Source organism: Benincasa hispida, chromosome 9 (genome assembly GCF_027475165.1).
Source record: "Benincasa hispida cultivar pf3 chromosome 9, pf3_genome.v1.1, whole genome shotgun sequence".
NCBI classification, from domain to species: domain Eukaryota; kingdom Viridiplantae; phylum Streptophyta; class Magnoliopsida; order Cucurbitales; family Cucurbitaceae; genus Benincasa; species Benincasa hispida.
The window spans coordinates 84,566,734-84,638,822 of record NC_143486.1 but is presented as its reverse complement, the minus strand read 5'-3'; the positions used below and the strand labels follow the sequence as shown (position 1 = coordinate 84,638,822).

General features: G+C 30.6%; 4 protein-coding genes across 6 annotated transcripts; 2 read left to right on the top strand and 2 right to left on the bottom strand.

Annotated features, from left to right (window-relative positions):
* Positions 1-20,791: 20,791 nt before the first annotated feature.
* LOC150034136 (uncharacterized) lies at positions 20,792-23,409 on the bottom strand. Its single transcript, XM_090317245.1, has 4 exons — positions 22,938-23,409; positions 22,155-22,325; positions 21,907-22,052; positions 20,792-21,445 (listed from the first exon to the last, which is right to left on the bottom strand). The coding sequence occupies exons 1-4, from the start codon at positions 23,407-23,409 to the stop codon at positions 20,792-20,794; spliced, it is 1,443 nt and encodes a 480-aa protein (XP_090173371.1).
* A 6,108-nt stretch (positions 23,410-29,517) lies between these two features.
* LOC120085687 (CHD3-type chromatin-remodeling factor PICKLE) lies at positions 29,518-45,645 on the top strand. Of its 2 annotated transcripts, XM_039041826.2 has the most exons (32): positions 29,518-29,663; positions 29,814-29,877; positions 30,671-30,820; positions 31,530-31,667; positions 31,764-31,918; positions 32,087-32,248; positions 32,605-32,852; positions 32,935-33,030; positions 33,122-33,258; positions 33,330-33,542; positions 33,676-33,783; positions 34,464-34,514; positions 34,631-34,730; positions 35,435-35,577; positions 35,665-35,768; positions 36,020-36,158; positions 36,293-36,462; positions 36,882-36,948; positions 37,032-37,154; positions 37,864-37,973; positions 38,050-38,131; positions 39,142-39,339; positions 40,182-40,335; positions 40,424-40,529; positions 40,713-40,787; positions 41,381-41,442; positions 41,804-41,880; positions 42,583-42,713; positions 43,089-43,470; positions 44,081-44,213; positions 44,839-44,909; positions 45,013-45,645. In XM_039041826.2, exons 3-32 carry the CDS (start codon positions 30,674-30,676, stop codon positions 45,514-45,516), a joined length of 4,386 nt encoding a protein of 1,461 aa, XP_038897754.1. In that variant the 5' UTR covers positions 29,518-29,663; positions 29,814-29,877; positions 30,671-30,673; the 3' UTR covers positions 45,517-45,645. The 2 variants fall into 2 exon arrangements, with proteins under 2 accessions (XP_038897754.1, XP_090173824.1); XM_090317698.1 differs by lacking the exon at positions 29,518-29,663 and having other exon boundaries at positions 29,737-29,877.
* Positions 45,646-51,466: 5,821 nt separating this feature from the next.
* On the top strand, positions 51,467-57,928 carry LOC120086110 (HXXXD-type acyl-transferase family protein). Its single transcript, XM_039042556.2, has 3 exons — positions 51,467-52,041; positions 53,692-54,138; positions 57,280-57,928. Exons 1-3 carry the CDS (start codon positions 51,595-51,597, stop codon positions 57,775-57,777), a joined length of 1,392 nt encoding a protein of 463 aa, XP_038898484.1. The 5' UTR covers positions 51,467-51,594; the 3' UTR covers positions 57,778-57,928.
* On the bottom strand, positions 57,121-63,013 carry LOC120086109 (two-component response regulator ARR12-like). 2 transcript variants are annotated; one of them, XR_005484155.2, is made up of 7 exons: positions 62,542-63,013; positions 61,723-61,875; positions 61,043-61,423; positions 60,636-60,712; positions 59,301-60,560; positions 58,210-58,373; positions 57,121-57,811 (listed from the first exon to the last, which is right to left on the bottom strand). XR_005484155.2 is itself a non-coding variant. In XM_039042555.2 (6 exons), the coding sequence occupies exons 1-6, from the start codon at positions 62,669-62,671 to the stop codon at positions 58,302-58,304; spliced, it is 2,073 nt and encodes a 690-aa protein (XP_038898483.1). In that variant the 5' UTR covers positions 62,672-63,013; the 3' UTR covers positions 58,030-58,301. The 2 variants fall into 2 exon arrangements, 1 of the variants encoding a protein (XP_038898483.1); XM_039042555.2 differs by lacking the exon at positions 57,121-57,811 and having other exon boundaries at positions 58,030-58,373.
* Between the last annotated feature and the right edge of the window lie 9,076 nt (positions 63,014-72,089).

Here is a 72,089-nt window from a genome sequence, read left to right as displayed (position 1 = left end):
AGTTAAAAATGATATATACAAAAACATCAATAAAAACCTATTGACTTTAAATACGGTATCAGTAAAAACATCAAACTAAAAATCAATTTATCCTTCTTGTGTTAGCATGTTTTTAAGGTAAATACAATGGGTTTTAGCATATTTTACTTCTTTTGTTATTATTATTCTTCTGTTAACATATTTTTACTTGGAAAAATTTTCAGTTTGTACATTTTTATATCTGTATTGTATAATTCTAAACCGTAAAATAATAATGACTTCTCATAAGTGTATTAATTAATATTCCTTAGAATTATTTTAAAAATATCACTCAAACACATTTAATTATTTTTTATTAATAAAATGAACAATTAGAATTGATGCAGGATTAATATTTGAAAACATAAATAGAATTAATTAACAAAGTTATAAGTTCAAATTCATCTGTTTGTGAAAATGTAGGGATTTAATTAACAAAATTATAAGTTTGATACTATGTTCATCCAAACTGAGGGTAACGGAAGATGTAAATTAATATACTTTTGAGAAAAAATATGATTTAAATTAATTCATTTGATAAATGAAGATTTAAATTGATACAACCCATAATTTAACAATACAAAATAATATTTTTCCTAATAACTTTTTGTTATAATAGTCTTCTTGAAGAAACATAGGATAAAAAAATATCCAATATTCTCACAAGGGAGAAAATGTGGGAAAATGTCCAACATACAAGTCCAAAATACATAACTATAATACATTTCAATTAAATAGTCCCCAACAAGTGCAAGAAAGAATAACGAAGATCATTCTGAACTTAAAACTTACGAACCTCAAACTACTTACGAAAGGTATGTTCGATTATTTTGGACCCTACACGGAAGAAGAAAAAAGTGTAGTTAGACCATAGTGTATATTAATATGATTGAAGTAGTAATAAAATATACGAGATCATATATTTGTTGATGTTCAGAGTGAGCGAGGGTCGAGACAATCCAGAGGCAAAATAATCAGTTCAGGGCCTAACAAAAATAAGAAAATGTTAGCGACGAATCTTACTTTGATTGTAAGGAAAGAATGAAGCATACCTTATATGGATGGAATAAGTTGAAGTTAAAAGTGGAAGAAGGAAACAAGTTATATTGCAATAGCCAAACAACACACTTTACCAAAGGAAAGATCAGGGACTTACCAACACACTTTACCAAAGGAGTTTGTGGAGAAGTCTAAAAAAATATGAGGACAAATTGGGATATAAGTAGAGAATACAATAAGGATGGTTGGTGAGGAGGGTTAGGTAAACTTAAGTGCATCTAACCTCAATAAATTCAAACAGTAATTATAATAAACCGATATTAAAGACAGTCAAGTCAATTAAATAAATTAAGTAATGGTCAGGTCAATATTAATATGGTGACTGAGCTAAAAATGGACATAAATACAATATAATATCTCACACATGAAAGGACATAAAAATACATATTAGAAGGCCTCGGGATTTCAAGAAGCTATTTCATTGGAACAAATCCAACTCCAAGTAAAAAAAAATAAACAGTTTCAACACTTCTAAATTTGAAGTCAAATTTAAATGTACAAAAATTAAATTCATTTGAATACTTAAAACAAATTAAATGGAACGAAGAAAAAAATCCATTCACTCAGAAAACAAATTGAAATGAAATAGAATTAAAACAGAAATCATATTCAAAAGATAAGGAAAAACATATTCGAAGGGGAAAAAAACTTAATTCAAAAGATAAGAAAAAATAGAGATGCATGCCCTTTTTTAATCTAAAAATCGTAAAGAAATAAAATTAAATCAGAGATTAATCAAATATGAGATTGCATAAATAAAATTAAAATATAAATCATACTCAAATTGTAAAGAACAAATCATCATTGGCCTTCAGGGGAAAAAATAGACAACAGACCTATTCCTGGGGTAGATTGACCCCACCAAGCTCCAATAACACGGTCAACATCCTTTACCAGAAATTAACTCGCCTCCAATTTCGATGGAAAAACATAAGAAAAACGTCAAGAGAATGACACGTGTTTTAATATTGAAGAGGCAAAAGGAAATCTGGAAAAAAAAAAGTATGGAAAACAGTCAGGAAACAGAACAGATATCAGTCAGGGAAAGAAGAACAGAGACGAATTTAATACAATATAAATGGATAAAAAATTATAACCCATTCGAGCCAATGGAAACAACAGTAGGCAGTAATTCTAAGAGGAACAAAAAAATTATAGGGGTTTGCTTTGGACAGTCCGGAATCGAAATCAGAAAATAGAACCTTCGACAGTCTAAAATCGAAAAACCAAGCATGCAAGAAATAATATCAAACATGAATAAGGAAAAATAGAGACGAATTTAATACAATATAAATGGATAAAATAAATATAACTCATTCGAGCCAGTGGAAACAACAGTTGACAGTAATTATAAGAGAAACAAAAAAATATAGGGGTTTGCTTTGGATAGTCCGGAATCGGAATCGGAAAATAAAACCTTGAACAGTCCGGAATCGAAAAATCAAATATGGAAAGAAGAATATCAAACATGCATGAGGAAAAGCAGAAACTGATTTAATACAATATAAATGGATAAAAAAATATAACTCATTCGAGCCCATGAAAATAACAGTAATTGTAAGAGGAATAAAAAATTATAGGGGTTTGCTTTGGACCGTCCGGAATCGAAATTGGAAAATAGAACCTTAGACGGTCTGGAATCGGAAAATCAAACATGGAAGGAAGAATATCAAACATGCATGAGGAAATCCAGACGAATTTAATATAAATCTTAAACATTGAACAAAGTAATCGGAAAAAAATTAGATCTCAACAGAAAAAAATAGATCTACTATAAAATCATCCATATATACTAAAAAGATAGTTAGATCTACCAAGAAAATGGTTAGATCTACAAGAAAATCGTTCGTATATGAATTACACGACGTTTTAAGTTCAACGTACATCAAACGCTGGGTGGACTTTTTAAGCCCATCCAACCCAACTAAACTCACCCATCAAACATACTCTAATGAAAATAAACTCAATATATGCATTGAATTTGAATTATTAGGCCCAACATCGTTTTTTGTGGTTTATTTTTAATATTATCATTTATTTCCTCTTAAATTGGATGTGATGGAAATAGTCATTTATGAAATATAAACAAGTTATAATAGAATCAATTAAACGTAATAAAAACTTATATAATATTATTCTATAGGTATGAACATAAAAGCAATGTGTGGAATCAATTAGCCAAAGCTATACAAATTAATGTTGTTTATCTTCAAAAATGCGAAACTTCCATTTCTGCACCGCGTTTCTTCAAAAAGCTATGAGATTCTCTGTACTGTGAAGTGTCTCCCTCTTTGTCTTCATTAGTATCTTGCTTTTCTTACTGTTGTGTTTAGATCCCGTTATTTTTCAAAGCTACTCTTCTTATTGCACTCTTTACATTTTTTTTGCAGCTTACAGAGTAATATTGCATTTAGATTCAGTTGTTCTTCCAAATTTTGGTTTCTTGTCACAAAATATTATTTGACGACTTTGCTTTCGAATCTTTTCCTTTCAATAGACTTGTACCAATCGATCCTCAATTCTCCAACTTGCCTTATTTTTCAACTCTTTCATCTTCATCACATATAAATTCATCCATTTAAATGGCTCCTTCCTATGTTGCATTCTCTCGATTACATAATCAATATCATTTTTAACAAATTCTTTTTAATAAAAGTCTTTCCACAATTTCTTTGTTATTGGACTGAGATCTCTCCCTTTGGAACTTTGTTCGATGTGTATCAATTGGTCAACAAAGCAATGTGGGAAATATGCTCCAAAAATTGTAAATCGGCTTTGCCGACATCTTCGATAAACCTCACACTATGTAGATTCGTTAATCCAAGCATCATTATTCAAAGACGGAATTGCTTTTACTTACTTGAGACATCTCTCTGTAATCGAGTCCTCTCCCCACCTTTGAAAAGAAAAAATTGTTGAAGCGGAGAGGAGAAACAATGTGCTATAGCCTTTGATTTTTTTTTTTTAAAGTACAATATGGGCTTCAATTAATTAATTTTATAGTTTAATTTAAAGATTTCTTCATAAAATAGGCACATATTATGTTACTTAAATATTTCATTTTTTTTTTAAAAAAAAAAAGACCTGTCGGTCTCCCTATTTTCACTAATATCAGTGGCTATTTATAATTTAGCTCTCGCATACGTTATATATATATATATATATATATTATCTATTTATTTATTTATTTATCTCTTCCCCATACATACTCTCTCCCATGCATATTCTCTTCCCCATGCATATATTCTCTCTCCCCAATAATGTATTTCATATATTCTCTCCCGCATGATTCACACCTATTTCTTCCTCTTTCCTCTCTTTTCTCTTTCCCCCTTCCTCTCTTTTCTCTTTTCGACGGTGTGAGTTGCAGTGAGATGAATTGATGGCTCGACACGAGATGACACGAATGACTTGGGACAAATCGATGACACGAATGACGTAGGACGAATCGACAGTGACAGGTTGAGCAGATTCAGTAGACGGCACGGTGGAGTGAGCAAATCCGGTGGATGATGACGGGGAGAGAGATCTGTGGCGACCATGGCTCGAGAAGAAGAAGAGATGAAGATGGAGGGTTATGTATTATAAACCCTATATGAAGATGGACTTTATTTTTTCCTTTTTTTATATATATATATACTGTGATATATATGTACTTTCTTTTTAGCTTTTGTAGGAAATTTGATATATATTGTGGTATATATATTCGTTTATTTGATATAAACGAATGTTTTTTTATTTAGACTTATTGTATTATGATATATATACTATGGTGTAAGTGAAATTTATGAATATTTATATATTGTAGTATATTTCATATATTGGTTTATACTGTGATTTATGTCAAACATTGAATCAATCTCTAATTTATAAACTGTAGTATAATTCATATATTTATTAGAATATTTTCAAATACCTAACAAAATGTTCTAAGGCATATTTAAATAATCATGAATCCATCAAAATATTCTAAGGTATATTTAAAATAACCATTAATCCGTAAAAAAAAAAAATCGATAAATTGACATGTGAAAACCAACGTAAATAGAAAAAAAAAAAAGTTTCATTAAATGCATTTTTTTTTCAAAATTGTAAATAGAAAAAAATTAAAATAAATACATTTTCTCTCTTTATAAGAAATATATTTTTTCTCTCCATCGTTAAAGTAGCTTCGAAACTATATATATATATATATATATATATATATATATATATATATATAACGAATATAAATAAATATAAAAAATGGTAATATTGTCCAAAAATAATATTAAAAGACCTTTTTGAACGAAAAAAAAAATCAAATTTAAAAACATTTATGAAAATATATGGCCAAAGACAGATTTGTTACGTAAAAATCCCATTAATTTATTTTCCTTCTCCTTTGATGAGTTCCGAAAACAAATTTTATCTTTTCTTTTTCTTTTTTTTACCTCCTTTTGTTTTTTAGGTAAATTCATTTTTTTTCGCTCAAATAATTTGTCCACTTCTTTTTCTTTTTTACTACGAAAACGAATAATTTATCTGCTTATTATATTTAAGGGCATGTTTGGTAGATAACGTGAAAATAGAAATTTAAAAATAAGAGATTCAATGAAAACAGAGTTGTATTTCATGTTTTCAAATATGTGTTTGTTAACAGATTGAGAAATTAAATTTCAATTTAAACAAATTTTTTAAAATGTAATTGAAAATATATTTAGTTACTCACTAAATGTTAATTTGAATATAATGAATTTTTTAACTTGTTTTATGTTGAAATTTTGTATGATTATTATTTTGTAATAGCATATAATATATTACATATTTTAAATTAAAGAAACAATTAAGTTTATAACATGAAATAGTATATTGTTATTGTTTTTATCATTTTTAATATAATTTTGAATTCAAAATCTGGATACACTGAAAACATAAAAGAGTTGTTTTTAGAATTTTCACTGTTTGGATCACAAAATTCGAAAACAGTTTTCGAAAATAAAATACAAACTGGCAATCAAATACATATTTGCTAAGCTCGATGAATCTGAAAACATAAAATCGAAACTGAGTTGCCAACCAAATAAATCCTAAGTAAACCAAATAACTCATCCTTTTAATTTCCCCCTTCTGTTTCTTAATTAATAATCAAATAATTAATCTGATAAATCGTGAAATTGGTTTGATCGTTTTTTAAGAATTAAGTTTTATTTTATATCTAGTTACACATATACAAGTTCAAATTATAATGGAGTAAAAACTAAAATGAAACAAAAAAATCTTTAATTAGTATACTTTTCTATTTAATTAATAACAAGTAGCTCGGAATTAAAATTGTAAATAGATTATTATTAAAAAAAAAAATTAAAGGAATGTTTGTTTCAAAGGTTGAGATTGAATGAGTTAAGATATCTTTAAGCTCAATCTTTGTTTGAGGGTAAGGATTTAGGAAGCCTTGGCTTTCTACACCATTTTCATTTAAATAGTAAACACTATTCAAATTCATGGATATTTTTTATTTTATTTTTTTTTATTTTAATCTAGGAAGTTCCTTGGTCAACTTTTGGACATCACCTCCGGTGATCATCGTTGGTCAACCTTGACTGCCACCTCTGATGATTGCTGCTAGCCAACCTCCAGCCACCAACTCCAACGACCGCCATCGACGAACATGTTTTTTTCTAACTCATTCCAAATAGGCTCTTAGCTTAATTACAATAATATTTTTTAAAATATGCTTTTTCTTTCTCTAACTATTTTTTTCTTTTAGAGTTTTATTAATTATTATTATTATTATATCACCTTTTTAAAATCTCTCTATTATCTTGTTTCTTTAAAATTAATGTATCTTTCATTTTATTAGATTTCATTTATTTTCTATTTTTCCTGGTTGAAAATCGATCACATATTTATTGGGATCTCATGTATATGTCAAATATACTTGTAATATAATGAAAAATATAAATATATATTACATATACCATGGTTTATTTTTTGGTGTGTTTACAAACATATTAAAAAATGTAAATACATCGAATATATTATTTGGTATATAAGGCAATATATTATACAAATTGTATTGTTCTTGCATTTATCAAATATACATTGGTTTATTTATAGAAAAGTCAAATATATAATGATGTATATAACAAACATACCTCATTTTCTCCTTAAAAGCTTCTCGTTGATTCTTACTTTCATTTATGAGGGCAACAATTTTGAAATACCTCCTTACATGTTGAGAGCTAAAAAAGTAAATTGGTTCATATTTTTGTGTAAAATAATAGCTCATTAGACTACAAATGTAATTAGGTATATTTATTTAGGCTATGTTATATAAAGTCATAATTTAATATAACATTTTCATTTTTTTCGTTGGTCAATTTAACTAGCTCGAAGATTTAGAATTATTTTTTAAATGTTAAGGATTAAAATATTGGTAACAACTTAGCGCCAAATAAAAATTAAAACTCAAACTTTATGATTTTTTTTATTCCTCAAATCTAATTTGATTAAAAAAATCATAATTTTTCAATAATTGAATTTAAGACTAAAATCCTAGTAATTTGAAATTAGCATGTCACACTAAAAAATTGATCATTTTTAAATTAGTTAAAGTGACAAAAGTCTATGAAGTTTTATCTCAAAACCTAGTAAAATCAAGATACCAAATTATTAAAACAATAAATTAAATAAAATTATAAATTTAATCACATCTCTATTTTAATTAAAAGAAAAAAATATTCTTATAAATTTTTTAATTTATTTTAAACTTAATTATATTAAAATAATTAAGATGACAAGTTTGACTAATCTAAAATCAAACCACTGGTTAAATACAAGAAAATATTTTACAAACTAAAGATTTATAAATCTGCATTTCATTCTCAAGCTTCCTAAGCCTGCACTTCAAATACAGGCTTCTTAAACCCAGACTTCCAAAACCTGCACTCTAAACACTCTTTTCTTAAATCCAGGCTACCTCCCAACCGAACCCTCAAACTTAACAGTTTTGGGCTTAAGATTCCAAACTTGCGCACTAAATGCCCCCTAAAAGGTTACAAACATGGTTATCGATGTATATTGAGTGAACTATTTTACTAGTCATTACAATTTTAATAATTACGTTTGTTCGTTTTGCCAAAATTTATTTAGATGAATTTAATAATAGAATATTTATTTAAAAACAAAAATCTAATCCATCATACATATTTAATTTATATATTCTATGTATAATAAAGTTTAAACTCAATCAATAGTAGTTAATGTAAAATACTTATTTGGAAATATACCCTCTGATAAATACAAGGGAAATGTTATAAAACAATAGAATAAAGAACAAGTGGGGAGAAGAGAAAGTAGAGAGCGAATGTATTCTCTATTCAATTATATATCTCAAAGGTCTTAATGATTATTATTTATAGAGTTTACAAGATATGGAAAAGGTAAATATATGGAGAAGATAATGGGGAAGATATTTGGAAATAATATATGGTGATATATAATTATATGGGGATTTATATGTTGGGGTTGGTGCCCTAATGTCTCGTGTCCTGTAGTTTGTAAACATTTTTTGTACGAATGCTTGTGACGTATAATATATGATATGTAATTCACTTCTTGACTTTGCACATTTAGATGTTTTATTTGCTTTACCATAAACCAATAAACTTAATGTCCCTGGTTGTCTTTATGTAACTTAAGCATGTATGTAGTGACATACAAGTGGATCATGTCTTAAGTGATAACCAAAACGATTTATAGTATATAAATATAGAAGGGAAACCTTATACTGATAACACTACGGACGCGACCTGTTTTGTGGAATAGTTACAAGTGTTGTGACTTGTCACAGATGGTCTGATTCTGATCATTCGTGTAGGGAACATGCGAGCTAGGGTGTCCTATACAAAAAGTTTGTATAAGACTTGACCACGAAGTGTTAACGTCTCATCATATAACTTCATTTATGACAAAGACTTTTACTTCACTAGGATGATCATAGGAAACATGACCTCAATCCTGAGTGAGTTAGGAACTCCTGCCATTGAGAGCGGTCATTTGATTTGCATGGGTGCGAGTGGCCATAGCGCCGACTCAAACCTACCACTTTAGGGATTCGTCTAATTTGGGAGCTGGGAACTCAACTTTACAAGATGGAGTTCACTCCTTCCTCGAAGCAGGGATAAGTAGATAGATTGCTTCCTTAAGGGTTGATCCCAGAACTTGAACGATATGGCGCCACACACTTTCTCATGGCCCGAGAGGTGCTCACACATAGTAGGACTATGTTGTATTGTTCATTAGAGGGATCAGTGGTACTTAAGGAGTAAGATGTAACTACAGGGGTAAAACAGTAAATTGGCTCAACTGTACTTACGAGTATTTGTGAAGGGTCATCGTACTGATAATTGGTTATATCCAATAGACATAAAAATATATCTATGGTAAGAAGAGTTTAGTTGTCAGTCTTTAGTGGAATGCCTAACAGTTAACAGAAGTGGATATCGTGGCTAAAGTGTTTAGTCAGTTATTCATGTACCGTTGGAGCTTCGAGCCATAGGTCCATAAGGTCCCCTTGGTAGCTTGGATACAAGTTGAGAATCAATTTTGGGTCAGTTTGAAATGTTCAAATTGATAAGAGGAAGTTTGATTATATATGATGTAATTGAACTAATTAATTATATATGATATAATTGACTTTATGTATGAGATACATTAATTTGGAGGAAATTGGATATAAATATGATTTATATCTATTGGAGGAAAAATGTTATGGTTAATATATGATATTAAACCATAGGTTATAAATATAATGTGATTATATTTATTATTTATTAATTGGACAGTTATGGGATAATTGGTCGACACCTCTTCTGTTTTTGTAACGGATGAGTAAGATGAAGAATTGCTTTGAGACACTTAAATAGCTCATGGTGAGTTAAGCATTGGAAGAGATAGCGTTTATATGTATCATCGCTTAGTAAAATCAAAGCCTATACGATAGTGCTAAACGATCGCTTAACACTTACACTCGCGCGCGCCTTGTACGATCTATTTACCTCCTCCCCTCTACCAAATCCGAACAAAGCCTACCCTTTAGATTCTCACTTCGAGAATATTAAGGACTCCGAGTGGTGGTGTCGTCCCGTTTCTTCTGTTCGTGTGGAGACTGCCCGTGGTAGACAATTAGGTGTTGTTGAACGATTGCTTACCGTTCCAGCGAAAGCAAGGTTTACTGTGAAGAAAAGTCTTCAACTGGTATGATCTCTCGGTCTCTTATTTATTAATCCTTTAAGAATACCAGTTATTTAGCTTTACAATGCATATCTGTATGTTTGAATGTATATGTGGAAATTTTGTCACAATGAATTGAAAAGATCCTCTTCCGCTCATAGGTTGTCACAATGAATTGTATAAGAGTTCCTTCAATATAATCTATAAACATCTACATATAATTGAAATATTTATAACACACCCCCTTAGGTGTCCATAATGTATAGAATATGTCTCGTTAAAACCTTATTTGGAAAAACATAATGGGATAAAAGTCTAGTGAAGGAAAAAAAGTATATTATTCATATACTTTAATAACGCCAAATAAAAATCAAAACTCAAACTTTATGATTTTTTTTATTCCTCAAATCTAATTTGATTAAAAATAATAATTTTTCAATAATTGGATTTAAGACTAAAATCCTAGTTTATTTTAATTTGAAATTAGCATGTCACACTAAAAAATTGATCATTTTAAAATTAGTTAAAGTAACAAAAGTTTATGAAGTTTTGTCTCAAAACCTGGTAAAATCAAGATACCAAATTATTAAAACAATGAATTAAATAAAATTATAAATTTAATCACATCTCTATTTTAATTAAAAGAAACAAATATTCTTATAAATTTTTTAGTTTATTTTAAACTTAATTATATTAAAATAAGATGATAAGTTTGACTAATCTAAAATCTAACCACTGGTTAAATACAAGAAAATATTTCACAAACTAAAGATTTATGAATCTGCATTTCATCCTCAAGTTTCCTAAGCATGCACTCCAAATACAGCTTCTTAAACCCAGAATTCCAAAGCCTGCATTCCGAATACAGTTTTCTTAAATCTAGGCTACCTCCCAACCTAACCCTCAAACTAAATATTTTTAGGCTTAAGATTTCAAACTTGCGCACCAAACGCCCCTAAATGGTTACAAACATGGTTATCGATGTATATTGAGTGAAATATTTTACTAGTCATTGCAATTTTAATAATTAGGTTTGTTCGTTTTGCCAAAATTTGTTTAAATGAATTTAATAATAGAATATTTGTTTAAAAACAAAAATCTAATCTATCATACATATTTAATTTATATATTCTATGTATAATAAAGTTTAACTTAATTAATAGTAGCTATTGTAAAATACTTATTTGGAAATATACCCTATAATAAATAAAGGAAAAATGTTATAAAACAATATAATAAAGAACAAACTAGGGAGAAGAGAAAGTAGATAGTGAATGTATTCTCTATTCAGTTATATATCTCGAAGGTCCTAATGATTATTATTTATAGAGTTTACAAGATATAGAAAAGGTAAATATATGAAATAATATATGGTGATATATAATTATATGGAGATATATAATCTATGGATATCTACATATAATTGAAATATTTGTAACACACCCCCTTAGATGTCCATAATGTATAGAATATGTCTCGTTAAAATCTTATTAGGAAAAACCTAATGGGATAAAAGTCTAGTAAAGGAAAAAAAGTACATCATTCATATACTTTAATAATGGCCTCATTAAAAATCTAGATAGGAAAACCTAGTGGGACAAAACTATAGTCAAGGTAAAAAGAGTGCAACACATTTACTCCTCTCGTGAAAACATCACTTGATGCTATTGGTTGTCACATAAAAATGTTGTATGTTAACTTCTCACATGTTGTTGCAAGTAAAGTCTCCCAAGTCATCTTTTGAAGAAATTCGTTGAAGAGTGATGTCGGCACTTAATGCTTTATCATCTTCATATAAGAACACTATTAGTTAGCCTCATACGTCATCAAGATTTTAACATGATTTAATATAGTTATTATGATATGCTTTAAAAACTGCCATGATATAAAATTTATTTGATATGTACTAAGTAACATGTTTAATATCTAGTTCTTATAGGTTAGATAAGTAACTTACATCTTCACAATCAACTATATCACATTTAGATTTATGAGAATAAAATAAATCCATGTAAACTGATTCTCAAATAAAAACATAGCATATGTTTAACTCTACTTCGAAATCTTTGTTTTTTTAGGAATATTATATTTATGCTACGACAAGTAGCATATAAACTAATAAAGATATAAGTGAACTTATTCCCCAAAAATTATGGTTCTTCGGGACCTAAAGTTATTTATTATCTTTAAGATGTCATATGATATAATTTTTCACACCAAGTGAATGAACCATCATAGGAATGTTCAACAGTGGAACTAATCCATATAATATCTTATATGCATAAATGGATGATATTCCATCTGCTTTATACTTTATTTGCAAGCTAAGGCAAAACTTATCATCTCAATTTATTTTTTAAGAAACTCTATTTGCTTTTGAAATCTCTTCAGGAGTGTATACTCAAATTATCAACAAATATATAAATAGTATATAGTAATCTCATGTTGTCATTTCTTTATAAAAGTATATGGACAAATAAGGGTTATTTTTATACCCTCGTATCAACAAATGTTTAATAAAATGATTATATCACAATCGTCGGCAATGTTTCATAAGAATCTCTATGATATATATGTTAGGGTTGATGCCCTAAATCTCGTAGAGTCCTATAGTTTGTAATTGCACCGTACAAACTATTATGTATTTAATAAAATATATGATGTTTTATTTCATTTTTTGTTGCATTAACCACAAACCAATAAACTAACATCCAGGGTTATCTTGTGGCTTAAACATGTATGTAGAGACATACATGTGGATCATGTTTTAAGTGATAACCTAAATGGTCTGCCATGGATGGATAAGGCCAGATACCTTATCCTGGTGGCACTATAAGTATGGTTCACTTTGTAGATGTTACAATTGTCGTAAAGTGCTATAAATGATCTAATTCTAGTCATTCATGTGGAGACATGTGAGTGGGGATATTCTATACAAAGAAGTTTGTATAAGACCGTGAAGGAACCCCTGTGAGGGGACCTTGAGCGGAAGTGGGATCGTCCTAAATCCCAATTCTTTTGGAAAACAATTTTACAGAGAAGATAGAAGAGATCATGCATTAAAAATATACAACATGCTTAAATTAAAAGAAAATAGTTAGGATTTTTAGAAAACCTACCTTTGAAGACTTTTCTTCACTGGTGAATCCCTTGGAATCTCAAACGACATTACTACTTGGAAACCTCGGTATCCTCTAGATGATGGACCTGAGAGTGGTGGGCTCTGATTGATTTTAGGAAGAGGAAAAAAGAAGAAAGAATTTTTTTTTAGCGAGAAAAAGGATCTCTGTTGAGTTCTATTATTCTGTCTTTCACACACTACCTTCTCTGTTTTTGCAGGAAGAAGATGAAGACCCTTCTGCCACTAAACCACGTATGTGGTATAAAGAAATAAAAGGGGGAAGGAGTTGTAACTCCCTCCTCTTAATTAATTTGAAAATTAAATAATAAAATTATTTAATAAATAATAAATAATTTTAATTCATAAGTAAAATTATAAATATGTAATAACCAATTTATTATATATTCATTTAATCATATGTTATATCATATACAACATATAACATATAGTTTAATATTATATCAGATCATTTGTAGCACTTCAACAATTATAACACTTACAAAGCGGGTCATACTCGTGTATCACCAGGATAAGGTATCCAGCCTTATCCATTTACTATTGACCATTTAGGTTATTACTTAAACATGATCTGCCCGTATGTCTCTACATACTGTTTAAGCTACAAGATAATATGAGATGTTAGTTTATTGGTTTGTGGTTAATGCAACTAATTTTGAAATAAAACATCACATATTTTATTACATAAATAAAATGTTTGACATTACAATTACAAACTGTAGGACCCTACGAGATTTAAAGTATCAACCCCAATAATCTCCCACTTGACCTAAAGCTAGTAAAATGTACAATGTAAAAGTCATACTAAAATACAAAGTACACAAAACAATAAACTAGGACACAAACCGCCCAGTAGAAATCTCTCAATTGCCCTAGTCTAAACGTGGCATGTCCTATAGACCCATATTTTGCAGGTGACCCTCAAACACCTTAGCCGTGAGGGTCTTTGTAAATGGACCTGCAACATTGTGCTTTGAAGCTATCTGCCTGATGATCACGTCCCCTCGATGCACAATCTCTCGAATGAGATGATACATTGGCTCGATATGTTTGTCGCGCTTGTGACTCCTAGGATCTCGGGAATTAGCTACAACACCACTATTATCACAATAAAGTGTGATGAGCTTTGACATGTCTGAAACGACTTCCAGATTAGTCAAGAATTTTATGAGCCAAACATCTATTTACATATTGCTTATTTGGCTGCATCACATGCACCTACGTACTCTGCTTCCATGGTGGAGTCAGTAATATAACTTTGCTTTATACTCCTCCATACTATAGAAAGTTCTTGATCGATTTGGAAATGGTTCCAAATATGCACCTACCTATCATCCTATATTGTGATAACTGTGGAACAGTTGTAAATTCCAAAGAACTTATAAGCCATAAGCATGAAAAATACATCGAGCACAAATACCATCTCATTAGGGAAATAGTACACCAAGGAGAAGTGATCATCACACAGATCGCCTCAGAAGACAACTTAGTTGATCCGTTTACAAAGGCCCTCCCTACTAAAGTGTTCAAGAGTCACCTAGTGGGACTAGGACTACAAGATAGATAAATCTAGGGCAAGTGGGAGAATTATTGGGTATTTGATGCCCTAGTTTATTGTATTTATTCTCTCATATTCAGCATTGTATATTTACATTGTATATTTGTATATATCCATTGGAGTTTTAGTCCAAGTGGGAGTTTGTTGGATTGTATGTCCTAAAACTCACAGTTTGTAAATTTAAACATATTCTATTATTTTGAAATAAAGATGTTATTGAGGTTTATTCAATAAATATGTTATTGAATATCAAAATTGCACTTATAAAAGCCTAAATCCAATAAACTAAATATTCATGGCTATTACATGCGTCTTGGACTTTATGAGGAGATATAAGAATAGATCAAGTTCGAGTAAATAACCAGAACGGTCTATAGTATACGAATAAAGTTTGGTACCTTATTATAGTAACACTATTGGATACGGCCCACTTTGTATTTAATACAAATGATGTGATTTTAAATTGTTCATGTGGAAACATGCAAGTGAGGGCATCATATGCAATGAGTTTATGTAAGACCGGAACAAGAAATAAAACTTTGTAATGTTGTTTATTGTTTAAGACTGACTATTTCAAAGCGATGACCTAGGTAACTTGACTTTAATCCTAAACTACGAACTCATGTTTATTCAGCATTACCTTAGATTTGCATGAATGAGGGTTGGCTCAACAGCGTCGGCTCACTAAGCCTTCTATTTCAGGGGTAAGATCGGGTAGATAGTTGGGGACATAGGGTGTAAGATAGTATTCACTCCTACCCGCTTTTAGGGATAGTAAAGAGGTTGTTCCCTTAAATGCTTACTTTGAGTCTTGAACAAGGGCCCCACCCTCTCATTGGTCCGAGAGGGACTCGATTTAGTGATTTGTTCACACACCAATTTTTCATTAGAGAATCAGTGAGACTTAAGGAACAAGATGTAATTTTGGGGATAAAACAACTTTTGACCCAACCGTTATTATGAACAACTTGTGAAAGATTGACTTACTAATTATGGTTATATCGAGCGGAGAGAAATATATTTACAATGAGAGGAGTGCAACTACTGGACTTTAATGGAGTGACTCAGTATTTAACGAATGTTGGTTAATTCGGGTTAAAGAGTTTAGCTAGTTAATCTCATATCGTTGGAGTCCATGATCTGTAGGTCTATTAGGTCTCCCTACTAGCTCACAAAGAGATTAAGCCTTAGAATAGCGTGATGAGAGAATTCGAAACGTTCAAATTCAAATTGAGGGAATCAATAATTATATATGATACAATTATACGTTTAATTGACGAATTAAACGAAATTGAATAATTAGATAATATTTTAATATGATTTAAATATTAATTACATGAACTAGGATTCATGTTTGTGGAATTGGTAGTGTAAATAATTTAATATTAGGTATTAAATTATATTACTTAATTAAATTGTTTAATTAATTAATTAAATTTTATTTAAATTTACTTATTTGAATTGATTTGGAAATTTGAAATTTATGAAAAATCAAAATAATAAAATCAAATTTTGATTTAATTTAAACTCTGGAAATTTAAACTCAAATTTGATTTAAATAATATTGTTTTTTTTAAATTTGAAAATGGGAAAAATACCCTAAGTGAGTTTTTCCCACTTTCAATACCACAATTTTCATTTAAATTCCACCCAATTTGTCTAAGTTGGTGTTGTCATTTTTTTGTTATTTGGGATTGCATGAAAGATATGAATAAAACTCAGCAAATTGGAGCTGAGATAGATGCATGTAAGGGAATTTTCTGGTGTTGTGGCTAAAGAAGAAGTTCTTTACACTCAAAAGAAAAACTAGAAAACTTCAGATCAATTTTCCACAAATTCTTGCTCATTTTGGATTCCACCACCAATCTAAGGTCCTAGAGAATAGTAGGGAAGATCAAGTGGTGGTCTACATCTTGCTGAAGAAGAAATTCAAACTAGAACTTGAAGAATTGAAATCTTCAAAAGTGAGTTTTTCATAAATCCTTTTTTCCCTTAAGAACATGTTTTCATAAAAGTTATAATTGATGAATTAGGGTGTTTAATGATTATGTTTGCTTTCGCTAAATGCTTACTAAATCCAACATAAACCTGGCTATGTTATCAATCGCCAGTGTTAACGATTAACATGCGAGAAAAATTAGAATCTTAGGCACTCTAATTACATTAATTTTAGAGATCAAACAAACATGTTCATAAGGAAAAATTTAGGGTTTTGGAGCACAACCTTTGTAGAACTCCAAATTGAAGCAAATTCTTTTTGTATTCAGAACACGAACCATTTGTGAACCAACACTAGAGTCTTCTCCGTTATTCTTTAGTATTAAAACAGATTGTGGGACCCAAATTTTTTTTAAAAGAGAATTTAAGATTGGAGAAAATTTTGGAGGAGAAATTAAAAAGCAATTTTCATTCAATTTGAAAAATTGCATGAACTTTATTAAGCAAACAAAACTTGTAACTATACTTCAATTCCATGCAAATTCACTATCAAACTTTGATTAGTTGTAAGAATTAGCTCAGTTTTCAAATAAAAATTGAAAATTTCAATTTCAATTTAAAAGGAAAATTTATTAAATAATTCAACTAACTATTTTAAATAAAGTTAATTTTTGATAGAATGAATATTAATAGTTAATTTTGTATGAAATTAACTTTAAATAATTAATTAAATAATTTAATTAATCTAGTTAATTTAATATCAAATATTAAACTAATAAAACACCAATTTCGAACATGAATCCATATTCATGTTCAATATTTAAATATCCTTAAGAATTATGTATAGTTATTATTATTTCCTAATACTTACATTTTTTTCTATAATTGATAATTGAGGCCAGGGTTTAATCCAAGATTACATAATCTGTTAATGCTTCACTATCGTCCTCTAAGATGCTTCCACTTGAATCCTACATTTTAAACTAGTTGGCTATTCCCGTTATCTCAACTTCGCAAGACTTGTTGTGTGTTAAGCGATAGATAAGCATGCGAGAACCCAATTTATTGAGAATCTTAGCAGATCACTCTCAAATTAGCTAACACTAATTTCATAGAGGATCATGAACAAACTCTTTGTTAGGATTCCTCATAAGGACCTTTAATTGTCAATTACTGGGTTATTAGGGTGCACATTTTGGCCTTTGTAGAACTCCTTTTTATTTTTTTAGTGTAATCAGTACAATAAATTTCAATAAACTTTTGTATTCATGAATCATTTACACGATAACCCAATAATACTGCTGTGAGTTGACCTCCATGTACGCAATGGGAGGCTTAACACAAATGCTAAAAAACCGGAGACTAAACTTTAGTTCAAATGGTTGAAGACTCTCGTCACTGTAGAATAGCTCCAGTCAAATCTAAGTATAAACAAAGTTTAGGCAACCAAAGTTACCATGCAACCTATTGCTTAGGTATTCCTTTTAAAGAAAATCTCATGATAGGATTTTTTTTTTTTTTTTTTTACCATCGATCTAATTAAGCATTTAAAAATAAACTAATATTAAATATACCTTAAAAATCAAATTGCAAGCGCATGAATAGCATATATGGCTAAATTAAAATACCTACCATATTTAACTTTAAATTCTAAAATACTTAAAAAATATGTCGAAAGTTTTACATTCTTGGTGTTTTAATGAATCAATAAAATCTCCAAAGTTGTAGAGACTCGTGCATGATAATGTGTTATAAAACAATATAATAAAGAACAACGTAGAGAGAAAAGAAAGTAGAGAGTGAAACTATTTATAAAGTTTACAAGATATGGACAACGTAAATATATGGAGAAGATAATGGGAAAGATATTTAAAAATAATAGATGGAGATATATAATCTATGGACATTTATACCTAATTGAAATATTTATAAAAAAAATATACATTTTTGGTCGTAGGATTTTGGTTTAGTTTTCTTTTGATCATAGGTTTCAAAATATTACAATCCTAGGTCTCATTTGGTAACCACTTTGTTTTGTTTTGTTCTGTTTTTGTTTTGTTTTTTTTTTAGACTTAAGCTTATTTCATCCACATTTCTTACAAGGATTTGCATTTTTCTTAAGTACAATAGTCGAATTCTTAATTAGATTTAAAAAACAAAAATAACTTTTTGAAAGCTACTTTATTTACTTCTCAAAATTTGGCTTGGTTTTTTAAACAATTGGTGAAAAATAGATGACAAATTAAAATTTTTTTGAGGTGGAAGTAGTATCCATAAACTTAATTTTAAAAAATAAAATGGTTACTAAATGGGACCTTGGTCATTGAGTTTTGAGTTTAGTTTCTATTTGGTCCATAAGTTTCAAAAGGTTATAATTTTACGTTTGAGATTTAAGTTTAGTTTCAAATTGGTTTGCAGTCCTCAAAGTTTATACTTTTTACCTAGATTTTTCACCAAATACTCATTTTTCCATATTTGGTATTGATGTCATGATAGAATTACAATTAGTTAATTTTCTTGATTTGTTTATCACTACTAAAATCGAATATTCAAGTTGACGTCATGATTATTTTCAATTAGTTCATAGACATTAATATCAAAGACTAAAATGAGTATCTAATAAAATAACGATATTAAAGTGTAAAGCTAGAAACTTAGGGCCCTTTTGTTGATGTTCCTATTTTTTGGTAGAAAAAAATGGAGAGAACTAGTAAGAGAGGAAGTGATATAAAACTCTAGTACGTGAATTTCATTCCAATTAGGCCTTATATAGGCTCAAAGTACACCATAATAACAAACTAACCACCCAAAACAAATAGCACAAGACTAGCACAAAGAATAGCAACCCTAAAGACTAGCAACAAGAAACTAAATATAATCAATTCTATTTTTAACACCCTCCCTTAAACTAAAACTATGCAATTTAGTATTTAGTTTAAAGTAGTAGAGGAAACCACCCCAAGTAAGCTTCGAAGCTTCACAAATATTGCTAATTTGAGAGGATTGGTTAAAATATCTGCCACTTGATCTTCACTTTTACAGTAGCTTAGATTGATAATTCCATCATTTGTAAGATCCCTCAAGTAATGGTATCTTACATCAATGTGTTTGTTTCATCCATGCAAGACAGGATTCCTTGAGAGCTTGATTGTTGATGTGTTATCACAATGAATGATAGATGTTTCTTCTTGCTTATAATGCAAATTCGCAAGAATGTTCCTCAACCAAATGGCTTGACATGCACATGATGTTACTGCTACAAGTTTAGCTTCAGTGGCAGATAATGTGACAATTGGCTGTTTCTTGAAAGATCATGAGATAGCTCCTGAACCAAGCATGAAAATATACCCTAAAGTACTCTTCTATCATTTAAATCTCCTGCATAATCACTATCGCTAAAACCAATAAGGTTTAGTTTTTCTCCTTTTTGATAAAGTATGCCAAGACCAAGAGTCCCTTTTAAGTAACATAAGATTCTTTTGGCAGCAAGGAGATGAAGCTCAGTTGGAGATTCCATAAACCCGCTAATTAAACTTACAACATACATAATATAGGCATTGTAGCTGTTAATAGGGTTGGCAAAAAAACCCGACGAGGCGGGTCCCCGCGGAGACCCGCCCCGTTCGAGGCGGGGATTCCCCAATTTGACCGAGGATGGGGTCAAACTGGGGAATTTATTCGGGGCCCCATCTAGGGATGGGGACAGTATCCCCGCCCCGCCCCGACCCCGATTAATCCTCAACCCCAAATTTATATTTTTTTTTTTATCCTCTCCCGAGTCCCCTCCCGCTCTCTGTAATCTGCAACAAAACATCCCTCTCCTCTCGCTCTCTGCATCGCTCTCGCTCATCCTCCCCTCTCGCTCATCCCTCCCCTCCGTTGAAGATTGCCAAGAATGGGGCCCTGCGGGGACCCCGTTTCCCCAACGGGGATGGGGATGGGGGACAATTTCCCCTACAGGGCCGGGGACGGGGGACGCCGCCCCACCCCGCCCCGGCTCCATTGCCAACCCTAGCTGTTAAGTACATCAAGCTTCTAACCATTTGCTTATAGGGAGTATTGTTGACCTTCTTTCCTTTATGGTCCTTTGTGAGCTTCAAATTGGGTTCAACTGGAGTTGTGGCTGAGTTGCAATTCTCCATTTGAACCTGTCCAAGATCTCCAGTGCATATTTTTTTCTGATTGATGAAAATTCCCGCTACTGATTGTATTATCTCAATGCCGAGAAAATAATGCATCATATCTAGATTTGTCATTTCAAACTCTGCCATCATGGACTGCTTGAATTCTTCAAACATAATCGAGTCATTTCCTATGTAAATCAAATCATCTACATACAAACATACTATCAAAATCTTGTTTGGATGTTGGAATTTAATAAAGAGAGTATGTTCATATGGACATTTTTCAAATCCAACTTTAATAAAGTAGGCCTCAATTCGACTGTACCAAGCCCTAGGAGCTTGCTTCAATCCATACAAAGCCTTCTTCAAGCGATATACCTTTCTTGCATTACTCTATTGAACATATCCAGGGGGTTGATCTATGGAAACTTCTTCATTCAAGTTGCCAAGTAGAAAGGCTGATTTCACGTCCATTTGAAGAATTTTCAATTGTTTTATGCTGCAAATGCTAACACCATTCAAATCGTATCGAATCTTGCAACCGGAGCGAAAACTTCATTGTAGTCAATGCCAATTTGTTACTTGTACCCCTTTGCAATAAGACGAGCCTTGTATTTGTCTACTCGACCATCTTTATTCAGCTTCGTCTTATAAACCCATTTAACACCAATGGATTTTTACCCTCTACGAAGTTCTGATAGCACCCAGCTGTTGTTTTTCTTAAACGACTTAATCTCTTCATCCATGGCCTGCTTCCATTTTATATCTTTGACAACTTCTTAAAAAATTAATGGATCACATTCTGATAATAAAGCATAATGGACAAATGCCTCATCAGAAAGATCGTCACTAACCTCATAATCTTCCATCAAGGTTGGTCTTATTCTAACTCGTTGTGATCTTGAAGAACTTGCACATCCTGTTTGAGACTCAGTAGCCTCAAGCTCAACTGATTGTTGTACTGGATTTTCAAGTTGAGGTGTCAAAGATTTATTACTGTCTTCAAAATTCACAGGTACTGTTTGTTGCTCTAGAGTATCATTTGTCCAATTCCAAGTGTTTAGTTCATCAAATATAACATATCAACTAATTACAATTTTACCTGTGATTGGATTGAACAGTTTGTAAGCCTTTGATTGCTCACTAATGCCAAGAAAGACACATTTTTTACCTTTGTCATCTAGCTTCCTTCTCTTCTCATCAGAAATGTGTGCATATGCAATGCACCCGAACACTTTAAAGTGATCAACCGATGGTTTAAGCCCATCCCAAGCTTCTTAAGGAGTCATGTTTTTCACTGAAAAAGTCGGACTTCAATTCAAAACATGAACACCCCAATTTACTGCTTCTGGCCAGAATTTCTTTGGAACTCTCCCATTTGCAATCATACTTCGAACCATGTTGAGGATAGTATGGTTTTTTCTTTCTGCAACACCATTTTATTGAGGTGTGTAGGCTGCTGTCAACTGGTGCCGAATTCCATGCTGAGCACAAAAATTTATAAATTCTTGTGACATGTATTCTCCTCCACGATCCGTTCGAAGGGTTTTGATTTTTCTCCCAATTTCATTTTCAATTACCAATTTAAAGCTCTTGAAAATTGAGAATGTTTCAAACTTTTCCTGCAAGAAATAAACCCAAGTTTTTATGGAAAAATTGTCAATGAAAGAAATAAAATATTTTTTCTTCCCATTTGATATTGGGTTTAATGGACCACATATGTCAGAATGAATCAACTTCAGGGATTTACGTGCTCTCCATGCTTTGCCTTTTGGAAAGCTCTCACGATGTTGTTTGCCAACAACACAATCTTCACATACTTTTGTGGGAGGAAAAATTTAGGGAAGGCCAACCACCATCTGCTTATGAGAAAGGACTTGCAAACCTTTAAAATTCAAGTGGGCATATCGCAAATGCCAAAGCCATGTTGGGACTTGATCTACATTAGTCTTGAAACATAACTCCAAACCTTCTAGTTTGAGTGGGAACAACCTGTTCGAAGCCATTTCAACACGAGCTATCAATCCTTTTCTTGGATCACATATCTCACAGGCGCCTTCTTTGATAGTTGTGACATAACCCTTCTCTTGTAGTTGTCCAACACTCAGCAAATTGCTTCTCAAATCAGGAATATAAAACACATTTGATATGGTTTCAACATTGCCTTTTTTGGTTTTAATTTGAATATTTCCTTTACCCACAATATTTACTTTAGAATTATCACCAAATGTCACAGTAAAATGATAACTTTCATCCAAATGAGAAAAGAGAGACTTGTTACTACACATATGATTACTACAACCAGTGTCTACATACCATATGTTAGTTCCAAGTTCCTCGTTGTGGTGGCACGTCATGAATAGAGTTTCTTGCTCATTTTCCTCTATAAAATTGGATTGCTCTCCTTTTTCATGGTTGAAGTTGGTTGTGCATTCAGACTTGTAATGACCAAACTTATGGCAATAATAACATTGAATGTTGGATTTTTCAAGTCTCGAGTTGTTGTTGGATGTTTGCTTGTGTGGATCATGTCCACCACCTCGTCCTCTTCATTGCCACCTTCCACGACATCAACCATGTCCTTTATTTGATCCTCTCCCTGCAGAGTTTTCACCACGAGTTGAAGTTTTCAGAGCTTGTTCTTCAGGTGGGTTGACGTCATTCTTTACTCATGCACAAGTAAAGAACTTTGTAATTCATCAATTGATAATGTATCAATATCTTTTGATTCCTCAATTGAAGAAATCACATATGAAAATTTAAAATCCATCAACCGAAGAATCTTCTCAACCACAGCTACATCTTCAATCTTCTCTCCATGGATACGCATCTTGTTTGCTATAGCCAAGGTTCGTGAGAAATACCCATCCACGGACTCACCTTGCTTCATTTTAAAAATATCGAACTCTTTGCGAAGAGCTTGGAGCTGCTGTTTTTTCACCTTCGTTGTGCCTTGATACTTTTTCTTCATGGAGTTCCAAATTTGCTTGCATGTATCCTTTTGCAAAGTGGTCTCCAAGACGGCATGATCAATGACTTGGAATAAATAATTCTTTGCCTTGAGATCCTTCAATTTTTCGTTCCTCTAACTTCTTTTGGTCAGCTTCTGACAAGACAACTCCAGTTGCTAGTTCATTCACTCCTGCTTCAACAATGGTCCAGTACTCTTTGGATCGTAAGAAATTCTCCGTCAACATGCTCCGATGATCATAATGACCATCAAAGCAAGGAATTGTTGGTTGCACATAGTTGTCTGAGGCCATTGTCTATGCTTGCTAGCTATTGCAAAAGATAAAGGAATGAGAGTTAGTTTAATGGCTAAGAAAAAAGTTGCCACAACCAAGCTCTGATACCACTGATAGAAAAAAATGGAGAGAACTAGTAAAAGAGAGGAAGTGATATAAAACTCCAGTACGTGAATTTCATTCCAATTAGGCCTTATATAGGCTCAAAGTACACCCTAAATAACAAACTAACCACCCAAAACAAATAGCACAAGACTAGCATAAAGAATAGTAACCCTTAAGACTAGCAATAAGAAACTAAATATAATCAATTCTATTTTTAACATTTTTGTTTCTAATCTTTCAAGAAACAAACTTGTTTGATAACTATTCTTGTTTCATGTTTCTAAATTTTAAAAAACGTTTCTTAAAATTGGGTTAAATTTGAGAAACTGTAACCTATTTCATTTCTCCTTTCATTTAAGATTTTGGCAATGGATTTTAAAGAACTGTTAGTTGCATCGGTATTGGCGTGCACATCCTTGTTGCAGATTATGGGTTCAAATATTAGGCGTATGTTCCGTTTTATTTTTTTTAATAGTTATTTTCTTCTTTTATTTTTCTTTTTGTTTTTTTTTAGATAACTTTTTTTCTCTTATTTTTTCATAGTTATTATTATTTATTTTTTACAATATTTCTTTTATTATTAATTTGTAATATTTATATATTATTATAATTTTTAGTGCATTTGAAACTTATTAGAATTTTACATTATATAATATTTATTTAGGTTCACTTAAATATTCAGATAACAACACATAACACTTTAATAAAAACCCTATATTTTAATTATATCAATCTTTTCTATTATTTTCATAAATATTTAGGTGAGTTGATTAATTACACAAAAAATATGATCCAATTACCTTTTAGTCCCAACCTACTCCTTGTGGTGAGTAGCTAGAGAGAGAAAGTTGGGGAGAGAAAATACATTTATGATATACTTTTCCATATTTATGAAGCATCTTTAATGTTGGAAAGAAAAAAATGTATTTATTATATTATATTAATTATTTGAGATTTATATTTTTTTCATTTAACACATTTAGGCATATCAAGCAATTGGTTTTTCTGACTTATTTGTAGCTATTTTAAATATACCTTCGAATATTGTTTTAGATTTTTGCAAATATTCTAACCAATATATGAAATATACCACATTATATCAGTCGGAAATTGACTTAATGATCAACATAAATCCCAGTATATATCATAATTTTTTTTATATCATAATATATATAATCGCAGCAAATCAAAATTTAGCAACAACTCCATTCAAAATTAATTTACCAAATGTTGACATACCACGATATATAAATCATCAACGTTCAATGTAAATCATAGTATATATCATAAATTTCATTTGTATCAAAGTATATATCATAAATTCCATTTAATTCGTCTGAATTCCCAATAAATTTCATTTAAGCTTTACATGTATTTATTATATTTATTAATTAGTTGAGATTTTTGCCCATTTGAAATTAAAGTGATTTTCTATTCCCAAGTTTGACTTCAAAACATAAATATATATATATATATATATAATTTGATATATGTATTCATATTTACATTTGTTTATTTGAAAATATGAAATGCATGGTATATAATGTGATATAAATAAAATTTATGATATATTGTGATATAGTGTGGTATATTGAAGTTGTTAAATTAGTTTTGAAATATACGTATATTAGGAACTGTTGTTAAATTTTGTTTTATTGAGATTGTATATACCGTGATATATAAGAAATTTATGATATATACTGTAATTTATGTTGAAAATTGATTCAGTTTCTAACTTGTACACTATGATATATTTTATATATTGGTTAAACATTTGGAAACATCTAAAACAGTGTTCTAAGATATGTTTAAAATAACGTTGAATATGTCAGAAAAATCAGTTGCTTGATATGTCAAATGCGTTAAATAGAAAATAAAATCATATTAAATGCATTTTCTCTCTCAACTTGAAAATGAGAATAAATCTCAAATTAATTAATAGAATATAATAAATACATTTTATCTCTCCAACATTTAAGATGTTTCGTAAATATGAAAAAGTATATAATAAATGCACTCTCTCTCTTCGATTTTCTCAGCCTCCCACCACATGGTATTTTTGTCTGAAAATAGCATTAAATCCCTTATATAAAAATATCCAAATATTTAGACATTTATGACAATAAGTTTTCAAAAGGGATTAAATCTATAATAACTCTTAAATATTTTACAACCATGACATTTAGAGCATGTTTTAATGGACTTATAAAAAAATATTTTCAAAAAATCATTTTCATTCAAACACTTTTAGTAAAAAAAATTTAAAATATAAACATTCATGTATTATTTGACAACTTTTTGTTAAAAGTATTTTTAAATACACGTTTGTTTGATTTGTTACGTATTAAACGTGATATTACTAATGTCAAGTTATTGTGAAAGACGACTTATAAATACTATGAACTAATAATTTAAAATAATTGCCGTCAAAGTTGGTCGTCTGAGTGATCGCTACCGGAGTTTACGGTGGTGACTGGAGTCGGCCGTTGGTGGTAGTAGTCGAAAGTGGTAGTGGTCATCAGAGTTGACTAGCAGTAGTGGCAAAAGTGGCCATCGATGGTAGTGGTTAGAGTTGGTTGACGATGATAGTCAGAGGTGGTGGCCAAAGTTGGGCAGCTACAGGAACCATCAACGATGATTAGAGGTGGTGACCGGTGGCAAAAAAAAAAAAAAAGAAAAAGAAAGATAAATAATAAATAGTTATCAAACACGATATTGTTTCAATTTTTTTTTTTTTAGGAAACAAGAAAAAGAAATAATTCAAACATATTTCTGTTTCTAATTTTTGAAAAATAAGGAATATGAAACAATAAACGAGAAACATAAATATTATCAAATGAGCCCTTAGGAATTGAATTGAAACAAAACTCAGATATCAATGATAAAATTGTAACATTACAGAATTTGATGATTGAATTGAAGTCAAACTCAAAGCTTAAAGAGAAAAAAGTGTAAGTGTAACATCTTGAAATCTATAACCAAATGAAAACTAGACCGATAATATAGAGATCATAGTGATATTTCTTTTCTATGAATAAATTAATATTAATAAACTTTTTTGTAAGTCATTTGTTCAAACTTTACACGTGCAACACGTGTAATATCGAATTAATATAACATAACATGCTACGAGGAAGAATTTTCACGTCACATCTCATCATGTTTTTCATTTTTAAACATAAGTGTATTATACCCTTAAATATGACAGTGGCATCTGGCAGTCACTGACCACTGGGAAGGAAGAGTGGAAAAGATATAATTAAGAAAAATGAAGGGAAAAAAAAGTAAAAAAACATTTTTATTTTTTAAAAAAATTAAGATTTTTTTTTAATTATTATTATTTTTTGGTAATTGTTATAAATTATATAAGTGATAAAATTGTTGAAAATATTTTTAAGTATAACAAAATGTTACTGTCTATCAGTGACAAACCGCGATAGACATCTATCGGTTATCATTGATAGATAGTGACATTTTGTTATATTTGTAAATAAATTGTTCATTTTCCTTTATTTGAAAAATATCCTTTTTTATTTTTCTTTAAATGATAAAAATATATTAATTAGATGGAGGAACCAAATTGTCATTTAACTCAAATATTACCAAAATGTACCTAGCTTGTATGGCATAGTGTTTGTATAATCAACTTTAGAATCGGAAGTTCGATTCCTCTACCCCTACATATATACAAGTACATGTATTAACACACACACGTCAAAGTGAAATCAGATGTGGAGAACGTATATTTTGTATATGTTTCCATTTAGCTAACGACAAAAGTTTGTTCTGGCACTTCCTCCACCGTTTGGCCAATGGAGGTTCCATTTCCACTTAGGGTGTCTCCTTACGGATGAAGATAACACCCCAGTGATAATTCATTAACATTATTAGCATATTAAAGGTTTCGACTCTCTTTTTCACATCCAAATGGTTTTATTTCATGTGTTAACAAACAACCAAACATGTAATTTCTTTATGCGAGTTTGTGATTTTTAAAATCTCAATATTGTCTTAGTGAGAGTATCGAGATTTAAACTTTCCATCTTAAAGTAGCAAGTGCGTACCAGTTACTACTAAATAATACTTGTTTTGACATTTTAAAATCTTATTTGAGCCAATGACTCGAGATCTACTTGATCCCCATGGCATGAGATATTGTATTTGACTAACTACCATCATAATCACCACATGGGTCATATAACTATGGAATATTTGTATAACTTGTCATACTTCTAAATAATGGTACACTCACGTCTTGCAAACGAACGCATCCATATATATTTAATGGGATGGTGCATTTATGAAATTCATTTGAGTTTTATATATGACTAGATTTCCCCCAACAATTGTAGGGTGTGGGGATTGGACCATCAACGCTTGGAATAATTGATGCATTATCTACTAAACTATGTTTAGAATGACAATTTTAACATTTTCCAATTCTTTATTTGGTGCGGTCAATCAGTTATGAAAAAAAACAATTCAATGATGTATACATTAAATAGGAAAACACACACACACAAAGGTCATTGAAACATGAGTTGGTAAAAAAAATAGACCTAACTATTCTAATTAAAACATATTAGAACCACGTGGGCAAATTACTGTAATTCAATTATGATTAATAATATTAACCATTCGAACTATTCCAATTAAGAGTATTAAATAATAAAGTAAGAGTTGGCTACTAATTCACTAAATCGTAAGTAACGCTCAAATCCAATAAATTTACAACACAAATAATTAAATCAACAAAAAACATCTCTCAACTCAATAACGAACCAAACCGTTTATTTAATGCTAACTATTAATGCACTAAACTGAAATAAAACAAGGAATTTGGACAGATCTACAAGTCAAATAATTAAGTCAATCCAAAATATCTCTTAATCCAAGAACGAACAGATCTAACATGATCAATCATTTATCATTAACTACTATATATAGATTACTTCCATATATCTATACTAGAAAATCAGGAAGATTATCCAAAACAGCCAAAATTTTATCAATTTCAACCCTCCAAGAACAAGAACATATTAGACTCCAAGAATTATTTATTTTAAAGAAAAAAAGCCCAAAATAGTTAAAAGCCCATTTGAGAAGGTCAATAGTAGCACTTGCTTTGGTAAGGGCTTCGCTTTTGGCCCCTTCCTCAAAATTCTCTGTATCAAAAAGCAACCATTACTGTCTACAGATGAGTAATGTAAGAATTAAAGATCGTCTTCTCTGTTGAAAATCAAGGCGAGACGATGATCTGAGTAAAATTCTCCTTCTTCACTTCCTATTTACCGCTTTTTTCTGTTAATCTTCCTACAGGAGACTCCACTGTCTCTTTGGGAGATTAAGGGCCCTCTTCTTTCTCTCTCTTCACACCGTGTTTTACTCTTTTGGTTTTACTTTCTCTCCAGACTTCAGTTGTGGGTTCCGGCAGATTTCCGATAATATATCTTCTCCAAGATCCGGTGGTCTTCGGTAATTTCTCTGTTTTTTCTCTCCCGCTACATTAATACCTCAAGTTAAGTCTGTCTAGTTCTCTGTAGTTGGTTTTATGAACTGGGGATGGATTTTTTGTATCTCTTTTGTAAATGTTGTTGATGGGGTTGTGTAAAATTGATGAATTTGCTTCTGGGTTGTGTTATTGTTTTGAGAAACGTGTGTTAGGTTTTATTGGTGGTGATGAAATGCTTGATTTTCTTTTGTTGAGAAATGCGAATTCATCGTCGTTATGGCAATGGCATTTGGTGGTCATGCGTTCGTTCTCTTCCTTTTTTTTTGAGATTGAACATGCTCGGCTGCATTCCTTTTCAGCTCATGCTGAAATCTTTGTTTTGTTATAATTTTGTTTTCATTTATGGGTTTTATTGTTGAACGGTACGTATGTATACATATATATGTTTGAGAAATTGTTCATCGTGTTGCGTGTTGGAAATCTAATACTGTCATCGTGTGTTCTGTAGAGTTCTTCCATGCATTCATGTCTGTTTGGATCTTTTTATGGTAATGTATTTGCATCTGTGCAACTCTGACGTAGGATTTTATTCTATAGTTCCTTCTTTGTTAGGCGTTTCACATGATTCATACGTTTGGTTCGTACCAAGCAAACCCTAGAATTGAGAACCTTTTTACCATTTTCAACTATGCATACTGTTCATGTAGTTATCTTGTTATTGCAGTTGTTAATACCCATCCAGAGGAATTTGTTCCATTATTTTTTTTAATTTCCACAAAGTGTTGTTGTGTTTACTGACATTATGATTTGGTGCAGAAAATGAGTAGCCTGGTTGAGAGGCTTCGTGTTAGATCAGAACGAAGGCCAGTGTATAATCTCGATGAGTCAGACGAAGAGTTTGATTATAAGCATAAAAAACCTGGCTCAGCGCAAGAGATATTTGAAAGATTGGAGAGGGATGACAAGGTTTGTTTACTTTTCTTATGTTTCAATTCAAGGCTCAGTGGTCTTTTTCTGTCATATTTCAATTTGATGGTTAAATAAATAGTTTTACTTGCTATATATATATATATGTTGTCGAACTAAATTTTAAAGGCTCCTCTTATTTTCATTTCATGTACATATGAGCCCAATGAAAATGTGACTTCTTAGAAAACATTTGTTGGTGGTAAATGGGACACACTTATTCTTTTTTGTTCACTAGTATGCTTAGGCAGTACCAAGTTACATTCTCTGTGTAGGTGGTACAAATTTACATTGAAGGGATGCAGACCTTTCAATAACTTTACAAAAGAAAAAAAAAATCAAATATGTTAAAGCCCATTCTTATAATCTCTCAAGCTATCCCTAATTACCAAGGACTTTATCAGAATACCTGCGTAATTAGAAAAATGGTTTTTGTTTGAATGAGAAGGATGTATGTATATTTAAAATTTTATCTTAGGGTTATTCTGGAAAGTTTCGATCATCAATTGGCAGTATCAAGTGGAATCATAATTTAATAGAATTCTGTTTTGGATCGGTTCTCATGCTTTCGTGTAATATTTACAGCTCTTGTAAGTGTACGTGTTGGTGTTATTCTGTTATTATCATGTACATATTTCCTAATAGGACTTCCTAGTCTACTTTTTGTAAGTGTATTTAATTTTTGCTGTCCTTTCACATCCTCTGGCAGAAAGAAGATGCATGTCAAGCTTGTGGAGAAAGTGAGAATCTTCTCTCCTGTGAAACCTGTACATATGATTACCATCCTAAATGTCTATTTCCACCCTTGAAAGCTCCTCTCCCTAACAATTGGAGGTGCCCTGAATGTGTACGATTCCTTTCTTGGAACCTGATTTTTTTTTTTGTGTAGACTTTGTATCTTCTTTTGTTAGCCAATTTTTTCCCCATCTATTTCATCTCACAGGTTAGCCCTCTAAGTGATATTGATAAAATATTGGATTGCGAAATGCGGCCTACTCTTGCCGGGGACAGCGATGCATCAAAGCTTGGTTCAAAGCAAATTTTTGTGAAACAATATCTTGTAAAGTGGAAGGGGTTATCTTATCTACATTGCACATGGTAATTTATTTTGATATTTTCTTACTTCTGGAGTTGTTTACCCTTTTTTCCCCTTTGTGTTTGTGTGTGTGTGTTTGTATATGTATTCATCTACGTAGTAGTATTACTTACAGCTTCCCTAATTTGTGTCATATCTTTTATTCTGTTCCTTTTATTTTTAATTGTCAGGGTGCCTGAGAAAGAATTTATAAAAGCTTTTAAAACGCATCCTCGCTTGAGGACTAAAGTAAACAATTTTCATAAGCAAATGTCTTCGAACAACAATGCCGAGGAAGATTACGTTGCTATTCGACCTGAATGGACAACAGTGGACCGGATTCTTGCTTGCAGGTTTGTTCTTTTCTTGGAGTTTTTTTGCATAGGTTAAATAATTTTTTTGCAATATTTTCTAATGCCCAGGCGCTGTGGGATGACAAAATTTGATATACCACTACTTTTCAATTTTTATGTCCATTTGTTTCAACGCAGAAGGATTCTTCTTCTTGGTTGTTGTTGTGACTGCTTTGATACAATTCTTCATGCCGTAAAAAGTTTGAATATACACAATAGGTTAAACCAGTATTTCTCTTATATGGCTGTAGATCTTTTTGACGTGACGCATTGCATTCCTGTTTAATATTACAATCAATTTGAATTAGAATGATGGAGCGGAAACTGATTGATGTGAATGCTTCTTTTGAATGTAGGGGAAATGATGAAGAAAAAGAATATTTTGTGAAATATAAAGAACTTTCTTATGATGAATGTTATTGGGAATTTGAATCAGACATCTCTGCCTTTCAGCCTGAAATTGATAAGTTCCATAAAATTCAGTCTAGATCTCGTAAACAGTCTTCTAATAAGAACAAAAGCAGCCATGGTGATATTGGTGAGGTAAAGAAAAAACAAAAAGAATTCCAACAATATGATTGTAGTCCTCAGTTTCTTTCTGGAGGTATAAATTTTTTTCTATACTTTAGTGTTGTATACTATATTTTCCTCAGACGTGATAAGCTGACTTTTTGGTCCAAATGAAGGAACATTGCATCCATATCAGCTTGAAGGATTGAATTTCTTACGTTTTTCTTGGTCCAAGCAAACTCATGTTATACTTGCTGATGAGATGGGGCTTGGTGAGTTATTGGTCCTCTCAGTATAAAGGAGTGTAGAAAGAGGTTCCATTTGACCTTTAACTTGAGAAAACCTTTTTCTAATTGGCTACAGGAAAAACCATACAGAGTATTGCCTTTTTAGCATCCCTTTATGAAGAGAATCTATCTCCCCACTTGGTGGTTGCTCCACTTTCAACGCTTCGAAATTGGGAACGTGAATTTGCTACATGGGCTCCTCATATGAATGTTGTACGTATCTGTTGGTTATTAATTCATCATAATGTTTGTTGGGCTGCATTATGTTAATATGTTTGCTGCAGGTTATGTATGTGGGCACTGCCCAAGCTCGTGCGGTTATAAGGGAATATGAATTTTACTTTCCAAGGAATCATAAGAAGGTGAAGAAAAAGAAATCTGGCCAAATTGTTACTGAAAGTAAGCAAGATAGAATCAAGTTTGATGTTCTGCTAACATCATATGAGATGATTAACTTTGATGTGGGAGTACTGAAGCCTATAAAATGGGAATCCTTGGTGAGACTCTGCCATTAGTTTATCTTTATAATTAATTCTTGATCTATGATGTTTGTTTGTTGCAAACTATGTTAAAGTTTGAGGTATCATAATTGACCTAGGATTTTTTTTCTTATTGCTGACTTCTCTATAGATTGTTGATGAAGGCCACCGGCTTAAGAATAAGGATTCAAAATTATTTTCTTCATTGAAACAGTTTTCAAGTAACCTTCGTGTACTCCTGACTGGAACTCCTCTTCAGGTTTGTTCTAGGTTATATTAATACATTAAGATCACAGGTCAACTATGGTTTTGGCTTTAAGTTATGTAATTTATTTGGTTTGGACTTCTCATTGCTATTGAATATCAGGGCTTTTCAGTGTTGTGGATAACAAATTTTTTCCTTTTTAATTTTGTATAGGTTTAAGTTCTGTTCTTAGTTTGCCGCTTGAAAAGAAAATGGAAGATGTAGTTAACTATTCTATTGATACTTATATTTTTATTTTATTATATATGTGTGCGCGCACGCTTGTGTGTATGTGTATACATGTGTGTGTGTGTATACATATATATGTATGTATGCACTTATGTACGTATCCAAATATGATGGTGTCATTGGTATTTGGAGCATTTCAACATGTTGAATGAATTACTTCAAACGTGGAAGCTTTGACTTCTTCATAGAGAACCTCTTGCCTTTCAACATGTTGAAAAGAGGGTCCTTTTATTGTTGTGGTCTAATTTGAAGTATTTTGGTTTAGTTTGCTTGTTACGTTTCCTACTATTTTGTAAACATTTATTTTTTAAAAATATCTTTTAAATGGTGTGATTTCTCTTTTAAATGTCACATCTCTCAAAGTGTTTGCATATGTAAATGCATATAGCCAAATTTATAAAGAGGGTATGCCTGCATTTTTCTCACCGTTACTTGTTTTATTTCAGAATAATCTTGATGAACTTTTCATGCTCATGCACTTCCTTGACGCGGGGAAGGTTAGTAGGACACTCCAATCAAATCAGATATAATGCATGTGTTGGTTATAAATCATTCAAACATGATCAATGAATTTATTAGGATTTGATCACTTTGGATGTGTATATTATTTCAGTTTGGAAGTCTAGAAGAGTTCCAAGAGGAGTTCAGAGATATCAATCAAGAGGAGCAAATCTTGAGGCTTCACAGAATGTTAGCTCCTCATCTCCTGAGAAGTAAGGCTCTTAAAGTTTGTCTAGTGACAGATTGACTTGATTGTTTGGAGTGCCAATATTCGTTTTATACTCCTGTTGTTTTTATACTCTGTTTCTTTCCTTTAATCCAGGGAACTCTATTTACAGCTATACTGTAATCACATTATTATCAGCGATTCTATATAGTTGCTTTAGTTTATTGCTCTCTTGTAGTCGTTTCTAAATACTTACAAGTAATTCTTCATTTGCTTTAGTTTATGTCCTTCTTTACTATAGGTTTCGTTTTGAAATATAGCCCTCCTTCACTTGAGGTTTTAATTTTGAAATATTCGAGGACGGTAATTGTAAAAGACAATTAATTGGCGTAATTCAATGAAAATGTTCATATTGGCATTAAAATGTAATAGGGTGAGACTGTTTGTCTTGGAAGAATAGTTGAGGAGCGTCCAAGTTGACAATTTTTATTGCAGTTTAGTTTTTTTGCGTTATTAGTTTCACAGTACAAAGAGAATATTTTTGTCTCCTTTAGTTTTAAATCATTTTGAGTTAGAATCCCTTAGAAACATTTTACTTAGTTGGAATCCCTTCTCTAAGGGATTTTGTGGGCTTGGTTTTTTTATATGCTCTTGTATTCTTTATTTTTTCTCAATGAAAGCACTTGACTCATAAAAGAAAAAAATCATTTTGAGTTAGAAGTGTTTTTGCCAATCTTTAATTTCTTGCAGGGGTCAAGAAAGACGTCATGAAGGACCTGCCCCCTAAAAAAGAACTTATTTTGCGTGTCGAACTAAGTAGTAAGCAGAAAGAATATTACAAAGCCATTTTAACTCGTAACTATCAATTATTAACTCGCCGTGGTGGTGCACAGGTAACATTACAAGTTCGCTGTCTCTACTATTCTTTCCTTTCCTGTTTGAAACTTATAAGGTTGTTGAAGTTTAGAACTTTCTATCAGATTTCTCTTATCAACGTTGTTATGGAATTGCGGAAGCTCTGTTGTCATGCTTACATGTTAGAAGGAGTTGAGCCAGATATAGAAGATGCTGAAGAAGCGTATAAGTATTTTTCTACCTTGATCTTCAGCCTTCCATGTTAAATAGTCAGATTGGGAAATAGAAAGTTATAGTTTCGCTATGGTTGTCTCTATCTTAATGCTTCATATTTTGTTTCCAGAAGAATTTTATATGGCTGAGTTATATATACTATATACAGAACATTGTGGTATGCTAACAATCAACAAGCTGAGAGTTAGAGCAAGTGCTAGTTATGTATCAAATTTTTATTCCTATTGGTTGTATGTAACTTGACAGACAGCTTTTGGAAACTTCCGGGAAGCTGCATTTGTTGGATAAGATGATGGTGAGACTCAAAGAACAAGGTCATAGAGTTCTCATATATACACAGTTTCAACACATGTTGGACTTGCTGGAAGATTATTGCAGTTACAAGGTACGGTACATCTTTATTCAAGACCATAAAAGCTGTCTTATAAACAAGCAGTAGCTGATCTTATTGAAGAAAAAGGCAGAAACTGCTACACTTTTGAGTTGAAGTCTGATTCTTATGATTATTTTCCGAGTCAGAAATGGCAGTACGAAAGGATCGATGGCAAGGTTGGTGGAGCCGAAAGACAAATTCGAATAGATCGGTTCAATGCCAAGAATTCCTCCAGATTTTGTTTTCTGCTTTCTACTAGAGCTGGGGGTCTGGGAATAAATCTTGCAACTGCTGACACAGTTATCATATATGACAGGTGTGATAATATTCTCATTTTATATTTTGCAGTTCATTTTTATTTTCTCTGGCAAATGTGCTTGCTATGATATTACTGTAGCATTTTAATAGAATAATTGTTGTCTTCACCACTCACCAGACTTGAATGCTTACGAAGTCACTTGGCTGCACCCCAAAACACCAATCAGTATTGTGGTATCAGTAGCTTCGAACATTAGTGAAAAATGTCTCTGTTCCAATATTTCTAGACTGGTGATTCTTGATAGATGATGACTCTGCTAATTATATGGATGATTTACATATGAGAATGCGTATGATTATTACTGAATGGTGAAAGACTTTTTCTAGGTTTTTAATTAGTTGTCATTCAGCCAGCTTAGAATCTTCCATTCCTTCAATTTTATTAATCGATATCATTCTACTAATGTCCATGTGTAGTGATTGGAATCCCCATGCTGATCTACAGGCTATGGCTAGGGCTCATCGACTTGGGCAAACTAACAAGGTCTTGAATATTCTCTTTTGGAATGTTGTAAATTACAGCAGCTGCTTTCTGTTTTTACTTGGGTGCTTCGTTGGATGTTGCAGGTAATGATTTATAGGCTAGTAACACGAGGGACCATTGAAGAAAGGATGATGCAAATGACAAAGAAGAAGATGGTCTTAGAGCATTTGGTTGTCGGAAGGCTGAAGGCTCAAAACATTAATCAGGTATAGAAATGATCTAATATGTGTAGTTATATTTTTAAGTCATTACAACCCATGTTGAATTGATACTTGGTGCTTTGCTATTAAAAGGTGAACTTGCATCTTCATTACCGATATCAAAGATGAATGTACAGTAGGTAAAAAAGGATTTCCATTGCAATTGTAGGAGAAAATATTCACAAGAATAGGAGATTACAGAAAAGGGTTCTAGGTCAAAAGATTTAACAATTTGCTGTAGCTACAAAAATTCTTTTGATAGTATATGCCATATAGAAGCTAAATTTTGGCTCTAACTTCTCAACATTCTCAAAATGTAACCCTCACTTTAATCTAAGATTCTCTACTCCTAACATAGGAGGTATTCCCTAAAGGGCCCATCTCTTTAACTTTGGCCACAAAGAAGCTGTGAGAAAACTTATTTTCTGTCATTTTGGGAAACTTCAGTTCACACCAGAGCACCCAAGAAGCTTGATCCAACACTTGAAGAAAAAGAATACCAAAAGAAAATATGACATTGATCTTCCATTGACTGGTTGTACGTACATGAATACATTATTCAGTTTTGTTACTAGGTTTACAGCTCGTTTGGAAAGCATTTTTCTGTTTTTGTTGTGACCAAAGCTCAAGATGTTAAGAAAGTTGCATAGGGAATTTTGAAGTTCTATGCGATCTCCATTTGACTGAACATTTTGCCTATGTCTTCTTAATTCAGGAAGAACTAGATGATATTATAAGGTATGGCTCGAAGGAATTATTTGCCGACGAGAATGACGAGGCAGGAAAATCTCGTCAAATTCATTATGATGATGCTGCAATAGACAGGTAACTTTTAACTTCTCTAATTTGAACAGCTATTTATATAAATGACATTAGATCTTATACTTACCATTTCACACAGATTGCTGGACCGTGATCAAGTTAGAGATGATGATGCAACTGTTGATGAGGAAGAGGACGATGAATTTTTGAAGGCCTTTAAGGTTTTATTTACACTAATTATTTTCTTGTGCAGTCATATATATTTGGCAGTTGAGCTGCATGTTTATTCTCCGTTATTTTTAATTCTATATCAAGCTCTCCCTATGGTTTTTACCCTATCCAATCATCAATGGTATATCAATTACTTAATTACTCTTCCCTTTCTCTCTTCTCTTCCCTCCTTATGGTTTTCTTCCTAGCCACTGGTGTTCAATTTACACTCTCTTGGAATATTGGATGGGGGTTGGCAATTACTGAAAAAAGAAGTAAACAATGTTCTCTATTATAAGATGAAAAGAGGCTTGGGAGGATTAATTTTCTGAATTTATGAAGTGTTAGTTTATTTGTTTATCCTTTATTGTTGCTTGGTATTTTCTGGTCTATACCTCTACTGGACATGCCATTTTACCAGAGTTTAAATTATTTTTTTGATCCTTTTTTTGGGTGTTATCATGCTGTATTGTTGTCAGACTGATTTATTGTCATTGTGTTATACTGCCCCTCAGATTACAGTATTTATTTGCAATTTATGGAGCAAGCATGCCATAACTTAGCATTGAATTTATGTTCCCCTTTCTCTTCCTTTTGGATTTCTTATTTAATGTTTGTTTGGCATGCTTAATGAGGATTAAAAGTGCCCTCTTTAAATTGGCAATATTTGGTTAAAATTTTAAAGAGCAGTAAAAAGTGTGCGCGTCTTTAAAATTTTTTTAGAATAAAAAAAAACTTTCGGAAAATTCTAAAAGTAGATAAAAGAACAGTTGAAGTGCTTTTCGAGGAAGTATTTAACTAATTATCTTGCGCAAGTGGTTATATACTGCGTGCTTCACTAAAACACTTGTTTTAGCTTGCCAAAACAATTGCAACAATCTGAGGACAAACTTGAAATTTCCATGCGATTTTCTTTCACATACCAAATGCTTACAAAATCTGCTTCACTTTTGTGTTTTCTTGGGCAACATATGTTCGTTATCATTTTGTGAGTGATGCAGACATAATCTATGTGCTGCAGGTGGCAAATTTTGAATATATTGATGAGGTGGAGGCTGCAGCAGAAGAGGCAGTGAAAAGGGCACCCGTGGAAAGTAAGCCTGTTGCAAGCAACGTGGAAAGAGCTAGCTATTGGGAAGAGTTGTTGAAGGATAAATATGAAGTGCATAAGATAGAAGAGTTTAATACGTTGGGTAAAGGAAAGAGGAGCCGTAAGCAGGTCAGTTGCAATAGTGATTGTATGGCATCATTGTTGTACATGCAGTCATAATTGATGCAATTCCTTCAAATAGTGCCACGTTATTAAAGTTGTAAAACAACTATTTTTTCTCAAGTTTCCTTGTGGTTATCTGTCAGTTGAAAGATGTTTGACTTTCTCTTTTTTGCTTGGTTACTACCACTTCATTCCAAGAAAACTAACCATGACAACCTAACGGGCAAAGGGACGAAGTTTTCCCTTCCCTAACCAAAAGGGATTACAAGAAAACCTTTCGATCGCTTTAGGTTTCCCCTCCTCTACTCTTAGGTACTATGGTGCATAGTTGGAGTCCCTTTCTTTATAGGGTGCTTTCTTCTTTTTGGCTGGGGGTTTGTTTTTTTTTATTTGCCCGTGTATTCTTTCATTCTTTCTCAATGAAAGTGGTTGTTTTCATAGGAAAACTTTCAATCTAGTTCGGTTTATAAAGTGGTGTAATTACAAAAGAGTTTGTGTTGGCTGCTCCAATTGGAGGCGAGGAACTGTACAGGGTTATAAAAGTAATCAAAAGAATTATAGAAGGCTTATGGGTGAAAGAAATAGAGAGCTTTTCTGTGACTTTTTTTTTCCTCATTTAGTAGTTTTATGGAGTTGGTTGTCCCACAAAATAAAGCACCCTTTTAATCATTATAGTTTATCTTTTTAGTTAGTAATTCGCGCTCACTTTCCACATTTATCATGAAATGTTAATATTACTAAAAAGAAAAAAAGAGCTTCATTGAAATAAAAATGCTGACCAGTTTCTTTCAAATAGTGTTTTGAGTCATTACTGATTGAAGTTTGGGCGATGTAAACTTTGAAAGCAGATGGTATCTGTTGAAGAAGATGACCTAGCTGGACTTGAAGATGTAAGCTCCGAGGGTGAGGAGGATGATAACTATGAAGCTGATTTGACTGAAGGTGAAGCAAATTCTCCTGATGTTCCTTCTGCGAGAAAGCCACATCGGAAGAAATCCCGTGGTATATTTTTCTATATGCACCCTTTTACTCTGATTGCGTAATAATCTCTTTTCTTATTGTTTTTGACTCATCATGGTTTGATTTCCAGTGGATAGCACCGAGCCACTTCCCTTAATGGAAGGGGAAGGAAGATCATTTAGAGTTCTTGGTTTCAACCAAAATCAAAGGGCTGCATTTGTGCAAAATTTAATGAGGTTCTTGCTAACATTTGTGTTTTATTTTTATTTTTGCTGTCTCTGCTTCGCTTTTTTATCTTTAACCTGTGAGTGCTTCTGTCCTTGCCTACATTCTCACGTCTGTAAGAGAGGCTGTACCAATGTTCACTTTTTCCGTGTTTTCCTTTTCTATGCTGTTAACAGTTGATTTACTTGATACAGGTTTGGGGTTGGGGATTTTGACTGGAAGGAGTTTACATCTCGGATGAAGCAGAAGACTTATGAAGAAATAAAGGAGTAAGTGATGTGAATTCTACTTTATGAAAGGAACTGTAGGTATTGAGTTATTATCATGTCGAGGTTTTTGTTTTTATCTTTTACTCTTTCCTTAAAAAAGGTTGAAATGTGGATAAATAGGACTTACACCACAATACTCTCTCTCTCTCTCTCTCTGGTGTAGGCCTAACTTTTACCTATCATTGGGTAGTATTAAGTTCAAATTGCTAAAATAGCACAAATGCTATTAAAAGAATAGGTTGTCCTTATGCATGAGACTTAGGGTTTTACTATATGAGAGAACCAATGGAAAAGAAAAACAATGGAATAAGAGGTTGTGCAAGTATCTTTTTCTTTATTTTATTTTTTTCAATATGAAACGAATAATATATATGTATGATTTTTTGGGTGTTCCCTGCATTAATTTTATTAATATCTACTGATCGTTCATATTGGGAGCAAAAATTGAAGTTACCAAACTTAAGTTGGACCTTTGTTATCTTTTTCAGGGGTGCTGAAATTTCTTTTAGATCATTTTCGTCTTTACTTCATGAAAAAGTATCCTTTTTCTGGATGTATGATGTGTTGATTTACAATCACTGCTTTTTGTTCAGATATGGGACTCTTTTCTTATCTCACATTGCTGAAGATATCACCGATTCCCCCAACTTTTCAGGTATTATATCCTTAATGTCGTGTCTATGTTGTGTGTAAGAAAACAAAACTTTCATCAAGATAGTAGAAAATTTACAGAAAGGTTAAACAATGAATTCAGCAGAAAACCACCCCCTCCATCAAGACACCTACCTGAGAAGCTTTGCACAAAAAAGAGGGGTAATCAGAACTTGAATAGTGCTCGAGATATACGGTAGTTTTAATATGAAAACATCCCAGTTATTAGTCAAAAGAAAAAAAGAGGAGTGATATGTGGACTCTCAACAGTAATGCTGACTGAAAATGAAGCTTTAACAAGCATACTGCTGTTTCTCCCTCTTTGTGAGATACTAATATCTTAATATTCTTGATGTTCCGTTTAGATGGCGTTCCCAAAGAAGGACTCAGAATACAAGATGTGCTAATCAGAATTGCAGTTTTACTCTTGATAAGGGATAAAGTAAGCTGTAATTTTGTTTATTTTCCTGTGATATTGTTGTAATTCCTTGCCTTTTAGCTTGAAGATTTGGAATTCTAGTTTACAACTTATGGACTATTTTGGGGCTTTCATTTTTCTGTGGAGGGATCTGTGGCGTAAGTGCTATGCAGTCATCCTTTCATGAGAAAAGCAAATTACGATAGATTAAACTTATAAAATCAACACTCTGGAGGATTATTTGGCTGGAAAAGATTAATATAGTTTTAATTTGAAATGGAAAAAATTGGTGGGAAATGGAAAAATCAGCTAAGTTCCATGGTTTTGCTAGGGGGACTCTGCAGTCAACACAAATTGGGGAAGGTTCTCGTATGATTACTTGGGGTTTCAATTTTGTTGAAGTTTTTATTTCAGAACTCGAGACATGTGTTAGTATTTTTTTTTTTTTAATTTTATATTATTATTATTATTATTTAGAGAAAGGTAAGAAATGAGGAAATATATTCATTTGAAGACTAAAGAACAACCTAAAGGCTAGGGGCTAGGTGTAGAGATAACCCCTTCCCACAGCTCAACTAAAGGAGGGCCTCATGTTAGATGATTATTTTTGTTACACTAAGTGCTCCTTTATTTTGATTTTGTATTAATCTTTTCACATTTCATTTTTTTTTTCCCAAATGCACGTTACTTATGAGATCATTTCTTGTTTTTTTGGTGGAATTATAGGCGAAATTTGTCCCAGAAAATCCGAGTGCTCCACTTTTCACAGATGACATTTTATCCCGTTACCCAGGACTAAAAGGTGGAAAACATTGGAAGGAAGAACACGATAGATTGTTGCTGCTTGCTGTTCTGAAGTATGGTTTTTCCCAAGCTTGCTTCTCACTGTATTATGGTTTTTCTCCTTTTCATTGGTGACTTGATATTGCTGTGAATGAGGGTTATCTATGCATGCATACACGGATTTTCACAAATGTCTGATAGATTCAATTCTAGAAATGCTAAATCCTCGTCTAGCATAGGGATAATATAAGTTTGACATCCGAGCATGTTAGTCATAGATGAAGATGTTGATAGGTCCTCTTGCTCTCTTGCATATCAAGTAGTGACTAATATTATTAGGTGATCTATTTGATGGGCAGATATCTATTCATGAGACTTGGTTGCAGATTCTTTTTTCTTTTTAAAGCTTTGATCTTCCAACACTAATCTTCAAATTTTCAAATCTTAAGGCATGGCTACGGTAGATGGCAAGCGATTATTGATGACAAGGACCTCAAGATTCAAGAGGTGATTTGTCTGGAATTGAATCTGCCTGTCATAAACTTACCTGTTCCTGGACAAACTGGTTCTCTAGTTCAGAATGGTGGAAACATACCAAACACTGAAGCAGCTGGAATCGAGTCTAGGGAAAAGGAAAATGGTGGTGGAAACGATGCTTCATCTGATGTGCAGGGAGGAGGAACTGATACTGCTAACCAATCCCAGTTGTATCAAGATTCATCTATTTATTATCATTTTAGAGATATGCAGCGACGACAGGTTGAGTTCGTCAAGAAAAGGGTGCTTCTCTTGGAAAAAGGGCTGAATGCAGAGTACCAGAAAGAATACTTTGTAAGTTCTGAACTTCAAGGTAGTGTAGTTGCTGTGGCTTATTAAGATTATGTCTCAATGTTAACGTTAGAAAACAAGAACACAAATGAATGCCGCCATAATCCTATGCCTGCTTCCATATTTTGCTTTACTTCAACATATTATTAAAGGAACTAGGAAGGGGACGAGAAGATTCTAGTTTTAGTCGTGGACCCAGGTTGCTAAATTGAGTCATTAAAATGACAAAGATACTAGTCATGGTCTTACTCAGAAATTTCAAACAGAAGGGGTTCTTATTGAGTTTTTGTAGCTTGGTTTGCGACATGCTAGATTGTCACTCTCGATTTGATTTTTTTTTTTTTTTTAAATTTTATTGTTGGGTTTTGAACATCGTTATATCAAATTAATTTTTTCATTGCATAACAAGATTACTAGCTTCTTCTTCTTTATGTCTTTGATTTTGTCATGTTTTATTTATATTGTTATGAGCATTACATATGCAGATATAAATGAAAGCGGTTAATTTAGTATATACATTCTACAAAATTTGGTACTTTTGCGTTGCTATCTAGTGAAGCAAGCTTCAGTTCCCTGTGGACTCATTTCTTTTCTTTTCCCTTCCTACTCCCAGGGTGACACGAAAGCAAATGATATTACAAGTGAAGATATTGAGAATGAATCCAAGGTTTCAAATTCGCCAGGTGCTAACGCTGTGGAGACTGATACTCAAAAGGTGGATCAGTTGCCTCAAGTAGATCCAATTTGTAAGCCTCTTTTCTCAAGTAATTCATTGCTTAATTAATAATAGCATTCTATCTCAAACCATTAGTCTCTTTATGAAAAATTTCATATCATTTTCTTATGAAAAAAAACAATAGCATTCATAAACTTCGTTGTGGTTCAGTGCTTGCTCAAGACCGACCTATCTGTATATTTATGGAAACTTTAGAGTGGAAATGACAATGGTTGACAGAATCATTTGTTAATGATTAATTAGGTCCTATTTGGTGATTATTTTGTTTTTGTTTCCCCTTTTTTTAAGATTAAACCTATATCATCTCAATTTCCTATGATGAGTTTCATCTATCTTAAGTAAAATATTTGAATTCTAAGCCAAATTTCAAATTCCAAAAACAAGTTGTTAAAAACTATTTTTTTAGTTTTCAAAACTTGGTTTGATTTAGGTAGAAAGTAGATAACAAAGCAAGAAATTTAGAGGTAAAGTTTATGTTTATAGTCTTAATTTTCAAAAACTAAAAACAAAATGGTTACTGGGTCTTAGTGAATTAGACGTTTGTACACAGATCATCTTTTTAACTCACTTGGTAAAAAAAAATTCCAAGATTCTTTGGCAACAGACAGATGGTGAACTGTATTTTGCCTGTGCAGCTTCAGGGGAAACTTCTACTGCTTGTGATGACAATCCTGATAGATTGGAATTAAGCCGGCTTTACAATGAGGTAACCTCTTTTGCTCGTTAAATGATTAATGGTGTTGCTCGATGAGCGTTTCTTCATGAATACCAGTTTCGAGTTTTTCATTTGGCATCCATTTCCTTGGCAGATGTGCAAGGTTGTGAATGAAAATTGTAGAGAGCTGGTGCATGCGCCTACTGGGAGCCACCATGCAGCTTCAGGCTTGAAAAATAACCTTCTCCCTCTGGAGAAGATAATGGAAGATGTGGACCGAATTCTTTCTCCACAGCCAAAACCCACTAAAGAACAATGGTCGTCAGATTCTGCTCCGCGACCTGCAGTCGTTGAATCACCAAGCACCGATGTTGGCCTTAAATCATCACTCACAGACGGTGAAAAGACTCGTATTGCCACAAACATGGAGGTAGATCCCTTGACAGAATCCAAACCTCAAAAAGAAAGCAACAAGCCCGAACCATCTGCTGCTCACGTTCCAGCCTCTGAAGATCCAAACCCCGATCAGCCAAAATCTGCAACTCTACCGGAGAGAAGTAGTGTTGATGAAATGGACGTTGAATGGAGCGAGGACACTTATGCAGCAGAAGAACATAGCATCGAACGTAAGTCGGGGGTGATTGTGTTAGATGATTAGAGAAATACAAGCAGTTCACCATTAGTTTCTCTTCTGATTTTTCACCTAATGTAAGAATTGTAACAATATAAAAGGAAAGGAAAAGGAAAGTGTTGATTATAATTAATAATACGGACTCCCATTTGTGTCCTTTTTAGAGTTGTGTTTGAAGCCATTTTTACCGTGTCGGTAATTTTTATGCACTCTTCAACTTCTGGGGTTGAAATGAATAGAGGTTTCCTCTTCATATTCAACTTATGGCCACAGGAAGGTTAACTACAAGAGGATTCTTTGTTTTTTGTTTGTTCTCCTCCTAATAAATAATATATATATACACAAATATATATATATATATGTGTGTGTATATGCATATGTATATGTGTGTATGATACACACTTTTTTGTTTTTTTTTTAATTAATTATTTTTTAAAAGAAAAACTAACCATAGTCATTACAGGACTACAACAAATGACATTTGTCATTGGACACTTGCATTGCAAAACCAAAATTTATGATAAAAGGACAATCAAACAACTTATTTACAAATATAGTAAAATTGCTATTATATATTGTGACATTTTGTTATATTTAAAAATATTTTTGATAGTTTTATCATTTAATTAATTATCTTATAATTAATTTATATATAAAAGAGTAAGATTTCAAGGCTCCAAGCGATTATAACCATTCTCTCGAAATTTTGATAGCTTGAAAATTATAGTTTTTTTCTTTCTTTCTTTGGTCTAGTCTCTTTGTTTGATCAAAATTCAAAATTTCTAACATGTGCACTTTTAGTACATCAATTTTGAGAAATAGGTATAAAAGGTATCTAATAACATTTTTTCTTTACTATATAGTAATCTTTTTATTATTTTAATGCTGATGCATAAAATAATAAAATAAAACAAAAGTTTTACTCTCTCATCTCCCTTGCTCCTAGCTTTTGTTAATATGAAATTTTAAGGTTTCGTTTGGTAATCATTTTGTTTTTTATTTTTTATTTTTAAAAATTAAGTCTATTTCTTCTTATTTTTTACAATAATTTGCATCTTAAGTACAATGTTGAATTCTTAGTCAAATTCTAAATACAAAAACAAGTTTTCAAAAACTTTTTTTTAAGTTTTAAAATTTGGCTTGTTTTTTAAACCATAAGTAAAAGTAGATAACAAATGAAGAAATTTGGAGGTGAGAATAATGTCTATAGGCTTAATTTTTAAAAACAAAAAGTAAAAGACCAAATAGTTACCCAACAAAGGTCTAAATATTTAACATTTTCATCGATATTTTTTATTGTCAAAACTTAAAAACTAATGATTTGAAATTCTAAGGACCTAAGATATTACTTTTGAGAAGTATTCAATCTAAATAAAATAAGGTGCGCATGCAACTACTTAAAACAAAATCATAAAGTGACAGAAAATGTAAATTATTAATGCATCATAATATATCTTAGTCTTGTAAATCTATACATTTAAATTTGTGTGGGTTTCAATTATTGACCACTACTACCCTCATCCCATCCTCATTGTCACAATTACACTGATTTTTAATTAAAAGATAAGATTACTTAAGTCACCAGCAAAGTTATTTCAACATATTCTTCATTAAAAGACACTGTCTAGAGGTAGCCATTCATTTTTTAATGTTTTAAGGCTTTAACAATTAGACTATAATAATAATAATGGAGCCAACTCCCTTTCTCTTCCACTTACTCCTCTGCCCAACACAACACCCCCCCCCCCCCCCCCCCAAAAAAAAAAAAGTGTATATTATCTTTTCTAAAGCTCTTCCCACCACTCAAATTTGACAAAAAAAAAAAAAAAAGAAAAGGAGGAAAAAAAGACTTGGCTGGTGGGTTTGTCTTATTATTAATTTGTCAACAAATAATTATGTGAAAGACAAAACAAAAGCCTGTTTTCTACCATTTCTCCATGAACATACACATATTGGTTTATTATTTGAGCAGCCTGAAAAAGAGAGCCCCTTCTGGCTTATTACCTTAGCTGACAGACTAGACAGGGATTCAATTGATAATACCATGACAAATTTCCTGTCTTTTCAGAGATATCAATGAATTATCTTCATTCTGTCATGTGGGTGTATGTAAAAATGAGATTTTTGTGTATAATTCATCTAATAAACCATCAATTTCCTGTCTTTTTAGAGAAAACTAATGAATTATCTTCATTCTGTCATGTGGGTGTATGTAAAAATGAGATTTTTATGTATAATTCAACTGATAAACCTCAAAGTTCCTTACTTTTTAAACAACACCAACGAATTATCTTCATTTTGGAATGTGGGTGTTTGTAAAAATGAGATTTCTATGTGTAATTCAACTGATAAACCTTAAATTAGCCTTTTTAAACAGCAACAAATTATATTTTCTTCATTTTGGAATGAGTAAGTACGTGAAAATGAGATTATTTATGTATAATTCGACTGAATAAACCATCAAGTTCTTGTCTTTTAAACCAACATAAAACAAATTAATCATCATTAATTCTATCAATATAGGTATGTGTAAATCCATTCATTTGCATGCATGGCAGCAAATATTCTTTATTATCTAACATATGTGTATATGTATGATCTATGAATGTATGCTAGCTATTACAAATAGAATATAGCAAGTGGAAGGTGGTGGAATCTTTTAGGCAAAGAAGAAAGAAAAAAATAAATTATTTGGGATGAAAAAAAAATATATATGAAAGGGAAGAAGAATTTGAAAGTGTATGGTGTGGGAAAAGGGGGATTCTTCTTTTAATTTTGTAGAATATAAACAAACAAAATTAGGTGGAGAGGAATTAGAAAGGAAAAGAATGGAGAGGAGAAAAATAAATAAATAAATAAATAATAAAAGTAGAGAGCAGAATATAAGGCTAAGTGTTGGGAAAGTTGAAGACATTAAAGAGACAAAAATCACTGTGCTTCAAATCCACGCTTCCATTTAAACACATTTCATAATTTATACATAACTATATGCCAAGCCAACCTGTTTTTCCAACATCTTCAACCCCACACTTATAAAACCAACCTTTTACGTTACAAATTTAATTAATAAATAGATATAATAATACTTTCGGTTTTTAAACTTTCATCAACGTCACGATTTATGTCTCCGAACTTTAATTTATAACGATCATTCTTTTTTATTACAATATGTGAGATAGAAGATTCAAATCTCTTATCTTTAAATCCATAGTACAAACTTTATGTTATTTGAATTATGTTTGTGTTGGTTATGTGATAATTTTGTTATTGTACTTAAAAGTTTCCTATAATTTAATTTGTCCCTTAACTTTGTATGGTATATATACGGCAATTTAGTTGAAAACACATTTTTGGTCCTTAATTTAGTTATCTATCTATATAGTTTAGAAATTTCATTCACTCTCTTAATAATATTTACTACGATATTAAGAATTAAATCATTATAAATTTTGAAATAGATTGATAATATCGTTACAAAATTGAAACTAGAGATATAATGATGATTCTATTTAATTTATTTTGTGAAAATCTCATCAGATTGAAATAACTATATGAAATAGTATGTAAACATTTAGACATTAATTGCACGTACAATTCATTTGAAAAAAATAATTCTCGTTTTGATTCACTAAGACCCCATTTGATAATCATTTCAAGTATAATAATTGAATTTTTAGCCAAATTTTTTAAAAGTTCCTTTTTTTTTTAGTTTTCAAATTTTAGCTTGGTTTTTTAAATTATTGTAAAAAGTAGATAAAGAAAAAATTTGGAGGTGAAAATAATGTCTATAGGCTTAATTAAAAGAAAAAAAAACCAAAAATAAAATCGACCTAAATAATTTAAATTTTATTCTACAATATTAACACTAAAGTTGTGGTAGAATAAATTGTTACAAATTTGTGACATAATTATTCAAAAAGCTAACCTAAAAACATCAACCCTAGATGGTTTCTTTGGCCATTTGCTTTATGTCTTAGTTTATTCTCTGCCTTTTCAATTCTCTTCAACAACAATAGCAAATTTGTATATGGCTTTAAGACCATTTACCTGGTTTTAACTTTCAGTCACATGCACCATAACATCAACGTTTTTCTTTTCAAAGAAAGATACGAAATGTTGGTCAGAAGGTACATTAGAGAATCCCAACTAGATTGATATTCTCGTAGCACCCTCATCATATATCTCAGTTTTAATTTATTCACATTGAGCGAATAAGTACAAAAATTCAAAAATTCTATCTCCGATTTTGATCGTGTTAAGGTCAAAAGTTTGAAAATTCTATCTATCAAAAAAAAAAAAAAAAAAAAAAAAAAAAAAAAAAAAAAAAAAAAAAACTTGTCATACATGTGCAAAAGGATGGTTATTTTTTCTTGTTTATAGCAACAAATTGACTTTTTTTACCTCTGAAAACAAAGCAAAATAAAATGATAAAATTAGGGTTTTGCTGAACAGAAAGGAAAAATTTATAGGTATTATGAACAAGTTGAAGAATTCCCTCCAATATAATGTTGACCCATTACTAAATATTAATAGTCGTAACCATAATCATGATTTAGGGCAAAATCAGATGAAAGGTCATTTTCTTATCATCTAATTTTTTAGTCGAGATCACAGTATAATATACTTTAACCAATCGAGCTATGTTTAGTTAACTCGAGTAGCTCATTATATCATTCCCTTCATATATATGGTAGGATAAATTAAATTATAGTCTTTTTAGTAGTTGTGACTATTCTTTCATCTCTATATTTCAGTACAGTTCATAAATTTGAGTTAGAATAATATTTCTATTTAACATCTATTATTAACATTAGTTACATACATCTAGTTGATAAATTAGTAGATGAGTATGTGGAATAAGGGTTGTTTTAGGGTTTTTTTTTTCTTTTGGCTTAGTCAGCCTAATTACGAAGTGGGATAATCGAACCATATCGATCTTTTGAATAGTAATTTTGGTATCTAAAAATTAATTGATAGTGCATAATGTCCAAAGTTTTAGGTAACTTTTATAGTTTTAATTTCTCTAAATTAGTTTATGTTAATCATCTGATCAACAAGGATGCTTATTCTTAAAGAAATTGCTATTCAAGATGTTACATTTAGTATGTTCAAGGTTAATTCAAAGAATACAGTTGAAATATGGGGTTTGTATTATTATAAATGCAAATATGTGTTTAAATAATTGTTATTAATTTGTCACCAAAACTAATAAATTAAACATTATTTTATATATAGGAGAAGGGAATTTGGAGAATTTCGTACTTCAAATAGATAATTTAAACTTATTGTACTTCAATTATTCCTACGGGATAAATATATGTTAAAAAAATGAGAGAATACCCTTACATATATATTTCATCAAAATAATTAACTCAAATTGATCAATGTCAAACTAAGCATAGTTCAATTGACATACTAGTATGTTAGAAACCACAAGATCTATGATTCAAATCTTCATACCTCAATTGTACAACAAAAAACTCAAATGATCAATAAATTTGATGCATGAGATCTCATTTATACGATATAAATATACAATTTGAGAGTAATCAATATATTGTTAAAATACGTTATTAACCTAGTTTTTTATAGATTAAAGATTCAAATATCTCAATTCTCATAATAATAATAATAATAATATAATTTAAGTATGATTAAGAGTTTATTATAAGCTACCATATAATTGGTATATAAATTTGCTTATTTCCATGCTACAAATTTGCTAAACTTACAAGCTATACACAGACCCTAGAATTCATAGTCATTGACATATGCAAACCTACTTTTACAATACTATATAAACATTTATTCTTACAAAATTGAAATAGATGTGTAGATAGCATTAAGGAAAAAAAGAAAAAGAAAAAGAATTTATAATTGTTAATAACCAACCATAATGTAGGACCTAAATTAATGAAAAGAATTCACAAAATTTAATTTAATTACAAGTTAGAGATGAACCCTAGCTAGCTAAGAATTAATTATAATCTCCAACCCCAAAGTCCTTATATTTACCCTACAAACTCCTCTTCTCTTCTCCACATACAAAAATCCCTTCAAATAAACCATCACAAAAAAGAAAAAAGAAAAGAAAAAAACAACATAATGGCCACTCCCCATGAATCCCATTCCCAAGTTTCTCTTACAAAATTTCTCACTGTCTTTCCCAAAACCTTAAACCCTCCAAAACTTTTGGAGCTTTCAAATTTAGATAGGCAGTGTCCATTACATATGTACCTTATTTTCTTCTATAACCCTTCTTCTGTTTACTCAAACTCATCACTTGATTTAGTGTTCACCAAATTGAAGATAGGTCTAGAACAGACCTTGTCGATTTGGTTTCCAGCAGCCGGTCGGTTGGACCGAAACTCTACCGATGGCAAGCTGAATCTCCGGTGCGATAACCGCGGTGCAATTCTAGTTCAAGCAATCACAAATGTCAAGCTTTCAGAACTTGGAGATCTCTCAAATTACAATGAGTTCTTTGAGAACTTGGTTCATAAACCTGTTTTGAATGGCAATTTTTCTGAATTCCCTTTGGTTGTGGCTCAGGTGAGAGGCTTTCTTTTTATATACACTGAAAAATCATTGAAGAACCACAAAAGGGTTTTCTTTTTTCCCTTTTTTGGGAAAAGTGAATTAATCAACCATATGTGTGTTTGATTCTTGTTATTGTCAATTTTACCTTAAAATCATGGTTTTTTTTTTTTTTTTAACAAGACGTGGGATCACCGAAATATCTCAACTATATTGACACATCCGTAGTACCCTCATCACGTCTTGATTCTAAAAATGATAGCATTCCATCAAAGTATGATTATTATTGTTAAACAATGTGCTTAGGTTTTCCTGAAAAAGAGAAGAAATAAATGTTTTTTTTTTTCTAGATTTGAAACATGGGTTATTGAGAGAATTTGCTTAGTTTCATGAAAAAGAGATAAAGAAAGGATTTTTATTAATTAATTTATTTATGGGGATTTTATTGCATGGGACAAAGAAACAAAAGATCATAGAAAAGCTGTTTGGTTTAAGACAGTGCTTATGTCAAGGCTTTGTAGGGCAAAGAGACAATTAGCTTTTGATTAGACAATCAATACATTCTCTCACAGTCTGTAAAGTCCAATTAATTTTGTTCCTTAGCTTCTTCAACACTTTCATATCATAATTCAAATCTTGGCCATTCTTCTACGAAACAATACTCACACTTAAAAATTTATTTGAATTGATTTTTCAAGTGTTTAGATTTTTTTTTTTTAATTTCGAATAAATCTTTATTGTTGTTACAAGGTTAATTTAATTTCACTTTTGGTTCTTTGAATATTGCATTTATTTAATCTCTAGATAAAAATTAAAATTTTATATATAAACCTTCTAATCCTTGTGTGTATGTATTTGCATATATAAATATTTCCATTCTTAAAATTTAGAATTAGAGAAGTGAAAACCTTTAAAGGATTTTTTTTTTTTTTTAATATAGGAGTAATTAACTTAATTAGATGGGTAATTTTGCTTCAATCCTATCTATATAATTAATCTTTGAAGGATTAAATTTGTCAATTTGTATAATTTATAAATTTTAAACAATTCTTAGATGTACTACCTATATATTTTAAATAAATAAGAAAGAAAAGTTTATCAATCACAAACTATAAACTATAATTGGACAATTGTAAATTTGAGATACACTAAAATATTTTTCATAAAGTTTTTAATAAATCTCTTGCCCAATTACAAACAAATTTTATGCACTTAAGTTTAAAGTCACAAGAATCGAATTTAGATTTATTAGACATAATTGAAAACTTCTTATATATTTAGAATAATTTTAAATATTAAGGCTTTTTGTGTTGATAGCATGCCGTTTTTTATTTTTTGTTTTTGAAATGTATGTTTGTTTCTTTCTTACCCATTTAAAAATAAAAATAAGTTTTTGAAAACTTTTTTTTTAATTTTAAAAACTTGGGTTGGATTATTAAAAACATGAATAGAAAATAGATTGACAATAAAACATAAAAACTTAGATTGAATTAGTGTTGCAAACTTAATTTTCAAATACTAAATAGTTAGTGACTAAAAGGGGTCTTTACAAAATAAAATTTTAAAGTATAGAGAAACTAAATAAACACGATTTTTAAAAAGTACGGGGTCCAAATTTATAACGGAAATGAAATGATGCTATTTTTGTTTGTTAAAATCAAGTAGGTGACAAGATTTGGGTGTGGAGGATATGCCATAGGAACAGGAATAAGCCATTCATTATTTGATGGACCAGCTGCATACGACTTTCTAAGTGCATGGGCAGCAAACTCAGCCATTTTCAAGGACCATCAATATGGAGGTGAGTTATTGCATAGGATCATCAGCCCAATGCATGAGAGAGGGAGGCTTTTGACGGGTAGCGTTGCAAATCGATGTTCGAGGTCGGGGACGGGAACGGTGGCGGTGGCGATCGATCATTTGTATAAGTTGATAATGCAAAGTGCAATGGGGAATGAGGAGGAAGTGGGGAAGAAGGAATATGTTTGTAAAACATTTAGAGTGAATAGAGGGATGATTGAGAGGTTGAAGAAGAATGCTTTGGGGGAAAATGGTGTTGCTGCTGCCTTTGCTTGTTCTTCATTTGATGTTATTGCTGCTCATCTATGGAAGGTATACTCCTTTAACACCAACCCTTTTTACTTTTACATTCAAAATACCATTTTTGATCCTCATATTTTGAAGTTTGTTTAATTTAAGTCCTCGTAATTTAAATAAATCTTTATTTTTTAAAAAAATGATTAGATAATAATAATCATGCAATAAAATAAAATATGTGAATATGTTTTCAATTTTATAGTAAATACTATTAGAGATATCCACGGAGCGGGGTGGGGCTGGGGATGCCATTCTTCATCCCGTTCCCGCTCCCCATTTTATTTCCCACGGGATCAGGGCGGGGATTCCCATAGGGAATTTGCGAGGATCGGTTCCCCGCCGGAAATTTTTCCCCGTTACCTTTATGTAAGCAAATTTTAATTAAATAATTAACTTTATCACTAAATTTGTTTATTATGGTTAGTTTTATATGACAATTTAAATTTAAAGTTAAATTACTCAAATTTTGGCCTAAAAAAGCTAATTAATTTTTTAATAGAAAGAATTAAATATAAATCAAATTATTCATATATATAATCTAAATTTAAACATATTCATTATCTTTCCCGATAAATAATCAAATTTAGAATTTAAAGATAATATTTATATAATAATAATAACATAACATTAGATAACTATACTAAATAAATATGTAAAAGTTAATCGGGGCGGGGACGGGGAAACGGGGCGGGGGTGGAAAATGCATTCCCTGTCCCCGTCCCCATTTAGCTCATGGAAAAAAAAAATTTCCCACTCCCTCGCCCATTTCCTGCCGGGGAATCTCCGTCCCCGTGGGGAAATTAAACATCTCTAAATATAACTTTTTTTAAAAAAAAAAAAAATAAATAACAACAAACTAGCATTTGGGATTAAGTTCTAAGATTTATTAAAAGTATATAGACTGAAATTGGACATAAGAACCAAAATGATATTTTAACTTTATTTTTTATTAACATCGTCATTTTGGTTACTATATAAACTTCATGACTTCTACTTTAGAAAATATATTTTAAAATGTTCAAATTTAATCTCAGTGCTTTTCAATAAATCTTAAAAAGTTACATTACAAATTTAATCTTTATAGTTCGAAGAAGTTTAGAATTTAATCCTTGTGTATGATTTGATAAAAAATCTATAAATAGTATGTGATAGGTAAGGACTATTTATGAGAGTCATATCAAACAATAGATACTAAATTCTAATTATAAATTATAAGAACTAAATTTTAACTTTCTTCAAATTATAGGAATCAAATTTACAATATTACCCTCTTAAAATAGTTTTTATTGTTAATTTGTTATTGTTAACTTTAATTTTCAGACACATTTAATCTCCATTTAGCCTCTCCTCTATTTAACATTTGAAAAAAATATTCACATTATTGTATCTTTTCATGACTAATTTAAGATTTATTAAAAATATAACCGTTAAATTTATATACGTGTGAAATACAAAGATTAAAATGGAATGAAACCTAAAATTTATGGACCAAAATGATTTTTTAACAAACAATTGTTTTAATGAAAATATTCGAGTATTTTTTGTTACATTATCTTAAAATGTCATAATTACTTTATGACATGGAGAATTAACTTTGAAGGAATTATTTAGAAATGATTTTTAACAAATCTAATATTTTCCCAAAATGGTTTTATTTTCTTTCCTTGCCAGGTAAATTTAATACAAATCACATTTTTTATTTTAAAAAAATAAAATAAAATAAAACTTTAGAAACACATTTCTTTAGCATATTTGAAGTGAATTGATGGGTGTTTGCATTAGACTTTTTGGAAGAAAATTGAAGAAAGATAGGGATAATATTTTCCTAAGGAGTAGTTTTGTCTATATATTAGTTGAATACTTATGAATTTATGGATTTTAACTAAAATCCTGACAATTTTAGACTCTTTTTAACTAAAAAGGAAAATAATAATAATTACTCAGATTCTTTTTATGGAAAGTTGCCATTTTTATTCCTAGAATATTTGGCAAGATGCATTAATTTTCGACTTCATTCAATTAAACCTTAGATTTGGAATCATTTTTGCAGTATTTAGTTTAAACTTCACAATTCATTTGAAAAATTGTTGAGAAAAGATTGCTTGCAAATATTTACATTCAATGAATTATGAAATATAAGCCTAGTAAAAAGATGTTCAAAAATTGATAGTAAAGCTAGATTTTTGTTGCAAATATGTGAATATCAGTTTAGCTTTGTCGCAAAATTAGTGGTCAAATCATGTGCATTAGTTAAGATTAGCTTTGAACAAGACTTAATTTTTGTTAAGATTAGTGGGTTTGGGAGCTTTTCATTACTTTTTTGTTTTGTTTTTTGTTTTTGTTTTTTGTTTTTCGTTTTTGTTTTTTTTGTTTTTTCTGTTTTTTTTTTCTGTTTTTTTGTTTTTTTGTTTTTTTTGTTTTTTTGTTTTTTTGGTTAGAATTAGTGTGCAAATGTAATGGAGTTCAATTGAATGTAGATTAATTTGGTCCCTTTTTTTATGACATTGAAAGTTTGGGATGAAATTTTATTAATTCTGTAAATTTCTAAGATATTTTTAAAAAACATAATGAAAAGTAACATACTTTTCAAAATACTATTATTTTTTTTTTTTAGAAAAAAAAATCTATTAAGTGATATATTAAGAAACATTTCTTAGAGCGAGTTAAAATTATTTTTTTACAATCTAACAAATTAAACTTTAATTCCAACTCCATGCAAAAAAATGAAAGCATTATGATATTATTATTACCTGCTATTTTTTTTTTCTTTATTGTTAGTATTTTGTTGATTGAAAATACGAGGGTGTTTTTCTACATTTGAATTTGGGAATTATGATTGGGTTTCAATTATTTTGTTGATTGAATGATTTATTACTAATTTTCGAATAATTATAGAGGGTATTAATTAGGTTAAAGATTCAATAAAAATAAAAAATAAAAAATAAATAAAAAAAGTTTTTTTTCACATGTGGAGTAGAAGAATCGAAGCTCCAGCTATTTTCATCTAATATGTTGTTTTAATTCTAAAATTCTATAAAAATAATAATGATAAAAAAAAAAAAAAAAAAAAAAAGTTATTTTATGACTAGAAATGCTTCAGGCAAATTGATTGGAGATTTTTAAGCATTAGTTTGAAAGACATTGTTGTGTGTATAGGCAAGGACCAAGGCTTTGTCTGTGAGCAAAGAAAAGATGGTATGCTTACAATTTGCAGTGGACGCCAGGAACAAACTGATGCCTCCTCTGCCTAAAGGCTTCAGTGGCAACGCCTTTGTGCTTGCCTCAGTTGCCTTAACTGCAAAACAATTAGAGGAAGAAAGCTACAAAACAATAATCGAAATGATTCGAAACGCCAAGTCCCAAGTCGACAACGATTACATCAATGCATACCAACACGGCCTTGAAGGCCCTCAGGCTTCACTTCCTCCTCTCAAGGAACTCACTGTCGTATCAGATTGGACCAGAATGCCATTCCACAAAATTGAGTTCTTACATGGACAAGCTACCTATGCATCTCCATTGAAGCCACCGATCCTCGAGGTCGCTTACTTTCTGCAGAACCCCGCAGATAGCCAGGCGATCGATGTTCATGTCCCTTTGCTCGAGCATACTTTTGATGCTTTCTCTTCCTACTTCTTGACTAGGATGCAGTAAGCTTCAAAGTTACTCTTCTTATCCCTCTAGCAAGCTTCAAAGTTTGAATAGCATAAGGGTTTTGTTCATTACTGAACCAATGGTCAAAAAGTTCTAAGAAAAATGTCATTTCTGCATAGAATAAGAGTGAGGGCAAGCTTTTCTGGTCTAATCAGTGTCTAACATTCAGAGAGGTGTTGTAATAATTTCCATCTAATCTAAAATAGATATCATTCTGAAAGTCAACAAAAACGCAACCAATCAGACATAGTGTAGTGAAGCAAAATCATTACCCATATGAATTACAATGTACAATTGTTGGCCAACATCAATAGAATTAAACAGTTCATGGAATCAAAATGAAACGGAGGCTTCCTTGTGTATTTCTGCTCTTTCAAACAGAAAAACAGACTATGTAGGAAGCTAAATAAGAACATGGTCAGAGAGCTAAACCTGCAGGCACTAAATACATTAAAATCTGCTTGAGGCAAAACTAGATAACGCTGGCTGTCCGTTTCGAGGATTCTTTCTTTGCGTAGACTGGTTCACATGCAAGTTCCAATGGGATAATTATCACATCCAAAGTCTCCTTCCAATAATTTTCCATCATCTTGTTCCTGCATAGCATCAAAATTTGTTTGTAAGTGCCCACTGTATTGTTACAGAGAAGCAATGGTACATGAAAATAATATTGACAGTATACGTTTCAATCAACACGGGAAATGGAAAAGAAAAACGAATCTCTTACTATTAATATGGAAATGTACCCTTCCATGCAATTTTCACCCCATATGAGAGGCCAAGATTCCCATTTAACAGAACTTTCTCTCAGTTTCTAACTCACCCTACTCACAATTTTGTTACTATCTCTCCTTAAGCATGTGCCATTGAACAAAGGGTTGCTGGTTTTGTGAGAAATTTTTGGTTTTATCTTCTTCCCACTTCTGGAGTTTGAGTAATTAGTCGAAGTGTTGTATATATCTGGTAAGCGATTTGTGTCTAAAGAAGAGAAAATAGGGAAAAGCCTCAAGTGAGAGGTTAAAACAATAGCCAAAAGTATGGAAACAACTGCTCATCTCTAATTTAATTTTTTCCTCTTTTGATTTTTTCTTCTTTCCTTTGTACTTGAACTATAAGAGACTGGATTATTTGCAGAAGTCGGTTGCTCTAAATTGCATAATTTGTAAGATTTCTATGATTAAGGGAACGAACGACTGTTTTCCTTATATTAGACTATTATTGCATAAAAACAACAATCTTTTTCCTAGCACTTACGTATAATTTTCTCATAGAAACATTAAAGACAGTAAAATCTGAGAAATTGGATATTGAGGTTTCATATCCAATCGGAAGGAATACCAAGTTCACTAGACACAATCGCAACTCGCAAAAGGGGAAAGAAATTGCTGGATACGCGGGAAAAGAGTTATCACTCTTTCTCCCTTTCAGCACCAGCACAACTAAGCCTTGAAGACAAAAGTTTAGTGACTGAAGCCTAAAAACACTCCGTAAAACACTAACAAGACAAAAAGAAAAGATGTTACCTGTTTCATCATGGCACATGCTATGTCTTCCAAGGAGCCGCAGTTACTTGATGAAAATCTGGATTGCATCTTTTGCTGATGATCATACAGGTAACCTTGTTTCAACATGAGTGATGTCTCCATGGTTGATTTTTTGAATTGATCATGTTCCACCATTGCATGATCAAGAACATTTGCCTGACCATTCACGTTAAAATCCTTGCCACCAGAGAAGATTGTGTTCTGATTTTCCAAATGGTTGGGCAACGTCTCTGCAGCACCATTCACTGGTATCAAAGAATTTGATGAGCTACAGGCCACAGTTGTGTGGTAATAGGCATCCTCTTTATGATCATTCCAATCCTGAACAGGAACCTTTGAGATCATTTGATCATATCTGTTGCTAGTTGTGGCTACTTGACGTTGAGAATCCATTCTTGAATGATGGGTCTGCGTAGATATTGAAGTAATAGAAGAAATGTCAGAAAGACAATTTCCTACATGCAATGCACTGGTAGTATTGTCTCTCAACTGACTATGGAAGGAAGTAGCAACATTAGAAAGGTTGCTAGATGGAATTGTATTCAAGTGCACCCTAGATGAATGAACAGCAGTAGACCAATTGTCGCCGGTGCATCTAACATTATCTAGTGAAGGACGTGAGCTATCTGAATTTGAAGATACTACCGAAATGGAAGATTGAGTTCCAAATTTTCTACCACCATTCACTTCATGATGCTGGACTTCTGAAATCAAGGGATCGTTAGTTAATCCCAAAAGTGGATTACTCAAAGTACCGGCAGATATATTTGCATTTGGGAGGCCAATGGAAGCAGGAAATACTGTTCTCTCATCAAAAGCGGAAGAGAGATTGTCCATATGGGTCCCATGCTTAACATGTTGTAGTTGATCAAGTTCTGATTGCTCAGGCATTCCCCGGAAGATATTCCCACTGCGGTTTCCAGAAAGCATGATTGGCTGAAATGTAGACTGATCATTGCTTGAATTGTTCAAATTACCCAGTTGGACTGTTCCAGGGGAAGAAAGGCCATGCATACCCATACAAGCAGGAGTATTCAATCGACCGAGCATCCCGGTGGTTGGGATAGATCGATAAGCAGTGTTCGGAAACTGTGGAGGTCCAGTCAAAGAATGGAAATTCCCAATTCCGCTAAGGGAACCAATTCTCAAATAAGAAGGATCCGCGCTGCTCAATGCAGTCACCATGTTAGCTTGCTGGTTTGCCACACAGCTGATCCTCTTTAGATAAAGCCTGTATTTCTGTGACCCATAGAACTAAATTTAGGCTTCTAAAAGTAATCCTGACATCGATAATTAAATCATCGGACAATTTACCTGGAGATGGCTAGCTACATTTTCTCTTGTGAGCTTTTCGACATTCATCAAGTCCAAAATCTTTTTAGGCACTGCCTCTGTATCCCAAAAAGAGACAGACAGAGAAAGAACTATTAGGGAAAGAAATCAACATAACTATAAACCGATGTACAATTTAATAAAAATCACATGCTGAAGTTAACTAATGGTTATCAAGATGCATCGGTTGTGTCTTGTCAATACAATATCCTGAAGCTAAAAATATCAGATAATGATTGAGGAAGGGGCCAATTCAGTAATCCCATTCTCATTCTCTCGTAGAACAGTTGGGAGTATTGATTCAAGAAATTTTTTTAGCTATTAACATTTTGTTATGAACGAAGAACCCCCTTTACCCCAAAAGAGAGAGAGAGAAGATGAGAACTCACTGTCTATGCCCAACTGGTTAACCGCATTTACAAACTTCCTATGCAGCTCCACAGACCAAACAACACGAGGCTTCTTCTGGGTTGATGAGTCATCATTATCTTGTCCATTATAGTCTTGGTCATCATCTTCATTATAGTTCTGGTCCTTCCTTTTCTTATTAAATTTCCCATTTGGATCTGCAGCTTCTTCGCCATTCTCAGAATCAGGCCTGTCCTGATTGCCAGAATTCATTCTGTCCTTTGGATCAAATTTCTTTCTCCTTATTACATGCTGCCAAATGTTCTTTAGCTCCTCAATGCGAACAGGTTTCAACAAGTAATCACATGCTCCATGAGTAATTCCTTTCATCACAAGTTTGGGATCTCCATTTGCAGAAAGCACTAAGAATACATTGACAGATCAAATTGAAACAAAACAACAGATCAATATCCTGCAGTTTTACCTTAAATTCGAAAATAGAACTAAAGAATAAAAGTACAAAAAATAGCAAGAGAACTTCACACATTTCTCTAAAGTAGCCGAACTTCAAAATCTAACTCTGATCAACTTGGAAATTTTTAAATTTCATTATTAATGTGTATCCAAAATAGACCTTCAACATTTCGATTGAAAAGCTTCCAGGTATGGAAATAGGGGAAAGGCGTCAAGATGAAGTTTAGTAGGGGAGTTCAAGACTTACTAATAACAGGCAGGTCCATCTCCAGCCCAACAAGCTCCAGCAGCTTAAATCCATCCATGTCAGGCATGTGGACATCACTGATAACCACATCAAACTTGTTCTTGTTTTCTCTCAGCAACTTGAGTGCCATAACAGCCTGATTAGTTGTAGTGACTGCAACATCCAACGAAAACAATTAACTTGCATTTGATCAAGTCTTACAAACATAAATACATCATTCAACCTATAGACCAAGAAAGGAAAAAACCCAGAAATATTCCAGACTTGGTAGGTCAGAAGAAATGAGATTTTGATGAGCATTGAATCTACAACACTAAGATTCAGAAACTAGACAATCCCATCTAAAGAAATGGTATATACCAGTCAGATTTCTTTGAGAAAAGTTTCCAAAAAAATATGCAGCATGTATAAATGCAACCAAGACATAAACATCCCAGAACCTAAAAGAGTATTCGAGTATGTGATGATTCTCAATTATTAGACTGAATGTAGAGAATTTAAGAACCAACCTCATGGAACACATTAAAGGAAGATCAAACTATAGGATAATATTATAAAAGTGTGTTGGAATAAGAAGGGAATCCAAAACTTCAAATTAAAGTTCAAAATCAACCTTATTCCGTTGCCTTCAATCAAGTCAACGGATCGAATAACTAGTTAAATTTGACAACCCAAAAAGTAGCAGAGTAAAGATCTCACCAGAATGAACAGTAAAAATCAAAATGGAGAGGCACAATCTTCACAAACAGAGACATTAAACAGGGAAGTAGAACAGAACAAGGAGGAAAAGAAGGGCGAAAACAGAGGAGGAGGGCATACCATGATACTGGCATCGACGAAGCAAAGTCTCCAAGATCAAAAGACAAGTGGGATCGTCGTCAACAGCGAGAACACGCATTCCAGTGGGAAATTGGTCAATTGGGTCATCGAGTCTAGGCTCAACCGTCATGGTTTAAAGTTCAAAGAGGCAAGAAGTTGGATTGGGGGAAGGATTTGGATGAGATTGGGGAGACCCAGATGAAAAAAAAGAGGAGAAAGGGGGATTTGAGTGAGATTAAGAGATGGGATTGAAATAGAGTAATTAAGGAAGTTCTGTGAAGGGAAAAGAGAGCGAGGGAGAGAAATCTCAATGGAAATTGGAATCTGAAATTATTATTATCGACGGACAGGGAAGAGGGAGCAGAGGCAGAGGAGAGGGGGAGTGTATGTAGAGAGAGTTTGCTGAAAATGGAACCTCTCGCTTTCACTCTGCTTTCAAAGCGGATGCGAAAAGAAATGGAATTTCGTTTCTGCGATTTGGAATTCCGGCGCGTGTCTTATACGCCGACTAGGGGTTGACCCAGCTAAACATTGGTGTCTTTTTTTATTTCTTTTTTTTTTTTTGTTCCATTAAAATTATTCCTTTTTTTTTCTTTTTTAACATTCTTTTATCTTACAAGATTGAGGGAATTATACGTATATACCATTTTTGTATTCATATTTTAAATTTTATACTATTTTTAGTCACCATGTCTTTAATTGTCCAATTTTAATCCAATAAAATAAATCTTAAATTTAATCTCTCAAAGTTAATTTTTATTGAAATTGATTCAATAATAATAATAATTTTCATACTAAAAATTCAATATATGAATATGTTTTTAAAATCTATAGTAAAAATGCTATAGATAACCAATCTTTTAAAAAAAAAATTAACTACAAACTTGTGTTAGAGCCTAAATTTAAGATTTATTGAAAGTATAACTAAAATTGAACAATTGAAAACTAATGATTAAAATTGAATAAATTTCAAAATATATAGACCAAAATAATATTTTAACTTTTATATATATATATATATATATATATATATATATATATATATATATTTAGTCTTTTCACTTTAATTGATAATGACTTGGTTCTCTTATAGTTTTAGATTTATAACAATTTAGTTTATAAACTTTAGTTAGTGATGATTTAATTCTTGTATTTTATAATTTGTGATGATTTAGTTTCTATCGTGAAAACTTTTATGAATTTAAAATATATATATACATGTAGATCGATAAGTTGATTTGAGATCGATTTTTTTATTAACTATAAATAATAAAATTGACACATTAATGCTCATGGACTAAAAGTACTATTTTTTAACCTAATTTCAAAATCTAAATAACTTGAACCAAAAAGATTAAGATTGAAGCATGGTCTAAAAGGTCGAAAGTTAAAACTTTACTTGCAAAGTTATAGTGTTTTTTATCTTGAAAATAATGAGTCAAGCTAATATTTTGTTGTGAATCTACACGTTAAATAATCATGCATTGTAAACTTTTTCTAATGGTCTGAAATTTGAATCTCCATTCTTTTTTTAAAAGTAAAACTCCACCTTCCCTAATCTTATTTGAACTCGAAAGAAAAATAAAAATAAAAATAAACGGTGTCTATCATCTATGTCAAAGTATTTGTCAAACAAATAAATTAAAATTAAAATTAATAGTAAGAATTAAATTAGTTATTTATTCAAAATTTATTAGATATTAAAACAAAATATTTAAGCAAAAATAGAATCAGCTTCCAACTTTAAGACCAAAATAAACTTTGAATTAAAAAGTTTTCTTTTAATTGTATAAAAATAAGAACAATAAAAACATAAGCCAAACAATGAGGCTACAAATAGACATCACACTAAGTGTGTTTGATATATATTTTCAAATGTTTAATTTTAAGTTTTGAAAGAAATTGAAATGTTATAAATATTTAAATAAATGAAAAATATTTTTTTTTCTCAAATGCTTCCTTTTGGATTGTGTTTCTAGTCGTAGGAAGTAATTTTGAAAAAAATTTAACTTCCTTTATCGTTTGGTAAATCAAATTATTAAATAATCTAAAAAAATCACTTTTAAAATTATAACTTACATATGATAGTTAATAATAGTAGTTTTTAGGTTTAGCTTTTCTAAATATCTGCTAATTTCTTAACTATCTAAATAAATATACTATAATAATATTATTTCATATTAATATTTTTTTGTATCTATGTATTTTTAAATTTTAATTGATTCATTTTTTAAAATAATTATTTTATAAAACTTTTATCAAATGTTTAGAGACATAATTGGTTGAAACTCAAATCATATAAAATTTTTAAAAATATAAATTATTATTAATATGAAAATAATTAAAGTAATAAGTCATTCATATAATTAATTTATCTAATACTGTAGCTAATTTTTAATTTAAAAATAAAATTTATCAAATTCTATTTTACTTATTTTCCCATTTAATTTTTAAAAATAAAAAAATTAATTATTTTAAAAACTACGTCAAATACAGAACAGACTTCAATTCCTTTTAAAACCGTGGGAAGAAAAACCGTTTTATTTGCAGATTCCCAAATAAGGAATAACGAATAAGATTCCTAGAGGCTAGGATCATGTGCGGTCGGGAGCACAGAAAGCCTTTGCAAGACACGCGTCAATCCTCATTGCCATTGATCTTGATGCAGTTCAAAAGAAAACAAAATTCAGAATTAATTAAGAAAAAAAATTAAGCTTTTAGCAGCTTTATCTTTTATAAAGTGAGAAAGGGATGCTTTTGAGATCAAAGTTTGAGTAATTTTCAAGGGGTAAATGTGTATTGGAAAACCCAACTTAAGTGTGCATTTTGACTCTCTAAGACCAAGAAATCATGTCTCATTCCTTGTTAACTTAAAAAAAAAAACATAAAAATCAAACCCTAACTATTTTTAAATTTAATATGTGTTAAATTTGATTTCATATCGAATTTGATTAATTTGCGATTTTTAATCAAATTCACCTTTTTTTTACTTTAAGCTAAAAAACTGACCAATTCATTCTTTAAGAAATACGAAGTTAGGATATTTTGCATTTCTAATTACTATTAGTTTTGGAAACAAAGTGATGGGTTGTTTGTTTCACTGAGTTGCTTTTTGATGAGTTGAACATCAATTGAATCGGGTGAAAAGGAAATGATGTTATGTTAAAGTTTGTATACTTTATAATGCAATTTATTAAAAGAATAAGGGCAATTGTAAAAACTACCTTTAAAGTATAGTGGTAGTTGTAGTTATCCTTAAATCGTACTTATATAAATGTTAAAATTTGGTCAAATTGGATCTTCGAAATTACGTAATTGTATAAATTGTAACATTTATATAAGTTTGAGAGTTCAATTTTTATCTACAAAACTTTGAGGGTATAATTGCAACTACCACCATATTTTATGGGTGATTTTTGTAATTTGTCCAAAGAATTATAATAGTGCCCGTTAATAATACAAAGATTATTAGATATATACAAACCTTTTAACATAAAGTTTTGAATTTTGTGGTGATTTAAAATTAGTATATTTGAATATGAGAACATAGGATTACATTGTTTCCTTTAAAAAAAAATCATATGGTTGATTTCCTCAATATAGTAAAATTAGGGCTTTTGAGAAACAAAAAGGAAGAAATTTTTAGGCATGTAAATAAATTTTAAAATAAAGAACCATACTAGAAAATATAAAAACTGTTGTAAATATATACTATTTCATATTCATATAGTCCTTCCATTTTAGTTTAGATTATAAATGTGATAAAATAATAATTATACCAAAATTAGAAATTAAAACAAGTTTATAAAAGGGTAAATATTTAGTTGGTAATTACCACTATTTTCATTGTTTATAAACATATTACCAACCCAAATTTGAAAAACTTTCTAAATTGAAATTCGATGTAACAATTTGATAGTATAATTAAAAACATAAAAATAAAAAAAGAACACGAGATACAATTTTGTTTTCAATAAATTTTTTATTTTATTATTAGCACATCAATTATACATCTATATCTAATTTGTCAATTAATTGTCAAGTCACTTAATATATAGAAAAAATACTAAATTATAAAAATAATTATGAATATTGTCATCTATATATATAAAAGAATATTTTTTATTCAAAAGTTGCAATTTTACAATTTCTATTCAAAAGTTACAATTTTATCCTTAACATTTTGTAAACATTTTAAAATTACTATTAGAGTAAGAAACTCATAAGAATATTGAACAAAAAGTTGACGTATCTTAGTGTCGTACTTTCAAACTTGATTCAAACAAACGTTCTAGTCATCGCTACATCATTTCGTATCGTTATCACGTTAATTTCTTGTCCAAAATTCTAAAAAATTTATATTATGATGATAAATTAAAAATATTTATAAAAAATGATAATATTGTAATTTTTAAAAGAATAATGATTAGATTTATAGTACTTTTTGTGATTTAACTTTAAAAAATGAGCACAATGAGTATAATAATTTATGTTGAAAAAAAAACAATAATCAAAGTGTAAGAAGACCAAGTTCATAAGGAGATATAATTGGAAGAGACTATAATTAAAAAAAATAAAAAAATAAAAAAAAAAGTTTGAGATGAAAGGAAAGATGCATATGCATTTTGCATGGTGACAAAAAAAAAAATAATGATAAAGAAAGGGAATTGAGAAATGGGTTCTAATCCAAAGGCAAAACAAATGATGAAAAAAGGGGTAAAATGGGCATTTTTGTTTGTGGTGGAAAAAAACCTAAACACTAAACACACCAAAGCATGCTGATTTTAAATACCCCTTTTTGGAAGAAAAACTAAAACTAAAAATCATTACTTGATGTGATTGGAATCTTTTTTTCCCTCTCACTATCTCTCTGTTTAATTTAATTTATACTTTGATAATAATTTTATTTTAAAAAATAAAGTATATGGATACTAGTTTCATCTTCAATTTTTCTTTTTTTAATATCTATTTTCATCAATTATTTTAAAAAAAGGATAAATTTTGAAAACTAAAAAAAACAGCTTTCAAAAAATTGTTTTTGTTTTTAGACTTCGACTTATGCAAATCATTATAAAAAATATAGATGGAATAGACTTAATTTTAAAAAACAAAAATAAAAAAATTAAATCGTTATCAAACGGGACTTAAATGGTTATCAAAAAGGCCTTTTAAACTTTTTTTTTTTCTCTTTCTAAAAAAAGCCTTTTTATTACTCTCTTTCTCTCTCTAAATTGGGATAATTATTTATTACCCCTCAAGAGCTTTTGGAATTTAAGAAGAGGACAAAAAGGATGGGCTTATAAGGTGGGTGAGTTTGGTTTAATGGGGGATAGTGGCTAAAAGATTTTGTAAATTAATTAGATATTCATAGATATGGTGATGTTACATATATATACTCTATGCTTTTTTTTTTTCTTTGGTGCTTTGTGTTTCATATATACTAGTGGGTGTGAAGAGGATCTTTATATTGTATATCATAGATTCTTATCATATCACCTTTTTTTTTTTTTTTTTGTATTTTCTTACTAATTTATATTTTAAATTTTGTTTTGTTAAGATACAAGTTATAAATAATTTGAATTTTGTTTGTTTGTCTTGTTAATTATAAAATTGTTTATGGTGGTACAAAATTCTAAATTTTCGATCTCTAATCCTTTCCATATACAATTTGCCCCTTTTTTTTTTAGAAGAGTTTAAAAAAAAAAAACAAAAAAAAAACTATGCTTTGGATTCAATTTTAGACCCCTTCTATTGCATTGAAATAGGAGTATAGAGGAAATGAACAAACATATATAATTGAAAAAATACGAGAAATTACACAAATCATCATGAATTATGGTGGTAGTTGTAATTATACTTTCAAATTTTTAGTGGTAAAAATTGAGCCAACTTATACAAGTGTTAAAATTAGACTCGAATTTACAATAGTTGTAAAAATTGAACTCCAAATGATAAAAATTTAACTTTCAAACTTATGAAATCGCTTTACAATTTTTTTAGTTATGTAAATTCGATGGTCCAATTTTAACATTTGTATAAATTTGATGGCTTAATTTTTACAATTGAAAGTTTGAAGGTATAATTGTAACTATCACTATATTTCGTAATTTTTGTAATTTATTCTAATATTTATAATGATTACTTTCTCTTAAAATAAAAAATAAAAAAATTGACGATTCAGCATGTTGGGATTGTCATATGTCATAATTATCTATTATTTTTAAGCTAATAATGATTTTTGAATGAGAAAAAAAAACAACCAACCATATGCAAATCCAACCTCCAAAAAAAGAAAAAAAAAATCATATGCATAGCACTAAATAAGAAGTAATATATGAGTTATACACCTAATAAAATATATTTTTAAAATGATGAGTGCATTTAGTGAAGAATTTTATACTCGGTCTAGAACACAATCAGAATATGATAAAATACCAAATTTTCTATACAAAGTATATATTATCCAAAAAGCTCCTTTGACCAGCTGAAGTATGCATATAAAACAATAGTATCAATTACAAGGAAGCAAATTAAAATAATTTGTGGATTTGAAGAGAAATGGTTATATATATATATATATATATATATATATATAAATTTGGCTTTTTCGATAAGTGGATCACAATTTTAACCTAATCCCAAGGGGTAAATAGTAATTGAGAGAAGACGGAAATGTCGAAATACCAATTAAAAAAAATGTCGATGGAAATATTGATAAGATCTATATGGTCGGTGGATATTTTTAAAGAATTATATAAACAAAACAAATTCAAAAAAAATATTTAAATTGATAAATAACATGTTTGTTATTTATATTATATTTACATTAGTGACTTTTAATTACTTGTTTTCTTAAGTTTTATGAGTTCTTTTATAATATAATAAAAATATTGATTTTACTCCTCATGTCGATATCAAATTCATGTAAATATAGAAATATTAATGTCAATATCAATATGTCAATAAAAAGTTAATACAGTACAAAAAAAAAAGATAAATATATGGATTGAAAGATGCTAATAAAATGTTAATATAATTAGGCAATAGCTTTTTTTTTGTAAAAAAAAAAATGTTAACAAATGGCCTGATTGAGAATGTTTAAGAATGAGAATTTAAAAATTAAAAAAAAATTAAAGGATAATTTATGGTGCAATTTGGGGTAATATTTTTAGAAACAATGAAGTTTGAAATAATTTTAATTTCATGGAGAGAGAGAGGGAGAGGGAATATAGAGAATATTAAAGGGTGTGTGGGACTAGCTAATATTGTCTCCTATAAGGAGATATAGTATTAATTAAAACCTATAATTTAAAAAAAAAAAAAAAAAAAATTGTAAGTACTTTCCTCCCATCTTCTTTTCTTCTAAGCCAAACCCATATTGTCTTTTAAAAATCACTTAACAATTTAATTCCTTAACTTTCATTTATAACGATTTAATCTTCGTATTTTTAATTTTTTAAAGATTTGGTCCCTGAACTTCAGTGTGTAACAATTTAATCTTTGTACTTTTAAAATTATAACAATTTAATCCCTCAAATAAAAAATTTAATCAAAATTTGATGTCAATTTTTTGATGTAGACTTTATATTTTACAAAAATATTAAGTCTCTAATCAATTTAACAGTTTATTTATGCATGAAATTTCATTAAATTTTATCATTAATTTCTACATCAAGGATTAGATTGTTACAAATTTAAAATAGAGATACTAAATTGTTACATAATAAAGTTCAATGATTAAATTGTCACAATATTTAAAGTATATGACTAAATTATTATAAAACAAAGTTTGAGGACCAAATTATTACTTCTACGAAAGTTTAAGAACTAAAAGTGATTTTTAATTTTTTTATATATAAATTTTTATTTATTTATTTATATATATATATATATATAAATAAATAAATAAAATAAAATAAAAACTCGGATTTGGTGCCTTCCCACTTACATTATTTGGGCTACTTTTTTAAAAATACATGCATCTATGACACACACGTAGAGATCACTTTGAATCTCAATAGTTTTTTTTTTTTTTTTTCTGTTTATTTTTTAATATATAAACAAATTAGTTCTTAGACATGTGTTAAATTAGGCTAGTTGTCTGTCTCTGACCAATAATATTATTAAAATTAGTTGATCTAATTAAATTATATGTATATCATTGTCATTGATGATTAACAAATTTGTTTCATTGAAGTTATGTTTAAGAAATTGACATGGATTAATTCAATATTCATTGAATTCAACCAAAAAAAAAAAAAAAAGTTTGTTTGAATTTAATTTTTTATTGAGTCATTTTCTGTTCAATAATAATTGAGATGAGAATCAATGTATATGTCCTCTCATCTCATTATTATAGATTTAAATCTTATTTTATTCCTTAAATTTCATGTTTGTTATTTTTTTGAGTGTAACAACCTGTATGGTGATGATCTGAGTTTCAATGCATTTTAATCAGTTAAATTATGTATGTGTTGTCTCATATATTTATCCATTTTAATTCATTATTTTGTAACATTGTTCTAATTTAATTTTTTAACTTTATAAATGAACATTTTTTTTGTTCTTTTTATGTTAATAGTTTTTTAAATTAATATCTAAGAAGCACAAATACAGATACAAATATGATATGATACGACAATATGCTAATTTCTATATATGCGCAATTAATTTTTATAATACTTATTTTAAGTTAAACTAAAGTAGATTTAAGAAAATAGTGAAAACTAAACAAGAAGAAAAAATATAGCGTCGAATGGTGGTTGAACGGCTAGAGCAGACAACGAGAAAGAAGTAGAAAATGGAGATTAAAGAATGAAGTTGAGGATGAAGGAGAGGAGGTGTGAATCATAATTTTAGGAAGTGAGAAAGTAGTGACGAATGAAGATCTATTTACTTTTTTCTATTCTATTGCTTTTTTTATATTATTTTTAATTTATTTTGTTTTGGATGGCTAGAGTTAAGTAGATTTTTAAATAAAATAGGTGACAAAAAAAAAAAAAAAGACCCCAACATATCTCCTTCACATATCTGGAAAGGGATATGCGTATCTGATACTTTAAAAAAATATCATATATTTTAGATATGTATCTGGACGTATTTGCATGAGATACATATTTGATATCGATTCCTTATACAATTAGAAGTATTTGTGTTTTCTAGATTAATATTAAAGAAAAAAAAAATGAAGGCACATATGTTTTTTTATTGGAATAATAAATTGATGTCGCAAAGGTATTTAAAGCCACATAATAGGTTAGACATTGAATTTTTATAGGAATCAATTTCTTGTTAAATAAGTAGTAGAAAAGACAAATATTTTTACAATATACAATTTAGTTAGGGATGAAGTAATATATTTGAAACTAGAAAGTTGAAGGATTCAAATGAAATGTAATTTTGGGGCGAGATAAAAATAGAATTTCATAGGCCCAATGTTAAGCCCAAGCCCAAGCCCAAAGTTAATTATTGGCAAATGATCGTGACGGCTTGTAGGCCGATGGGCCGACCAAAGGATTATGGGCCCTCAATTGACAATACTACCCCTG

What these genes read in the sequence shown, in the direction of transcription:
- LOC150034136 (XM_090317245.1), bottom strand. Translation starts at nt 23,409, where the DNA reads ATGACGTGCCACCACAACGAGGAACTTGGAACTAACATATGGTATGTA. An exon ending in ACTGTTCAATCCAATCACAG is followed by an intron (nt 22,053 to 22,154) that starts GTAAAATTGTAA and finishes TGAATTTTGAAG; the next exon opens with ACAGTAATAAATCTTTGACA. An exon ending in CCTTGATGGAAGATTATGAG is followed by an intron (nt 21,446 to 21,906) that starts GTTAGTGACGAT and finishes TATGTTCAATAG; the next exon opens with AGTAATGCAAGAAAGGTATA.
- LOC120085687 (XM_039041826.2), top strand. Translation starts at nt 30,674, where the DNA reads ATGAGTAGCCTGGTTGAGAGGCTTCGTGTTAGATCAGAACGAAGGCCA. An exon ending in TGCTGATGAGATGGGGCTTG is followed by an intron (nt 33,031 to 33,121) that starts GTGAGTTATTGG and finishes AATTGGCTACAG; the next exon opens with GAAAAACCATACAGAGTATT. An exon ending in TAAGCCGGCTTTACAATGAG is followed by an intron (nt 44,910 to 45,012) that starts GTAACCTCTTTT and finishes TTTCCTTGGCAG; the next exon opens with ATGTGCAAGGTTGTGAATGA.
- LOC120086110 (XM_039042556.2), top strand. Translation starts at nt 51,595, where the DNA reads ATGGCCACTCCCCATGAATCCCATTCCCAAGTTTCTCTTACAAAATTT. An exon ending in TCCCTTTGGTTGTGGCTCAG is followed by an intron (nt 52,042 to 53,691) that starts GTGAGAGGCTTT and finishes AAAATCAAGTAG; the next exon opens with GTGACAAGATTTGGGTGTGG. An exon ending in TTGCTGCTCATCTATGGAAG is followed by an intron (nt 54,139 to 57,279) that starts GTATACTCCTTT and finishes TTGTGTGTATAG; the next exon opens with GCAAGGACCAAGGCTTTGTC.
- LOC120086109 (XM_039042555.2), bottom strand. Translation starts at nt 62,671, where the DNA reads ATGACGGTTGAGCCTAGACTCGATGACCCAATTGACCAATTTCCCACT. An exon ending in TAACCAGTTGGGCATAGACA is followed by an intron (nt 60,713 to 61,042) that starts GTGAGTTCTCAT and finishes TTTGGGATACAG; the next exon opens with AGGCAGTGCCTAAAAAGATT. An exon ending in ATGTAGCTAGCCATCTCCAG is followed by an intron (nt 60,561 to 60,635) that starts GTAAATTGTCCG and finishes TATGGGTCACAG; the next exon opens with AAATACAGGCTTTATCTAAA.